Raw genomic sequence first — 72,089 nt, 5'->3', positions numbered from 1 at the left:
TTTCTGCTTCCAGATGAGTTTTTAGATTTGAAATTTCTTCTTTGAATGCATATTCCTTTTCATCAAACATTTGCAATAGCGTCCCTTGATATTTATTTTCAACCGTGAGCCTTTAAATCTCTGATTCTAGTGCCTTTACCTTAGATTGCTCATGATCTTTGCAATTGATATCTTCTTGTTGTTCCTCTTGTTTGATGCTTGATCCATTATTGCTGTCATTAGGAATTCCATATTCTTCTCATGAGGAGGATTGATTTGTTACTGTAATAAAAGTAAAATCCTTTGCATTTTTCTCCTTTTCTGGAATATGCAATTTTCTTCCAAGATACACACTTCGCAACCTGTCTAACATTTATTTTGCAGTTTTACAATGCTTGAAATACATTCCATTAGATTTTGAAATACTATGCAAAATAATCCTCTTAGCCATATCATCAAATTAATCTCTAACTCCATACTCTACTGATAGAAAAAGTATATTCATCAATGGACAAAAAATATGAATCCAAATTCGCTCTCCAAGTTGCAAATCTACCTTTATGAAGCATTGAAATTCCTTGCTGATCCATTTCAAAATATTTTCAAAAATCTTCAAAAATCTCCAAGATCCACTCTCCAGCGATCACGCTGCAATTGAGAACCTAGCTCTAATACCAATTGTATGAAACTAGATCACTATTGGGGGGTGGGGGGGTGGATTATTAGTGAAGGCACTTATAATTTTTTCTCCAAATTATTAATGTTTAACCATGCATAAACTCAAACACATAAATAGAAATAAGAGCATAAAAAATGAACATGAAACATGAAAACCATTCAACATATAGAACACAAGATTATTTGGTGGTAAACCCTCTCCAGGGCAAAAACCCACCCGCTACTGTTGCACTACTGAATATATTTTATTAGTCAAGGAAATTATTTACATAGAGATATACATGGATAATCTCAAATGGAGACTCTTTCTCATGCAGATCTATGAACTACCATCAGCCGAAGGCCACCATGATCAACAACCCTTACCCGATTACTCTAGAATGATCAACCGACTCTACAGACTCCGATCTGATGAAAGCCACCATGACCAACGAGCCTCACCCAATTTCTACCGAACTATCTAATCACCATTGGATTGAGAAAAATATTCACTTATATTGATTTTTCCGGAGCCGTCCAACTCCACTCCTTTATGTGGTTCTTGTTTCAAAATATTTTAGACTAGAACTAATAACTTCTCAACATGAGCACTACAACAACTTATCATCAAATCATAATCACAAACAAAAATTTCACTACAAATTGCAATCATATTCCCCACATAATTTCTCCACACAAACATCAAATTCAAACTCCAAATACTCTTGCAATCAAACTCTAATCATCTACTAACTAAATTCACAAAATACTGGCTAAAACATACTTCAACTAATTTCTACTACACCTACAAATTGCTTCAGAATTCTACACAATACAACCCACGCAACTTGCACATTATTCTCCAAACTCACACTCACTAAACACATAACTCATCGAGCCAAACTATCATTGAGCTATCTCCAATATATAGATGAACTAAGATGCTCAACTCAATAATTACAAAGAAATACCGAGCCCCACAAACTTTGTTAATATGCTTGATTTGATTTGGATTCAACTCATTGACTTGTTCAAGCCACTAACTCCACTTTCCTTTTGATATTTTCAACTTTGATTAGCTTCTAAAGGCCCCATGAACTTTTTCAAACATATACCGAAATTTTTCAAACAAGAATGTCGCCATAATACCAAAATTAGTTGTGATGCACAACGAATGCGGAGAAATTATCATGAAAAACCTCAGTCACATGCACAACACAAGTTAGATTTTACCGGAGCTCCTCTTCACTCCCATAGGCCTATCTGCCAGTAACTAGAGATTTTTTGTCACTCCCATGACTCAACATCTATGTGATTGGACAAAGGATGAAGGAAAAAAATCAATCAAACCATCTTAAGACTCTGCCAAACTTCACAGACACCTTCATCAACTCTAAAAAACACCTCCAAGCCTCTGTCATAAGTCTTCAAATCACGACATAGGCCAAGGAATCCTACAACAAGTTAGTGACAATTAGTCCCTAATATTCCAACCTCATCACTAAGACCAACACATCCAGCTCCTTAAGCAACAACCACAACATGTGCAAGCATCTCCTACATCTATAACAACATCTCTAACTCCTGTAGTAGTATCCTCAACACCTGCAGTAGCAGCATCATGTCATCCAACTACCTCCAACATTGGTAGAAGCACTTCCAACATATGTAGCAACATATCCAATGCTTCCAACACATGTAGAAGCATATGCAACACTCCAACCACTTGAAGTAACAACATATCCAACATATGTGGCAAGTCAATCATCAACCTATGACAAGCCATCATATCATACATTGCAACCATCTCTACTCAACCTCCCATTCCCGTACCAGGTCATGTCATAAACATTTTGATGTCAATGCCAACTAACAAGACCATCAAGTTGAACACTGCAACAACTAGACACTCTTCACACATCATGAGGTAGACATAGGCATATGATTAATAAGAACAAGACCCTATTTACATCAATGCCAACACTACAATGCCAATAGATTTCTTGTTCTAGGAACCTTGGAGATGTTATACACATATATGTGCTTCTAAAGACATAATAAATACCTCAAAAGTAGTTTGTATGCAAAATTTAGGCCACCTAGAAGTTTACCTTTTTTTTTTGTTCACCATGATTTAAGAGGATTCCGTATTAGCCCCATTACTCATGGAAAATGGGCTATCCATGTGGGCCCTATGTAGAATACACTACAAGGGTTGAGTTTTAATTCATATTAAGTGTTGAATGGGTCAAATTCAACCCCTAGTTTGCTATCGGGCTGTGATATAACGAGGCCACTATGAGGAAAATGGGTTTATTTATGTCTTAGTGAATTTTGTTCCATAGTAGAGTAGAGCAACTAAAAGTGGATAGAGATATGGAAAAACATAGAGAATTTATCTTCTATATACACTGATGGGAAAGAAGTCTCACTCATTTATATTTGCACCATTTCCATTTAGAGAAAGAGAGAGGAGAGCAACCTGATCTTATAGTTGGGATTTCCCTCAAAAGGGTTTTGCTAGGTCATATATTATGTTATTTTGGTTTTGTGAGTGACTTTTATAATTGTCCTCTACTTTATACATGTTATATATTTCATGCACAAGTAGAAACAGTAATTTAATAAATGTAGAAAGTTGGGAAATTAATGCTCATAGTACAAATTTTCAAATTTCAGTAAACATTTATTAGATTTTTGGTGACAAACTGTCTAGTGGAATATCCATTATAGTTTGGATTATATTGGTATCAAATTAGGTTTCATTGGGTATATTGTGGGGATTTGGGTATATTGTCAGGATTTAGAGGGGATCTTGATAAGTTAAGAACCCAAAAATGGCCAAAAAATTTGTTAATAAACTTTGAGATTCAACAAAGGAGATATTTGAAAGGTTGGAAGAATAGGTCATAGATATTAATTGTAATATGAACCTCCTCATGGCGGTTCTAAAAAATAAGCTTAGAATCCGATAAGACAAAGGTTCCAACTTAAAGGTCATATTAGAGGGAAAACATGGGATCAAGAAGAACTAGAGAATGAGTTTAAGAGATAACCCAAAAAAGAAAAACCTAGTTTGAGTTCCCTGAACAATTCACAACCCCTATTTGAAGTGGAAGTGAAGGTCAACATCAAGTCGTATCAAGGTGAGAATGATGCTTTCAAATTAAATCACTAGTTGTAATAGTTAGAGGTTTATTTTAATGTCTATCGTATAGAGGAGGAACAAAAAATATTGTTTCCCCATACATGCCTTGTGTTGGGTAGGGGTCCCCTAGGTCTAAGTTTTGTCCAAAGCATGTAAAGACTCTGCATTATGAGGAAAGGAGCATGATTAGTGCATCATTCTAAGATTCAACTCAATGGCCCTTATTTTGCAAAGGGGTGGGATTACTTAGAGGATTTTGAGATCCACCCATGGTTTGTGGACCATGGTATTGTAAGGGTTGAAGCATATATAAAGGGATGTTTTTACAAGTCTAGGACATGATGTATTGAATTGATGAAACACAACTCATCCAACCAAACTATCATTGACCTATCTCTAATATATAGATGAACTAAGATGCTCAACTCAATAATTACAAAGAAATATTGAGCCCCACAAACTTTGTTCATATGCTTAGTTTGATTTGGGTTCATCTCATTGATTTGATCAAGCCACTAACTTCACTTTCCTTTTGATATTTTCAACATTGATTAGCTTCTAGAGGCCCCAATTTTTTTTCAAACATATACCAAAAAGTTTCGAACAAGATTGTCACCATAATATGAAAATTAGTTGTCTTGTGCGAGGAATGCAGAGAAAATATCGTGAAAAACCATGGTTGCATGCAAAACATAGGTTATATTTGATTGGAGCTCCTCATCACTCCCACGGACCTCTCTGCCAGTGACTGGAGCTTTTCAGTCACTCCCATGACTCACCATCCATGTGACTTGACAAAGGATGAAGGGACAAGTCAATCAAACCATCTTAAGACTCTGCCAAACTTCACCAACACCTTCATCAGCTCTAAAAAACACCTCCAAGCCTCTGTCATAAGCTTGCGACTGAAGACATAGGCCAAGGAATCCTGTAACAAGTTAGTGACAAGAAGTCCCTAATCTTCCAACCTCATCACCAAGACCAACACCTCCATCTCCTCAAGAAACAATCACAACATGTCCAAGCATCTCCTACACATATAACAACATATCTAACTTATGTAGTAGCATCCTTAACACCTATAGTAGTAGCATCAATTCATCCAACTGCCTCCAACACTGGTAGAAGCACTTCCAACATATGTAGCAACATATCCAATGCTTCCAACACATGTAGAAGCATATGCAACATGTGTAGCAACACTCCAACCACTTGCATCAACAACATATCCAACATACGTGGCAAGTCAATCATCAACCTATGACAAGCCATTATATCATACATTTCATCCATCTCTACTCAACCTCCCATTCCCACACTATGTCATGTCATAAATATGTTGACGTCAATGCCAAATAACAAGACCATCAAGATTAACATTGCAACAACCAAACACTCTTCACAGATCATGAGGTAGACATAGGCATATGATTAATAATACCAAGACCCTATTGACATCAATGCCAACACTACAATGCCAATAATATATGTTTCTAAAGACATATATTATACCTCAAAATAAGTTTGTATGAAACATTTATGCCACCTAGAAGTTGACCTTTTTGTTTTGTTCACCATGATTTAAGAGGATGCCATATTAGCCCAATTACTCATGCAAAATGGGCTATCCATGTGGGTCCTATGTAGAATACGCTATAAGGGTTGAGTTCTAATTCATATTGAGGGTTGAGTGGGTCAAATTCAACCCCTAGTTTGCTATTGGGTTGTGTTATAACCAGGCCACTACGAGGAAAATGGGTTTATTTATGTCTTAGTGAATTTTGTTCCGTAGTAGAGTAGAGCAACTAAAAGTGGATAGAGATATGGAAAAACATAGAAAATTTATCTTCTATATATACTGATGGGAAACAAGTATCCCTCCTTTATATTTGCACCATTTCCATTTAGAGAAAGAGAGAGCAGAGCAACCTGACCGTATAGTCGGGTTTTCTCTCAAAAGGGTTTCCTAGGTCATATCTTATGTTATTTTGGTTTTGTGAGTGATTGGTATAAATATCCTCTACTTTATACATGTTATATATTTCATGCACAAGTAGAAACAATAATTTAATAAATCTAGAAAGTCTAAGGGAAATTAACCCTCATAGTACATATTTCCAAATTTAAGTAAAAAATTATTATATTTTTGGTGACAAACTATGTAGTGGAATACCCATTATAGTTTATGGATCATATTGGTATCATTGGGTATATTTTGGGGAGTTATAGGGGATCTTGATAAGTTAAGAACCCCAACCATGGCCAAAAAAATTGTTAATAAACTTTGAGATTCAACGAAGTAGATATTTGAAAGGTTGGACAAATAGGTGATAGATATTAATTGTAATATGAACCTCCTCATGGCGGGTCTAAGAAATAAACTTAGAATCCGATAAGACAAAGGTTCCAACTTAAAGGTCATATTAGAGGGAAAACCTGGGATCAAGAAGAACTAGAGAAGGAGTCTAAGAGACAACCCAAAAAATAAAAACCTAGTTTGAGTTCCATGAACAATTCATAACCCCTATTTGAAATGGAAGTGAAGGTCAACATCAAGTCGTATCAAGGTGAGAATGATGCTTTGAAATTAAATCACTGGTTGTAACAATTAGAGGTTTGTTTTAATGTCCATTGTATAGAGGCGGAACAAACAATATTGTTTGCCCATACACGCCTTGTGTTGGGTAGGGGTCCCCTAGGTCTAATTTTTTTCTAAAGCATGTAAAGACTTTGCAGTTTGAGGAGAGTAGCGCGATTAGCGTAATTGTTTAAGAGTCAAAGGGGCTTTAGGGTAGGTCAATGCTATTTATTTTGTAAAGGGATGGGATTACTTAGAGGATTTTTAGCTCCACCCATGTTTTGTGCACCATGGTATTGTAAGGGTTGAAGCATATATAAAGGGATGTTTTTACAAGTCTAGGACATGATTTATTGAATTGATGAAACACTTTTGAGTCTGTTTTGTAAGATCTTTCTGTAGTTATGAAAAGGGGAAGGCTCCTGCAGCTATGTGTGTAGAGACCTTAGTAATTCTGCAGCTGAGTGCGTAGGCCCCTACAACTGTGTGCACAGGGTTAGAAAGACTGTATTTTGAGAAGACTTGACTAGTAAAGAAGAATTTTAAGACAAATCTATGTAATTTTTGTATGTTCGCATAGTTTTTTTGTTTTTAATTGTTTATGGTTCATTTTATATATTTCTTCTGCAATTGCATCACGGAGGTTCAAATACTATTTTATATGATGAATGGTGCATGTTAGTCTAGTTTCACAAAGTTCGCTAATATGTTAAAGTATAAAATGATTTACGATTGTAAGGATAAGGTTAATAGCTCATGGAGGTCAAATTAAGCCCTAAACTATTAAAAGCCTTACAATCACACTACATAGTCCCTCTGGATGTAGAGACCTAGTTCTATCATCCCCCAGTATTGCCTCTAGTGAGGACGCACTCTGCGCAAGAAGTTCGTTGCTAAAAGGGCTAGTGATATAGGGTTTTGTTGGTTAGAAAAAATAACTCTAAGCCTGGGTCTAAGCCCCTGAAGCCAACACCTTCACCTTGTGGGAAATCCACACATAAACCCTAAAACTAGAAGGGGATCCTCCAATAACTAAGTGGGAGTATTTCAAAACTCTAATAAAGTCCCAATTATAACTTATCAGGTATGTAGAGGAGAAATGGATCCAGTGGCATTAATTCAAGTAGAGATAGGGGAAGAGTGTACAAGAGTACACCACATAATTCAAGAATATGACAATAATGCTAGGTATCTCTCCCAAGAACCTAGAAATACTCCTCAAGTATCTAGGGGACTGCACATCCATTTGCGGAAGGAAATGATGTTATTTAAACCTATAATAGTGGATGAGGCTTGTGTATATGAAATATACCTAGCAAGCATAGGTCATAAGAAAGGAAAATGAAGTGGTTAAAATAAAAGGAACACCAGGAAGCTTCCAAATAAGGGAAGAAGAAATGGAAAGGGGGGGAGGAAAAAAATACAACAGACGAAACATAACAATGCAAAGATCCCAATAATCACTACAATGACTATAACATCCATGTTCATACATAGAATAGGCGTTAGAAATTACATCCAAAAATAAATGCAAATGCTTTGAAGAAAGAATCTGTCACTCCCATAGGATTGTCTTCCAGCGACTGGAGCTTTTCAGTCGCTCCCATGACTTGCCATCCATGTGACATGGATAAGGATGAAAGAAAAATTCAATCAAACCATCTCAATACTCTGCCAAAATTTAGGGACACCTTCATCAGCTCTAAATAATACTTCCAAGTCTCTACGACAAGTTTTCAATTGATGTCGTAGGCCAAGGACTCCTGCAACAAGTCAATGACAAGAAATACCTAGTCTGCCAACCTCATCACCAAGACCAACACGTCTAGCTCCTCAAGCAACAACCACAACCTGTACAAGAACCTCCTGCACATGCAACAACATCTCTAAATCTTGTAGCAACATCCTCAACACCTGCAACAATAACATCAATTCATCCAACTTCCTCCAACAATGGTAGCAACACCTCGAACATATGTCACAACATATCCAATGCTTCCAACACATGTAGAAGAATATGAAATACATGTAACAACACTCCAACGACCCGCATAAGCAACATCTCCAACATATGTGGCAAGTCAATCATCAACCTACGACAGGCCATCATATCATACATTGTAACCATCTCTACTCAACCTCCCATTCCTGCACTAGGTCATGTCATAAAGATATTGGCATCAATGCCAACTAATAAGACCATCATGTTGAACATTGCAACAACAAAACACTCATCACACATGATGATATAGACATAGGCATATGATGAAAAACACCAATACCCTATTGACATCAATGCCAACACTAAAATGCCAAAAATATCCCCTTTGGAATTAATGTCAACCTCAATCCAACATATGAGGCTGATCTCCATACACTCACCAAAAACTAAAGTTGCAACTCTAAAGTTTATCTCTATCCATCGAAATTCTCTCCCCCTTTGACATCAATGGAAAAGGTCCATATCAACACTGAAGAACAATTCTGATAATATGTTGGATGAGATAAATACTCCCCTTGTCATACTCAACACCATACATATGCAACTCAAATATGTCTCTCCGAAAAGATAAGAATGTGAAGCAAGGAACTTAGCTACCAAACATATCTCTAGCCATTTCCATGCAATCTATGAAACTGAACATGCTCCCCCCAAGCATGTAATGAAGCTGCAATAAGTCTCCTTTCCAATTGCAAGAGACTACTCCTCACGAACCATGACTCTAAATGACTTTGGCCAATGACATATAATGAAATACATACAATTATTCATGGATAAAATACATGGCTATGATAAGTACATAGTACCGACATATGACTCCTTTATACCTATCATCAACCAAGATTTCTACAGACCCAAGTTTACATCATGCACCCAATGTATGGGGGCTATACAAAGATATACAAAATAATACACGACTTGGACTTCCATTGACCCATACATATACAATGACAAGATATACTAGACACCATGGGTCTCTCCATGAGAAATGTGCCCAAAATATGAAATAATGATAATACATGGATTTTACAATTGCACACAAAGGTGCTTTCATCTATGCATACTCCAATACAATGATATAACATGAAATACATGGCCTCCATGCAAACATGTACTCTCTCAATGTGTAGCAGCAACAATAGAAGAACTAGAAACATCATGTGATCCACTCAACACCTTGGCTATTACCATCGCATCAATGAATATAGTGCATAGAAATCATGATAAACACTAGCAACCACCATGCTTCACATGTGCATCAATAATAAAATCTATTGATAACAACAACATAAAAATATGTCATACAGCAACAAAAAATAGATATCCTCATCATATCAAAGATCCATTAAGCTTAACAACCAACAATATTAGCTCAAGTCATGAGAAACACATCAACACGTAGCAATAGCATCACTAGTAGCATGTGAATGGATACCCATTGTATCCAAGGAGGATCAACAAGGAACTATTCATCAATAGCAACAGTATAAGATTTATCAATAGAGCACCATCAACTATATATATAGTCATCATCTTCTGGACTTCATGCCATCAACTTACACTCTCTCTATGTATGAGAAGTAATATAAATCATCATAACTCAGACATCTAATACATATCAACAACATGCATGACAACAAATGACATAAATGTCATCTAGAATTATTATCATAATCAATTATCAACTATGTCATGAAAACCACATGATTTTGTTGCTATATGGAAGTAACAACAAAACTCCTTTCCTACAACACACTCATGACAAGTAAGCACAATAAAACTCCTCTGTAGCAAATACAATGCCAAACTCTACAGATCCATTAAGAAGCACAAATTTCCCAATGAATGTGTGATCCTCCATCACACCTGTTCAATACGCATAAAAACAACTACATGGATGTCATGGAATCAAGAATATTAGTACTAACCCAACATGAAACTGCTCCGAAGCTAACAAAAATGCATATATGGCTGATTCAAATGATGACAAGATGAAAGAAAGAGTAGGTCAGAATAAAAACAATACTTCAAATCTCTTGAACTCCACCTGAACACATGCATCTCTAAGAACATAGATTTATCTTCATTCACTCTTCAATATATGGCAACACATCCAAAAATCTACATGCAACTCAAGATGCAACCATATGCTCCCCCTGAGACTATGCAGGCCTTAGTTTTTGGTGGGATTTCCTTGCTTCTCTTTTATCCTCCAAACTTTCATCTATTGATTCTTCTTCTTCTTATGCGGTTGGCCTTGCATATTATTCCTTTCTGAACTGGTTTCCTGTAACACATGTGAAGCTTGCAATCCTTGGCCTTATGGCCAATATTTTCACACAAAAAACATCTAATATGACCAAGGAATTGAGGAATAACTTGATATCTTCTATTGATCTGATTTTTATTCCTTGCAGGTGCCCTGTAGTCAATAGCCCTATGGCCAAAATCATTGCATGAGAAAGAATAACCATAAAATGGACTATTATACTGGAATAATGGAGATCTTCTTTGCATGATTGCTTAAGGTTTCTTGTCCTTGGGCTGCTCCTTTTGATGAGAGAGTTTGATCTCTCCATTACTGCAAATTGTTGCTGTGTGTCCATGAACTCCACAATTATAATCTACCAATTTTATTCTTCCTCCTTGGTCTTCTTCGCTTGTTATTCTGCGCCTTTCATGACTCTTGATTCTTATTTTTCTCACTGCTACTAGCTACTCCAACAATTTCTGATTTCCTTGTAGAAGCTTGAGCACTAGTTTTGAACCTCTCTAATTCTTGTCTTGCAGATTTTGCTTCAGCTTTCAATTTTTGGCTCTCATCCTCCAACTCCTTGTATTGCTTCCTCATTCCATTTTCGATTTTTGTTTCTTCTTCCAGATGAGTTTTTATATTTGAAGTTTCTTCTTTGAATGCATATTCCTTTTCATCAAATATTTGCACCAGCGTCCCTTGATATTTATTTTCAACCACAAGCCTTTGAATCTTTGCTTCCAGTGCCTTTACTTTGGATTGCTCATGATCTTTGCAATTGATATCTTCTTGTTGTTCCTCTTGTTTGATGCTTGATCCATTATTGCTGTCATTAGGAATTCCATATTCTTCTCGTGAGGAGGATTGATTTGTTACTGTAATAAAAGCAAAATCCTTTGCATTTTTCTCCTTCTGAAATATGCAATTTTCCTCCAAGATACAAACTTTGCAACCTGTCTAATATTTATTTTGCAGTTTCACAATGCTTGATATACATTCTATTAGATTTTGAAATACCATGCAAAATAATCCTTTTAGCCATATCATCAAATTAATCTCTAACTCCATACTCTACTGATAGAAAAAGTATATTCATCAATGGACAAAAAATATGAATCCAAATTCGCTCTCCAAGTTGCAAATTTACCTTTATGAAGCATTGAAATTCCTTGCTGACCCATTTCAAAATATTTTCAAAAGTCTTCCAAAATCTCCAAGATCCACTCTCTAGCAATCAAGCTGCAATTGAGAACTTGGTTCTGATACCAATTGTATGAAATTAGATCACTATTGGCAGGGGGGGTGAATCATTAGTGAAGGCACTTATAAATTTTTCTCCAAATTATTAATGTTTAACCATGCATAAACTCAAACACATAAATAGAAATCATAGCGTCAAAAATGAACATGAAAACCATTCAACATATAGAACACAAGATTATCTGGTGGTAAACCCTCTCCAGGGAAAAAACCCACCCACTGCTCTTGCACTACTCAATATATTTTAATAGTCAAGGAAATTATTTACATAAAGATATACATGGATCCTCTCAAATGGAGACTCTTTCTCATGCGGATCTATGAACTATCATCGGCTGAAGGCCACCATGATCAACGACCCTCACCTGATTACTCCAGAATGATCAATCGATTCTACAGACTCCAATCTGCTGAAATCCACCATGAAAAACAAGCCTCACCCAGTTTCTACCGAACTATCTAATCACCATTGGATTGAGAAAACTACTCATATTGATTTCGACAGAGTCCTCCGACTCCACTCTTCTATGTGGTTCTTATTTCAAAATATTTTAGAATAGAACTAATAACTTCTCAACATGAGCACTAAAACAACATATCATCAAATCATAATCACAAACAAAAATTTCACTACAAATTGCAATCAGATTCCCCACACAATTTCTCCACACAAACTGCAAATTCAAACTCCAAATACTCCTGCAATCAAACCCTAATCATCTCCTAACTAAATTCACAAAATACTGGCTAAACATACTTCAGCTAATTTCTACTACACCTACAAACTGCTTCAGAATTCTACATAATACAACCCACACATCTTGGACACTATTCTCCAAACTCAAACTCACTAAACACATAACTCATTGAGCCAAACTATCATTGAGCTATCTCCAATATATAGATGAGCTAAGATGCTCAACTCAATAATTACAAAGAAATACTGAGCCCAAAAAACTTTGTTCATATGCTTGATTTGATCTGGATTCAACTCATTGACTCGTTCAAGCCAGTAACTCCACTTTCCTTTTGACATTTTCAACTTTGATTAGCTTCTAGAGGCCCCACAGACTTTTTCAAATGTATACTGAAAAGTTTCGAACATGAATGTTGCCATAATACTAAAATTCGTTGTGATGCACGAGGAATGCAGAGAAATTATCATGAAAAACCTCAGTCACATGTACAACATAGTTTAGATTTGACTAGAGCTCCTCATCGCTCCCATAGGCCTATTTCCAAAGAACTAGAGCTTTTTGTCACTCCCATGACTCACCATCCATGTGATTGGACAAAGGATGAAGGAAAAAAATCAATTAAACCATCTTAAGACTCTGCCAAACTTCACAGACACCTTCATCAGCTCTAAAACACACCTCCAAGCCTCTGTCATAAGTCTGCAAATCACGACATAGGCCAAGCAATCCTGTAACAAGTTAGTGACAAGTAGTCCCTAATCTTCCAACCTCATCACTAAGACCAACACATCCAACTCCTCAAGAAACAACCACAACATGTGCAAGCATCTCCTACATCTATAACAACATCTCTAACTCCTGTAGTAGTATCATCAACACCTACAGTAGCAGCATCAAGTCTTCCAACTACCTCCAACACTGGTAGAAGCACTTCCAACATACGTAACAACATATCCAATGCTTCTAATACATGTAGAAGCATATGTAACACTCCAACCACTTGCAGTAACAACATATCCAACATATGTGGCAAGTCAATCATCAACCTATGACAAGCCATCATATCATACATTGCAACCATCTCTACTCAACCTCCCATTCCCACACTATGTCATGTCATAAACATTTTAACGTCAATGCCAACTAACAAGACCATCAAGTTGAACACTGCAACAACTAGACACTTTTCACACATCATGAGGTAGACATAGGCATATGATTAAGACCAATACCCTATTTACATCAATGCCAACACTATAATGCCAATAGTTTTCTTGTTCTAGGAACCTTGTAGATGTTATACACATATATACGCTTCTAAAGACATAATAAATACCTCAAAAGAAGTTTGTATGCAAAATTTAGGCCACCTAGAAGTTGACCTTTTTTTTTTGTTCACCATGATTTAAGAGGATTCCATATTAGCCCCATTACTCATGGAAAATGGGCTATCCATGTGGGCCCTATGTAGAATACACTACAAGGGTTGAGTTTTAATTCATATTAAGTGTTGAATGGGTCAAATTCAACCCCTAGTTTGCTATCGGGCTGTGATATAACGAGGCCACTATGAGGGAAATGGGTTTATTTATGTCTTAGTGAATTTTGTTCCATAGTAGAGTAGAGCAACTAAAAGTGGATAGAGATATGGAAAAACATAGAGAATTTATCTTCTATATAAACTGATGGGAAAGAAGTCTCACTCATTTATATTTGCACCATTTCCATTTAGAGAAAGAGAGAGGAGAGCAACCTGATCTTATAGTTGGGATTTCCCTCAAAAGGGTTTCCTAGGTCATATATTATGTTATTTTGGTTTTGTGAGTGACTTTTATAATTGTCCTCTACTTTATACATGTTATATATTTCATGCACAAGTAGAAACAGTAATTTAATAAATGTAGAAAGTCGGGAAATTAACGCTCATAGTACAAATTTTCAAATTTTAGTAAACATTTATTAGATTTTTGGTGACAAACTGTCTAGTGGAATATCCATTATAGTTTGGATTATATTGGTATCAAAGTAGGTTTCATTGGGTATATTGTGGGGATTTGGGTATATTGTCAGGATTTAGAGGGGATCTTGATAAGTTAAGAACCCAAAACATGGCCAAAAAATTTGTTAATAAACTTTGAGATTCAACAAAGGAGATATTTGAAAGGTTGGAAGAATAGGTCATAGATATTAATTGTAATATGAACCTCCTCATGGCGGTTCTAAAAAATAAGCTTAGAATCCGATAAGACAAAGGTTCCAACTTAAAGGTCATATTAAAGGGAAAACATGGGATCAAGAAGAACTAGAGAATGAGTTTAAGAGATAACCCAAAAAAGAAAAACCTAGTTTGAGTTACCTGAACAATTCACAACCCCTATTTGAAGTGGAAGTGAAGGTCAACATCAAGTCATATCAAGGTGAGAATGATGCTTTCAAATTAAATCACTGGTTGTAATAGTTAGAGGTTTATTTTAATGTCTATCATATAGAGGAGGAACAAAAAATATTGTTTCCCCATACATGCCTTGTTTTGGGTAGGGGTCCCCTAGGTATAGTTTTTGTCTAAAGCATGTAAAGACTTTGCATTTTGAGGAGAGGAGCACGATTAGTGCATCATTCTAAGATTCAACTCATTGCCCCTTATTTTGTAAAGGGATGGGATTACTTAGAGGATTTTGAGCTCCACCCATGGTTTGCGGACCATGGTATTGTAAGGGTTGAAGCATATATAAAGGGATGTTTTTGCAAGTCTAGGACATGATGTATTGAATTGATGAAACACTTTTGAGTATGTTTTACAATATCTTTCTGTAGTCAGGTGAAGGGGGAGGCTCCTGCACCTGTGTGCGCGAAGACCTTGGTAAGTCTATAGCTGAGTGCGCATGCCCTTGGAACTGTGTGCACAAGGTCAAAAAGACTATATTTTGATAAGACTTGACTAATAAAGAGAATTTTAAGACACATTATTGTAATTTCTATATGTTCACATAGTTTCTTTGTTTTAGTCTTTTTATGGTTCATTTTATATATTTCTTCTACAATTGCATCGCGAAGGTTTAGATACTATTTTATATGATGAATGGTGCATGTTAGTCTAGTTTTGCACAATTCACTAATATGTTAAAGTAGAAAATTATTTATGATTGTAAGAATAAGGTTAAGAGTTTGTGGAGGTTTGATTAAGCACTAAATTGTTAAAAGCCTTACAACCACACTGCATAGTCCCTTTAGATGCAAAAACCTAGTTCTAGAATCCCCCAATATTGCCTTGGGTGAGACTGCGGTCTGTGTAAGTAGGTCATTTCTAAAAGGACCGGTGGTATAGGGTTTTGTTGGTTAGCGCATCTAACTCTAAACTTGGGTCTAAGCCCCTGAAGCCAACACCTTGATCTAGTGGGAAAGCCATGCAAAAACCCTAGAACTAGATGGGGATCCTCCAATAACTAAGTGGGAGTATTTCAAAACTCTAATAAAGTACCAATTATAACCTATCAAGTATGTAGAGAATAATTGGGTCTAGTGGCATTAATTCAAGTAGAGATAGGGGAAGAGTGTACAAGAGTACACCACATAATTCAAGAAGATGACAATAATGTTTGGTATCTCTCCCAAGAACTTAGAAATACTCTTATTTAGGGTGATTGCACATCCATTTGCAGAAGAAAGTGATGCTATTTAAACCCATAGTAGTGGATGAGGCTTGTTTATATTAACAATACCTAGCAAGCAGAGGTCATAAGAAAGGAAAATGAAGTGGTTGAAATAAAAAGGAACACTAGGAAGCTTCCAAATAAGGGAAGAAGAAATGGAAAGGGGGGAAGGAAAAAAATACAACAAACATAACATACGAATGCAAAGATCCCAATAACCACTGCAATGACTATAACATCCATGGTCATACATATAATAAGTGTTAGAAATTACATCCAAAAATAAATGCAAATGATTTGAAGAAAGAATATGTGCGAAAGAAAAATATCATAGCCACATGGATGAGAATATTGTATTTACATAAATGCATAATGGGGTGAAGCTAAATATCCTTTAGCAACATGAAGATAATGAGATGACCAAAATATTCTATATAAAAATACAAGCCAAGAAGATGACAATTAACACTCTATTCGACTCAAGATCATAGGAATATCTCATTACAATAAAGTTGGCTAACAAACTAAGATTGGAGGTTCAAGATCATCCTAGTCCATATCCACTGGGATGGTTAAGTAAGGATGTATAAATAAAGGTAAAAAACAATGTAAGATAAATCTGGCTATCACTGTTGATTTTAATGATGAAGTAGAATTGGATGTAGTTCCACTTGTTGTATGAAGAGTGATATTTTACAATCTCTATATGTACATGTGGTATGCAATATTTGTGTAAAGAGACAACTAGTATTGCCTCATCAAGGACAAAAAATACATCACCATCAACATGCAAAAGGGAATATTTAAAATTTCATTGAAAAATGCCAACAAAGCCAAGAAACTAATAAGTACTAGAAAAATGTATGTTTTATTGTTTTTAAGAGAAACTCAATATATAGAAGAGTTAGTGAGAGAAAAGACATCTTTAGAGGGGTGTGGAACAAAGAAAACAACTTGGTAAATTTATATAGGCATATAGGGTAGTGTTTTATAAGCCTAAAGGGCTACCATCGAAGAGGGAAGTGAAGCCTGAGATCTAATTATTATTGGAATATCCATTTCCAAAAATTGGGTTGTGGTAGTTTATAATAGAAGAAAATGAAGTGAATAAGTAGTTGCAACATTTTTTGGAGTAGGGTATAATTCAACCAATACCTCACCATGTGGGTTACCCGTCATAATTCTACCTAAGAAGGATGGCACTTGGAAAATGTGTATTGATTATAGGGCATTGAAAAAAATAATGGTTATGAACAGGGACCCCCTACGAAGGATAAATGATTTATTGGACTAGTTATAGAAAGAAAAACACTTCACTAAGATGGACTTAAAATCAGGGTATCACTATGTCCAAGTCAGATAATAAGATATCTAGAATACTGCCTTCAAAACCAGATAAGATTTGAATGGTTGGTTATTCATTCCATTTGGTTTATGTGATGCACTAGTTACATTCATGAGGCTAATGAATGACATATTGTGCCATTTTATAGATTCATTTTTTATTTTTTGTTTGGATGATATATTGGTATATAATTCTACCTAGGAGAAGCACATATCACATTTGATGTAGGTGTTAGAGACATTAAAGAAGCACCAACTTCTGGTAAATCTCAAGAAATGCAAGTTTGCATGATAATATTTGGTGTATTTAGGATATGTGATTGGTGGCAGAGAGCTCAACAAATATTCTTCCAAGATAGAGACCATTATGAAGTGGATAGTGCCTATTAATTTGTTTGAGGATAGAATTTTTGTTAGGGTAAAACAATACCGAAGGAAACTCATAGTCTCATTTTTAGTAGCAGTAGCACCACTCCGTACCATATAATGAGTTACAAGAGTTTCTGGGGGGGAGGTTAAATAAAAACCCTTTGAGGAGTTAAAGAAGAAAATAATTCAAACATCGACTCTTGCATTACTAAACTTGCAACAACCCTTTGAAGTGGAGATATATGTGAGTGGGTATATTATGGGAGCCATGCTGATGCAGGGAGGAAGGTTTGTATGCTACCATTATGAAGTTTTTCATGGGGCAGTTCTCAAATACCCTACCTATGATAAGGAGATCTATGTCCTGGTAGAAGTGTTTAAAAAGTGGGAACACTATCTAATGGAAAATTAGACATTAATCCACATAGAACACCAACCAATAGTGTACCTAGAGGCATAGAGTAATTTACAACAAACTAGGAATAATAAGTGGATGGGTTAACATAAAATATTATAGATTTGGGGACTTTGATGCACATAGAGCCCTTCTCCCATGATGCATACAAAGAGACATATAAGGATGAGGAACTCAAGGAGGTGTTTATGCAGTTGTAGAATTATAGTCATGCAGATAATGAAGATAGAACAATTGACTAGCATCTCTTGAATAAGTTATGTTATAGTTTGGACATGTTATGTGTTCCTAAAATGTGAGTTACTATAATTAATAATAGAGGCTCACACCTCCAAGGTTTTAGGGAATTTTGGTGTAGTGAAGATGATGGCCAACTTACAAAAGTATGTGTATTGGCATAGGATGCAAGAATATGTAGCTAGGTTTGTAACAAGATGTATGCTTTGTTGTACCAAGAATCCTAGTAACACGAAGCAGGGTATATAAAATCCCTTACATGTACCCACTTGTCCTTAGGAAATTACTTCCATGGAATTTATGGAAGTTTTACCAATAGAAAACAAGGGGCATGACTCCCTGTTCATGGTAGTTGATAGGTTTGGTAAGATGTGCATGATTATGCCCTGTAAAAAGACCAACAGAAGACAAGAAGCAACAAACTTGTTCTTAGGATAGGTCTGGGTGCTCTTTAGATTCCAAGGAGTATTTCTTCAAATAGGGACAATATTTCTTAGTGCATTTTGGACTAGATTATGGGAGAAGATGGACACAAAGTTTAAGAGGTGTACAACATTCCATCCATAGACATATGGGAAAAAGTAAGTAGTTAGAAGGAATTTAGTGCAACTTTTGAGGGGTTACACTAAAAAGAGTCCAAATACGTTGGATGAAAGTGTAGTATATATACAACACTCTTATCATAGAGAATCCCAAACTTCTATTGGTAAGTCCCAATTTGAAGCATGTTTTGCATATTTTCCATATTCACCTTTAGATATTGCATATGGAGAACAAGGAGGGTGAGGGAGGATCTTTCAAGGGATGCTTTAAGGGAAGAAAAGTTGTTGAGAAGATCAGGTAGATCCATCTAAAGGTACAAGAGATGTTGTAAGAGTCACAAGAAAAGTAGAAGGCCAAGCATGACGAACACACAATATAAATTCATTTAGAATAAGAGACAAGTATGATTACAGTTGAACAAGGAGAGACTACAAGGTCCTGGTAAGAAAATCGAGGGTTCACGATATGGTCATTTCAAGATATTAGAAATGGTGGGAGATACTTTCCATAAACTAAATATACCCTGTTATGCTCTTAACCTGCAAAATGATACCCAAATACAGAATATGTGGAGAAAAGATACCCAGAACACAGAACAACAATGATTTTATTATTCAGAGAGTAATGTTCACTTGCCACTTCGAGGGGGCAACCTCCAATAGAGCAGAGCTCGCTTACAAAATAAGACACAATTCTCTTCGCAGGGAGTCTCTATCCTTTATATATGACTCATACATGCAATACCACGGATCAATACTGTGGGTTTTATTAATACCATCTATCTAATACTACGACCCATTTGCAACTAACTGTGGTCCCGTCATTAATTGCGGGTTAACCACTTACAAATATTAATATGGGCTTTATTGACTCTTGACTATGACGTGATCCCATTACATAAATAAGGGGGTTAGGGTGGGACCCTAACATGCCCTCCCTCTTAAGACTAGCCTTGTCCTCAAGGCTGAAGCTGCGGAAACTGCTGAAGAATAGTGGCTGGTTCCCAAGTTGCATCTTCCAGAGAGTTGTCTTTCCATTTGACGAGGACTTGCTTAATCATGCGGCCACACAGGTGCTTGTCTCGTGTGTCTAGGCCCTGTTCGGGTTGAAGCCATATTGACCCTTCTTCGTCCAATTCAGGTAGACTGGTTTGAATTCTGCAATTGTTCCCAATCGCTTTCTTGAGGCATGAGACATGGAAAACTGGATGGATTTTTGCAGTAGGCGGCAAGGCCAACTTGTAAGCCACTTCTCCAATGCGCTGAAGTACTTGACATGGTCCGTAGAATTTGGGAGGTAGTTTCTGACAACCCTTGTCTTTGAGTGATGTTTGCTTATATGGTTGCAACCGTAAAAAGACCTGATCCCCTTCTTGAAATTGGCGCTCTGAGCGATGCTGGTTTACTTGTTGCTTCATGCGGTTTTGAGCTTGATGAATATTCTCTCGAAGATGGGCGAGCATGGTGGCGCGGTGTTGTAGGAGTTGATCCACTACTTGTACCTTCGAGCATCCCTTAATATAAGAAGTAGGGGAAGGAGGGAGTTGACCATAGACTACTTCATAGGGAATCATTTTGGTGGTGGCATGATAGTTGGTGTTATACCACCATTCAGCCAGAGGTAACCATTGTACCCAAAGATGTTGCTTTTCTGAAGTGAAACACCTAAGGTAGGTTTCTAGACATTTGTTGATGGCTTTAGTTTGACCATCCGTTTGTGGATGATAGGAAGTACTGAGTTTCAGTTGAGTGCCTTGTAGCTTGAAGAGTTCCTGCCAAAAATTACTTGTGAAGATTGGGTCACGATCGGACACAATAGAAGTGGGCATGCCATGCAATTTGAAGATCTGATCCATGAAAGATTGAGCGACCAAAGTTGGTGTAAACGGGTGGGGTAGGGCGCAAAAATGAGCATACTTCGAAAGTCTGTCCACAACCACCATGATGACTGACTTGTTTCCTGACTTTGGAAGACCTGTAATGAAATCCATAGAAACCTCTGTCCATGTTGATGCCGGGATGGGCAATGGTTGTAATGTGCCTGGTGTATTGACTGTCTCCCCTTTGTGTCGTTGACAGACATCGCATTCGGCTACGAAAGTAAGGATGTCCTTTTTCATACCTGTCCAAAAAAATGATCTTCTGGTGCGAGCATATGTCTTCTGAAAGCCTGAATGTCCTGCAATGGGGGATGAGTGCAATTCTGCCAAAATTTGACTTTTGAGGGTGGAGGTTGGTGATATGACGGCTCTGTCCTTATAGTGAAGAATCTCATCCTGCCACGAGTAGCCCTTGTTGGAATTTGGATCCGTCTGCAATTGAGAAATGAGTTGGGAGAGCCTGGGATGTGAAAACCATTCCCGGCGAGCGTCTTCAATCCATTCTGGAATGGGAAGGGAAATTGCTAGCAGGGTACTTTCCTCCTCAAATTGGTGAGATAATGCATCTGCTACCCTATTGTCTTTCCATTTCTTGTAAATGATCTCATAATCATATCCCAGCATTTTGGCTAGCCATTTATTTTGTTGTGGGGAGGATAGGCATTGCTCCAAAAAATATTTAAGACTGTGATGGTCTGTGCGGATTTGGAAACGTCGCCCCAATAAGTAAGGTCGCTAGGTCTCTACTGCATGTAAGATGGTCATCATTTCCTTCTCGTAGGTAGATTGGCCCAGATTCTTCCCACTGAGTTGTTGGCTGGTGAAGGCCAAAGGTCGTCCTTCCTGCATTAAGACTGCCCCAATACCCATACCCGAAGCATCACATTCAATGACAAAAGATTTGGTGAAATCAGGTAGTGCTAAGATTGGAGTGGAACACATGGCATTTTTGAGAGTTGTAAAGGCCTGTTGTGCTTCCTCATTCCAGAAGAATGAATTTTTCTTCAGGAGTTGAGTGAGGGGCTTTGCTATGCGACCATAATTGCGGACAAATTTGCGATAATAGCCTGTGAGACCCAAGAATACTCTCAAACTTTTCAAGGTTCGAGGTTGTGGCCACTCTTGCATTGCCTGGATCTTTTTGGGGTCCACCTTGACACCTTCATGCCCCACAATGTGGCCCAAATAATCAACTTCTTCCATGCCAAACGCACACTTCGACATTTTAACAAATAATTTATGCTTGCGGAGCAGTTGCAGGAGTAGATCTACATGCTGAAGATGTGCGGCCCAAGTGCAACTATAGATGAGGATGTCATCGAAGAAGACAAGGACAAATTTCCTGAGATATGGTTTGAGAAGGTGGTTCATAAGGCTCTGAAAAGTAGATGGGGCATTACAAAGACTGAATGGCATGACTAGGAACTCATAATGGCCTTCACGAGTGCAGAAAGCAGTCTTTGGAATGTCCACTTCCTTCATGCGAATTTGGTGGTAGCCTGAGCGCAGATCCAGCTTATTGAAGAATTGAGCCTCATTGAGTTCATCCAGCAAATCATCAACCACTGGGATGGGAAATTTATCTTTAACTGTCAACTTATTGAGAGCCCTGAAGTCTAGACACATCCGCCACTCCCCATCTTTCTTGAGCACCATGACCACCTGTGATGAATAAGGACTAATGTTGGGATGAATGGCACCTGCTTCCAAAAGTTCCTTGATTATTTTGTCTATTTCATTCTTTTGGGTGAACAGATATCTATATGGGCACACATTTGGGGGTTGGGCCCCTGGAACCAAGGTGATGCTATGATCATGTTCCCCTCTTGAGGGTGGAAGATCATGAGGCTTGTCAAAGACCGGCAGATGGTTATTTAAGATTTGTTGCATCTCCGGATGAATTGGCAGAGACTTGGTTGCGACTGCCTGGATGGCATTAAATTGAGCTATAACTCCATGATGGCCCTTTTTTAGCAATTTTTCCATCTTATGCAAGCTGATGATAGAGGGAGCTCCCGCTTGGAGTCCCCGGAGGGTATGTGTGGAGTTATTCTGCTTAAAACTCATATATAACTCCTGGAAATCCATTGTGATAGGCCCCAGAGTGTGGAGCCAGTCAGCGCCGAGGACAATGTCACATCCTCCCATGTGTATGGCAAACATGTGGGTCTTCAACTAATAATCCCCAATTTGAAGTTTGACATTTTCACAGCGGCCTTCACATTTCATTGTTCCCCCATTCGCGATTTGAACTTGGAAGTTAGAAACTGCTCGTACAAAACAATGCACTGCTTCCGCGACTTTTTGATGGATGAAATTATGTGTACTTCCACTATCAATCAAGACTACTACTGGGCGATGTTTAATAAAACCTCTGATTTTGAGAGTTTGAGGTGAAGAAATCCCTGCCAAAGCATGCAATGAAATAACTGGTTCGTCAGGTACATTGTCCTGTTGGTTGTCCTCTTCTACCTCCTCATGTTTCTCCAGTGGTGGATCTTCCTCCGATGAGCTATAGTCAGTGGCATCAATTTGAAAAAATTTGGGCTCCTTGCATTTATGACCTGGGGTGTATTTTTCATCACAGTAGTAACATAATCCTTGCTTTCTTCTTTCGGCCATTTCTGCAGGTGACACCTTTTGGACCTTAAGTGTTTGAGTGGTGCTGTGAGCCTGTGGGGAGCGACCCTTAGCGAGGAAATTTGGGCGACTACACTGGGCTGCTAATGCACGTTCCACGTTACGAGCTACCTTGCAAGCTTCTATCCACGTGGGAGGGTGGTGCAGTTGGACTTGGGCTTTTATGGCTTCTTTAAGACCGCTGATAAAACATTCTGTGTAGAACGCATTTGAGAGATCCCAGGTGCGGAAGGCTAAGGCTTCGAAGGCTGTAATATATTCGTCCACTGTGCCAGTTTGTCGGAGCTTAGTAAGACGACCCAAAAAAGAAGATTCTTGGTCAAAGCGGTCTTGAAGAGCTTTTTTGAAGGTGGTCCAAGCCCGAAAAGGTCCACTGCAACGTTGATGCCATTCCTGCCATTGCCACCTTTCATTGTCCAAGTACATGCTCGCCACCATAAGCTGAGTATCATCATCTAAGATGTTATTCAAATTGAAATACTGCTCCATTTGTGCTATCCATGTTGTCGGATGAGACCCATCAAATTTATGCATATCCAACTTGGGACGTCACTGACGAGATTGTTGGTGGGTGCCCCAAACGTGAGGAGAGTGGCTAGACTCACCCTCACTGTGTTCCTTGCCATTATACGCCTCCTCGTGGGCTTCCTCCTTACCCTTTAAGATTAGTTTCGATAGGCTTTCAATTTGAGTTTGGATGGATTGCAAGGTTGTTTCAAGGTTGTCCATCCTCTCATTGGCCATAGCTTGAGCTCTAGTTTCTACCATGCACCAATCAGATGTTCTTGAGATTTGGGACCGCCCAAAAAAAAATTCAGTAAGAATTGAATGGTACCACCTTGCTCAGCTCGTCGTCCTGATTCTGATGGGCTAGATCACCAATAAGCGCCCTGGGAGATCTCCTTCCTTATGAATACTGCAGTCGCCAAATCTTCAAAATGTCAATGCTGCAAAAAGTCCTGCGAAAATTATGCCCCGGTAGAGGAGCCCCCCACACTACTCAGATCTGGTGGATCTGAGAGATCTAAATGGCGGATCTGATGGCTCTGCGGCTTTGATGGATCTAATAGATCTGAATGACTGATCTGCGAACTCGAGACTGCGGGACTGATGTCTGCTGCTGCTGCACCCCTTTGCACAAGCGGATCTGGAAGAGATGATGCATGATCCCCCGACAGAAAAGGGAACTATGGTCTTGAGGAGTGTTAGGTGCTACAGATCGCAATATACATAAGGGTCTGGCAGTAGTACTTGGCCCAATGTTTCAGGGCTCTAACTAAGGAGGATCGACCGTACCCTTAGCCGTACAACCCGACTACCCTATCGTATGGGCGAGTAATCTCTCCGAGTGCTGTTCTCAGTGTACTGTAGCCGCAAGACGGCCGATGGTTTATCTATGGCAAGGTTTCAAGGGAGCCTAGGGGGCTTCTGATATACCCAGAGGGTACGTGGAAGACAGTCCGTGCGCGGTTCTGTCTAATACGCTACTACTCGAAGGGGTACCCACAGGGGTTACAAGGGAGTCCAACAGAGGTGACCACCTCTTGTATTTCATGCGTGCATGCCTCCCAAAATCCTCAGGTTTATGCACTCAACGACAGATCCCGTGGTTTAAAGACGCCGGAACATGTCTCTAGCCAAAATTTTTTTTGCTAAGAAATGGAGATCCCACCGGCCCTGGAAAGTGCTCTGGTACCACTTATTATGCTCTTAACCTGCAAAATGATACCCAAATATAGAATATGTGGAGAAAAGATACCCAGAACATAGAACATCAATGATTTTATTATTCAGAGAGTAATGTTCACTTGCCTCTTCGAGGGGGCAACCTCCAATAGAGCAGAGCTCGCTTACAAAGTAAGACACGATGCTCCTCGCAGGGAGTCTCTATCCTTTATATATGACTCATACATGCAATACCACGGATCAATACTATGGCTTTTATTAATACCATCTATCTAATACTACGGCCCATTTGCAACTAACTGTGGTCCCGTCATTAATTGCGGGTTAACCACTTACAAATATTAATATGGGCTTTATTGACTCTTGACTATGACATGATCCCATTACATAAATAAGGGGGTTAGGGTGGGACCCTAACATACCCCCATACAAGAACATTTACTCAATAGTGAATGTAGAAAATCTAAAACCTTGTGAACCTTCCTTTTTGGATCAAGAAGAAGAGTAGGTACTATATTTCGTAGAGGATTTAGCACTAGTTGCTCAGGAAGAGTTGACAGAGGATATAATTTTGTAGAAGAGATCCATAAATACAATACAATGGAAGCATGACCTCTAGAATATTGGGTTGAAATGAAAACTTCCAAGTAAGGCTAAATAGTAGTCCAAGGAGAGGATAGAGGAAAATTTTCCTCACCTCATTCAATAAAAAAATTTGGGGAGCAAATTCCTCCAAAAATTGGGAGTTACATTTTGGATTGGATAATTATATTATTTTCCATCCATACTGATGCTTTTGGAGTGGAAATATTGTACGAATTAAGTCACAGGACCATTGTTAATGGAAGGTCCTAGTTTGGCGAGTTGGGGTTTAAAGCATTTTGGAGAAAATTTGAGGCAATTAATGAAGTTTTTTTGTGTAAAACAAATATCACTTATTCTAGACCCCCTAGAATTTTTCTACACTTAGATACCATTTTTGTGATTCAAGAAATACCTCAAACAGAGTCTGTATGCAAAATCTATGCCACCTAGACATTAACCTTCCTATTTTGTCCTACATGATTCGAGAGGATTTCACATCATCCCATTTACTCATAGAAAATGGGTAGTCATATGGGCCCTATGTAGAAGACTCTATAAGGGTCAATTTGTAACTCATATTGAGGGTTGAATGGGTCAAATTTAACCCCTAGTTGGATATTAGGCTATGTTATAGCTGGGCCACTTGGAGGAAAAGGGGTTTGATTCTATTCCAATGCATTTTGTTACATGGTAGATAAGAATAGCTAAGAATGGATAGAGAGAGGGATGAATAGATAGTTTTATGTTTTGTAGCGTCCCATGATCCACAAGTCTCACTCCTTTGTATTTTAACCATTTCCATTAAGAGAAAAAAAGAGCAAAGAAACCTCATCTTCCAACTTGGTTTTCTTCCAAAAGGGTTTCCTAGGTTATATCTTGTGTTATTGTGGCGTTGTGAGCAATTTTTCTATTTATTCTTTATTTTTTTCATTTTATATATTACATGCATAAGAATAAGCAATAATTTAATAAATATAGAAAGTTTAAGGACAATTAACCCTCATAGTATATATTTTTTGTATTTTAGTAAGTCTTTATCACATTTTCTATGAGAAACTATCCATTGGAATATCCACAACAATTTACGGATCAAGCACAGGGTTCCACACAGATTTAGGTTGGTGATAAGGTCTGGTTGCATTTATAGAAAGAGTGTCGCACAACCCCCCATAAGAATCTCATACCACTCCAATATGGGCCTTACACAATCACAAATGTTGTGGATCAAAATGCTTTAAGTATTTCTCCTTTCCTTGGCTTGCGCCTATTATTAAATGTGGAGCTATTTTGACCATATTTTCCAATTGTGTTGGACACCTTTGATGGATATGAGCAAATGGCCGCCACTTAACTCAATCCTAATTCACTGGACATGCTAGAGTGGATTAGATCATGGAAACCAAGTCAAAATATACCTGCTAGTAGCACAAACAACTCTACTATGTTGTTAAAGTAAGATAGCTTCTTCACCAAGGCTAGTGGCTTAACATTAGTCAAATTCAACAGAAGTTTCCCCATCTGAAGGAACTTTTCACAATAAAGATCATTTCTTTCTAAAGGAGAATGAATGATCTAGGTGGATATTGATGGCCACCAACATCTTCAATTAACTCAATGCTTCTCTATCTTCTTGGAATTTTTTCTATGGTTTTTTGGGTCCCAAACTTCTAGGGTTGTTTTGAGGCTCTAAGCCATCTTTTTTGGGAATTCCGGGGGGCACTATGCATTGTGATGGCATGTCCTGACCCTTGGTTGAAAATTGTAATCATTGAATAGTACTTTCAATGAGCCACTTTTTGCCCCAAATAGAGATTGTACACAAAACAGTGCCCTCAAGGAGTTGATGTACTAACTAACCACCTCAGGGCACACAAACTTTTAGGCTTTTCATCTTCTAGGGTTTTTTCTTTATGTTAAAATGTCATTCTTTCTGCCTCTTATGATATCTTTTGCAAATGTAAGTAGCTGCCATCTTTCTCTTTAGAGATAGCTACCACCATTCTAGCCACTTTGTGTTCTACAATATTCTTCTATTTTATTTATTAATAAAAGTTTAGTTTTCACTATATCACCGTGCTCTCTATTATATTTCTCCCTTTGTTTCATTTTCTTTCCTTCCTCTCCTTTCATTCCTTGTACAACCCAGATCATGAGAACCAATCTGATCACAAGAACAACCCACGCTGATCAAAACCTGCTAATGACACCCATATTCAATTTACATGCTAAATACTCCCTTCAGAGGGCTCATGTAATTGTTTTTAGGTGTTCTTCATGGTTCTTTAGCTTAAGAAATTTCAATTAGGGATTAAGGTCATTTCCCAATCTTGATGATGTTTATGCCTTAGCACGCATTTTTGGTGCACAAAACCTATTAATGGTGCCTATATCCCACTCAAAAGGCCAAAAAAGAACCACTTCAAAGGACTTATGTTGTGTTAAGAACATGTTCAAGGTTTTTAAGTTGAAGAAGATCCAATAGTATTTTGAATTACTTGTTCTACTTCGTCAGCCATGGTTAAAGACCCATGGCCCATCCTAGGTGCACAAAACCTTGTAATGACATCCATATCCAACTTTGATGTCAAAGATACCCTAAAGGAGCATGTGTTGTGGTTTCTAGGTAATTTTCATGGAGATCAAGCCCGAAAAGCTACATTTAAGGCCTAAGGCCCAAGTATTTTCCTTCCCTAACAATTGCACTTTGAGCAAAAGAAAGTTTATTTACAACTTAAGCACTTATTTCCCCAATTTTATTTAAGTCTCAAAAAACTATATGGTTAATGGGTTTACATAAAAGAACACATATTAGTACAACATGAAAGAGTGTGAAGCATGTGTGAATAGCCAAAGTAATTCAACTATAGACAAATGAGTGTTTCTAAATTTTCCAACAAACACACGTTCCATTAAAATGATTTGGAAAGTAATTTCTTACATTCACACGTTCCATTAAAATGATCTGGAAAGTAATTTCTTACATTCACCCTAAATGCTCTTTTCATTTTCTTCTTTGAGTAAAAAAGATTACAAATTTTCAAAAAAAAGAGTAATTGTTATACTGTGAATGGTTTCTAAAAGAATAAAAATTTGTGATTGCACTTTACCATGAGACTATTTTTCATAACTATTGCAAAATACACTTCACAACCCTGTGTAAGTGGACACATTAGGTGCAGAATTTGCAAGCCTCGGCAACCAAAAGGATATTAACAAAACCATCCATCCCATTAGCATTCTTATACACACAGAAAATTGTATTGGGAAGAAGAAAAGAAAGGTTACAATTTTATCAAATTGGAAAAAAAACCATCTATGCCCTTTGAAAACTTAATTGCCCGTATCCGACCTTAACTGAATATGAGATAATACAATTCATAGTCAATTAGAGCTTTATATTAATTTAGAAAGGTGCAACTCTGGAAGATAAACTAGGTGCATGAACAATACCAGATTTGCCTGTAAGTTTTGCCATTAAAAAGGTGTCATCACCGATATAAACAGTAATTAAACAACTAGCTAAAAGACCAAAATGCAAAAACACACATCAACTTTGTTTTCTGTTTTCCAAATTCATGAAAGGAAAAAAATTCATTACAAACCCAAAAAGTTTTTGATAAGTTGTAAAATCTGCAACGTATCATAATCATGGACATCTTGCAGTTGTCCACTGGGACAAAAGAGATAGAGATGATATTGTTGGATATTTCCGCAGCCAAATATACAAAAATAGTCGAGTATGAAGAGTGTAACTTACACAGTAGTAGTTTTGATAATTTGCTTAAGCCATACGCCTTCTATTTGATATATTTATATTGCATGGAGTGTGGTGTGGTTCATGGTTCATCATTCGCTCATTTTCTATTCAAACTCTCCTGAGCTCTAACCATCATTGGATCTTACTCACTCTGAGGAGAGAAAAACGGTGTAGCATCTGTAAGTTTCCTGGTCAATAGCAAGTTGGTGTATGATTTTTTTTGGTGCAACAATTTAATTTTAAAATTTATAAAGTATATGTGTTTTACTTTCTTATAAATTTGAATATATAATATCTCACACAAAGAAATACAGATCTTATTTTAATTTATTAATTCAGTTGATATTAATATGAAAAGGGAAAAGAAGATTCATAATATTTTTACATATAAAACCCTATTTCATATGTAAAAATATATTGGAGTGTTTATTTGGTTTTGTGGTAAAAAGTTTTTTTGGATATAAGAAAATAAAGAAATAGGTTTAACTCCCAAGTGTAAAGACATTTAGCAAGAGTGAAAACTTGTCATAATTGTTAGTGAAAACTTGTCACTTCATGGATTATCAGTGATTTTCTTTGAATAGTAATGATTTCCATACTAATTATTCTTACTATTAAGTTAACAACTGAATTATAATAAATTCTCCATCTATTTAAAATAAACTTTCTTTCAAACAAAATTATCGTAAACAAAATAAATATAAAAAAAATTTAAAATTTCACTTTTCAATCATCAATTTTAATGAATTTTGAACGTGTGTGACTCAATAATCATAATGGAATTACTTTCTTCCAATAAAATATTTAGGTGATCCAAAATTTTCTCCTCATTTAACGGAAATGCTGCTACCAAAAAGGAGTCATAAACCATGCTGCACTGATTTAAATTAGCTCGAAAGAAAACAAATTCAATACTCACGAGTCAGTATTTCAAATTATTGATGATTGGTTATGGAATTTTATTTCAATATAAGGATTGGATCACGAGGACACAAACTTAGAATTAGAGGGAAGTCAATATTTGTAATGATTCAGTATGTGAAACAATTTGATTGGGTTGCACGACCTAATTTCTCCGTGATCGGTTTTTGCCTTTGGAGGAAAGTTAGTTTCTATGAATAGACAAATTGATTTTATCTTCTCATATAAAATTGGAAATATAATTTTGAGTACAGCTGGTTTCTGTGAAGAGACAAATTGATTTTACCTTGGAAATATAGAATTTAGCAGTAAGATATTTTAAAATTTGTTATCGTATATGCAGTTGAAAATATGATTTTCTCGTTGGAAAAGAATATATTTATCTCACTATATGACATTTATTAAATTGCCGTAAATACATTATTTGACCTGCAGCAACATATATAAATTACTAGACATGCCATGGCATTTATCTTACTATATATGACATTCCTTACATTATTGTGAACATATTATTTTACATGGAGCAATGAGAATAAATAACCTTGAAGAACACTGTATATGCGTTGTGATGCAATTTGAAAGAACGAGGGTTAGTTGCAACAATTCGATCAAATACGACTTAAGTTTCATTACATCATAGTTTCATCGATTTGACTCGTTGGAGTCTTTCATGCATAAGAAGATTGTACACACTATAGAATTGAATAATTTATATGCTAAATCAGTGCTGCAAGGGAATAATCAAATTTTCATGCAGAGTCCATTATGTCGACCTCAAGGTAATGTTAATTGCTTGAAAGGTTCATTCTATAGTATAGTATGGGTGTGATATGTGAGGCTATTATGTCGACCTCAAGTTAACGTTAATTGTTTTAAAGGTTCATTTTCTAGTATAATATGAGAGTGATGTGTGAGGTTATTATGATGGCCATATATAATTTTAAATGTATAATTTTATTATTGGTTAATTTAAAGTTGATTTGTATTTATATTAAAATAAAAAAGTGGTGTTTACAATTTATTTTAAAGGTAAATTTTTTATTGTAATTAGTGATTTTTTATTTTGTAAAATCTTGATTTAAAAGTGTCTTAATTTGAATTTTGAATGTAAAAATAGATACTCTAAAAAAATTGGGCACCTAAAATTTTATAGTTGTTAGCTACTTAGACTACTCTAAATATAAATAAAATATTCTTTAAATAAAAAAATGTTAACTATAATTGGAAAAAAACAAAATGAATATACATGTTTGGTTAGTTTTAATTGAAAGTATTATAAAATATGGTAAATATAATTTTATAAAGAGATAAACTAATTAAAAATAAAATAGAAATTTTATATTTTCACTTTTGAGTGCAAGGAAGTTGCATAATTCTTGTACTTTCTAAAATTATTTTAGTATGAGATTTAAATAAACTATTTCAATATCAGCATTAATTAATTTATTTGAATATCAACTTCATATATATATATATATATGTGTGTGTGTAATTTTCTATCCTAATAAAATATTTCAATGTTAAAATAAAAGTAATTGAAAGTAAAAAAAAATCAATTGCTTCTTAATAGGACAAAAATGTAATTCATTTAATTCTTAATATGAAATTAATATATGACATTTAAAAAATATTATTAATAAAAACATTCGCAACATGATTAATAAATAAAATATTTCAATAGATACGGTTAAGTAATTTTTAAATGTATTTAAAACTGATATTAATATAAAGGAAAAAAATTGTTTTAATCTAAACAATATAATTAATAAATAACATATTTTTGTTAAAATTTTTTATACATATCATATAAAGAAATTGGAAAAAAATTATGGTTCTGGTTTTTTTTAATATATATTTTTGTCAATTTTGTTTGAAATCTAGTAAAAATGTGATGGAATTGCAAATTTAAGAGGTACAATGTACTCAATCCAAGTGCTAAAGAATTTTTTTTCAGTTGTTCAGTCCATTTATACATTTAACAATGCAATTTAAGTAATGAAAAATTATACATTGTGTGTGGGTAACATATGATTTGAAATGATCATATGTTAAACTAAGATAGAATTGATTATGCCAATAGTGAACTAAATGTTAACTTAAAGTGCTTAAACCGTGAGATCTGCTTGAGAAGAAAGACTTTACGACAGATGAGAAACATAAGCAAGATGTAAAACAGAAGTTGAAAATTAGAAAAACACAACAATACCAGACATCAAGATTGATCACAGAGTTCGTCCTTGATGGACTACGTCTCCGAGTCCACTTTCATGATGGGTGACTCTTTTATTAGGATTGAATCCGAGGAGGTCGATTACACAAAAAATTTACCAAACTGATCATGCACATAGGCACTTCCAGTCACTGTCACAAGAGATCTCTCTGAATTATCTTTCCAATGCCTATCTCCGTTTCCAATTCCGACTCTCGATGCCCGTGTTACACTGAAAGCAAAATCACCTATATCCTCAAGAATGTGCACTCTAAAACTCAAAACCACTCCTCCTCATCTTCAATGAGAAAAATTGCCTTTATAACCCTGCAAATGCATTCAAACTCCTTCATGCCAAGTTTAGGAGTGAATGAGCTAGCAAAAGGGGTTCATATGCCTTGGTCTAGTCATTGTTTGACACCTTAGGGTTAGGTTCCATGGTAGTTGAATTAAAATAGGTCAAAACTCAACTAAAAACCCAAATTTGAACTTTGGATAAGCACAAACTATAGGCGGTTTGCTGGCCAGGCGTAATAGGTGACTGTAAACATGTGACCAGCCGCGGTCTAACCACAGGCTAACACTCGACGGCTAATCCCCGACGATTCTGGCTAGCTGACAGTTATGGTGCAATGTGAACAATGCTCTCCCCGGCGGTTGCGGAAATGGCGTGGTAACTGCGATGGTTAATTGACGGTGCGGTGAACCTCCTGTTCACATGTCAAACCTTCCCGATACCGTTAACTGCAACCATCCACTATGAACTTCGCTCGATGGTTATCTGCTAGCCATTATGAACTCTGCCTATCTTCCTGCTCACATGGCATGCGGCTCCGACGTGGCTAACTACTGCCGAACTATTTCATGTAACCTCCACCCGGTGAACCTTGTTCACATAGAACGTGGTTCCTAATGTGGTTACTCTGCGGTTAGGGACTTATATATGGTTTATGACTATTTTATATATTATTTGTAATGTTTTTGTGGTTTTGTAATTGGCCCGAGAGGTTTAGGACTTAGGGTTATGGCTTATAATGCATTTTTTAATACATGGTTTTTTATTTTAGGGTTTTAGGTGTTAGTTCTTGAACCACATGTTATTTTACCATAGCTTTTTAGGGCTAGGTTTTAGTCATTAGGACTTTATATCACTTTGTTCTTAAAACAACCGTTTTTACAATCATTTGTCACAATGTGACATTAAACCCATATAATGAAAATGATGGATCATTTTTGGAAACCCAAACCCTGGCAAAACTAACAATGAAAGCACGTCGATAACCAAAACCCTGATGGAACTGATGACAAACACGTTTCGACAACCAGGTACAAAACCCTATCCTTCGAACACCATGAAAACCATTGACATCACTGGACAACTTGAACCATAAACATCATTGTCGAAGCTGAAGACACCGGACACTAAATGCTGATGACGAAATTGAACCTATGTAACTGATCTGACAAGATCCTCCTGGATCAATCCTCTCCACTTGAAAGCTTTTGGACCACAAAAGTTTGACTTAAACAGATAGTAAATGAGGGTAGAGATCCCTCACTCTCCACCTTGTCCGGAAGATGTACCAATAAATTCGATCAATCACCTAAAAGTGATGACCTTGATGAAGCTGATCATGGCAGTGACCTGTTCCTTCCATATGCAGTATGCAAAACTTGCGAAGATGATCAAAAAACCTTTCATGAACATGGGAATTGACTTCTTTCCATGAAATACCATGAATTAGTGATTCATAAACATCTTTGAAAACAGTCTCTATAGGATATTGTTCAATACTATTGACATGTATTAACAATCTATATTACGGAATGACAGAGACAATCAAAGACATTCTTGACATCATACCAACTATTTGACTTGATATACTTTCCTGATTCTTGATTACTAAGTGAACTTGCTGCAATAAACCCATCAAAATGTAATATGAAAAGTGCTGCAACTTAGTTTGATTTTGAAAGTATTGAAATGTCAGATGATTTATTTGAATCATCGTTTCTTCATTTATTAAATGATGTTTCCATTTATTAACACTTTCCCTTGATGCATAAGTTTCCCTTAGATGTATTAGATGCTTTAACACTGCTTTAGAAAAGGCTTTGATATGAAAACAAATGGGCTTCCTCTCCACTTGAAAAGAGGCTTCCAAACTGTTTGAAACATGAAATGGTGACACAATACAAGAGAAATTTAACACTGACTTTCCCCAATACTGACCTGCATCCTTGTAACTGATAACTTCTAAACTTGGACTGAATTGATTCATTCTGACATTAGTAAGAAGAGCTTTGGGAATTAATTGTAACTCATGTTGTATTCCCTGCTTATGAGTAAGATGTTTGGGTTCTTTAAATAGAACTGGAAAAGTTTCTACCCCTTTGATCAAACCATATTTAAGCTGAGACTCATAACTTGAACAAACATCATGTTGATTCTTATGTTGTTCCTTTACACACATGATTACAAATCTCTTATTTGAACTTATTAATCGCTTCATCTGATTAGCAACAACTAAATTCAAGTGATTTTTACTTTGATGTGCCCTGAAAATAAATTCAACCCCATCTTTCTTAAGGTGATATTTATTCTCTCTCCTATAAAATACTGCATCACGATCATAAAGATAAGGACTTCCTAAGACAACTCCACATATGTCTACTGGAACCACATCTAATTCCACTTCATCAATGTAATTAGTTGTAATGGCAAATCTTAATCGACACTGTTTTGTGACTTTTATCTGAGTTGATTTATTTAGCCATCCTAATGGGTAAGGTCTTGGATGATTCTGTGTCTCCAAACCCAAGTTCTTAACTAAATATTCAGATATTAAATTTTCCTGTGATCCACTGTCAAACATTGTATCTATCTTTGTGTGCTTAGAGGTTATCCTTTTGTTAAATAATTCAACTCTTTTATCCTCATTTCAAGGATTTATGTTTGATGAAGATACAATAGTATTCGAACATGAACCAATGTTAGAAGTTTTACCTATTGAAACTATGGCAGTTATCCTCCTTTCATCACATGATTTAGAACCTAGATCTTGCTGGATTGCTGCAATTGCTTTCTTTTCATCCTTCTTTTTAATGAACTTTTTGGGCTTAAGTTCGGGATGAAGTTTCCAACACTTAGATTCATCATGACCGATTCTTTGGCAATGGGAACAAGTAGGTCTTTTATTTTGAGCTATCATTGAATTCTTTCTCTTCGAATTGTTCTTCCCTTTACTGCCATTGGAGTCCTTGATTTCCAACTCTTTGGATGATTGCGGTGAAAACTTGAATGGTTTTCCACCTGATTCAATATGTATGTCTTAAACACACACTTCATCAAAATCATTAGGATTAAACATCAATAATGTATGCTGCAAATATGAATGTAAACTGTTGATGTATTTTAACAAAGTTTCACGTGTATCCAATGAAATACCAAGTGCCAATGCTTTCTTTCTGAACTCCTGAGTAAACTCCTGAACACTCTGCCCTTTACCTTGCCTCAAGTGTTGCCAATCAATAATAGCTTGTTGCATGTATCCTAAAGGATAGAATTGTTTCCTAAGATATTTTAAAAGCTTAGACCATGAAGAGATGACTTTTCCTTTTCGCTTTACATCTATTTGAGTTTTACTTTCCCACCAAATTAAAGATGTTCCCCCCATTCTAAGTGCAACTAACTGAATTTTTGTTTTATTGTCAGAAATGTTATGTATACGAATATAGACTTCTAACTGTTTAATCAAGTTATCTAGATTTTCAGGATTCATTTCGCCATCATAAATAGGTAACTCAAATTTTACATCAAGTTTAAAACAAGATGTTTTCTTAGGTTTCTTTTCTGTTTCAGATTCTGAACTGGAAGAAGAAGAAGAAGATGATGATGGAGATGATGGAGGTGAAGGAGGTTTATCATCCTTTCCTTTACCTTTGTCCTTCTTCAATGTCTTTGAAGAAGAAGCTGCATCTCTCGCCTTCTTATCCTCGTATAGTTCTCCCAACATCTGCTGCATACTCAAGAATGCTTGTTGAAACTATTCATCGCTCATCTTAGTTTCTAGATTTTCACCTGCATCAGATCTTGTCATGGTCAACTTATGAGCGACTCTTCACTTTCCAATCTCTAGATCAATCTCCTTGAGGATTCCTTCTCCATGTTGCGACTTTGACCTGGTTAACATTCACTGAAAAATTCTACAAATGCAACTTGCTCTGATACCAAATTATATGATCTGAAATGATCATATGTTAAACTGAAATAGAATTGATTATGCCAACAATGAACTGAATGTTAACTTAAAGTGCTTAAACCGTGAGAACTGCTTGAGAAGAAATACTTTACGATAGATGAGAAACATAAGCAAGATGTAAAACATAAGTGAAAACAAAAAAAACACAGCGATACCAGACATCAAGATTGATTATGGAGTTCATCCCTGATGGACTACGTCTTTGGGTCCACTTTCAAGATGGGCGACCGCTTTATTAGGATTAAATCTGAGGAGGTCGATTACATAGAAAATTGACTAGATTGATTGTGCACATAGAAACTTCTGGTCATTGTCACAAGAAATATCTCTGAATTTGCTTTCCAACACCTGTCTCAGTTTCCAATTCCGACTCCCGATGCCCCTATTACACTGAAAACAAAATCTCCTATATCCTCTAGAGTTTGAACTCTAAAACTCAAAACTTCTCCTCCTCATCTTCAATGAGAAAAACTGTGTTTATAACCCTACAAATGCATTCAAACTCGTTCATGCCAAGTTCAGGAGTGAATGAGCTAGCAAAAGGGGTTCATATGCCTCGGTCTAGTCATTGTTTGACACCTTGGGGTTAGGTTCCATGGTAGTTGAATTAAAATAGGTCAAAAATCAACTAAAAACCCAAATTTGAACTTTGGATAAGCACAAATTGCAGGTGGTTTGCTGGCCAGGTGTAATAGGTGACTGTAAACATGTGACGAGCCGCGGTCTAACTGCAGGTTGACACCCGATGGCTAATCCCCGACGGTTCTGGCAAGTTGACAGTTATGGTGCAATGTGAACAACGCTCTCCCCAGCAGTTGTGGAAACTACGCGGTAACTACGATGGTTAATTGACGGTACAATGAACATCCTGTTCACATCTCAAACCTTCCTGCTACGATTAACTGCAACCATCCATTGTGAACTTCGCCCGATAGTTATTTGCTTGCCGCTATGAACTGTACCTGTCTGCCTCTCACATGGCATGCGGTTCCGACATGGCTAACTTCTGCAGGAACTATTTCATGTAACCTCCGCCTGGTGAACCTTGTTCACATAGCACGTGGTTCCCGACGCGGTTAACTCTATGGTTAGGGACTGATATATGGTTTATCACTATTTTATATATTATTTGTAATGTTTTTATGGTTTTGTAATTGGCTCGAGAGGTTTCGGACTTAGGGTTATGGCTTTTAATGCATTTTTTAATACATGGTTTTTTAGTTTAGGGTTTTAGGTGTTAGGTCTTGAATCACATGTTTTTTTACCATAGCTTTTTAGGGCTAGGTTTTAGTCATTAGGACTTTACATCACTTTGTTCTTAAAACAACCCTTTTTACAATCATTTGTCACAATGTGACATTAAACCCATATGATGAAAACCATGGATCATTTTTGGAAACCCAAACCCTGGCGGAACTGACGATGAAGGCGTGTCGACAACCAAACCCCGGCGGAACTGACGACAAACACGTTTCGACAACCAGGTACAAAACCCTATCCTTCGAACACCATGAAAACCATTTACATCACTGGACAACCTGAACCATAAACATTATTGTCAAAGCTGAAGACACTAGACACTGAGCGCTGGCAATGAAACTGAACCTGTGTAACTGATCCGACAAGATCCTCCTGGATCTCTTCTTAACAACTAGGCGCCAGTGCCAAGATAAACTTTAAAAGAAATTAATTTCTTAATATCTCCTAAATTCATACTTAAGATAGATCTATAATGATTATATATTAAATTGATATATGTAGCTTTCAATTTCTCAATCTTAGCAAAATTGAGGTAGTTGAATGTCACCAAAATCGAACTGTTGGTATAGTGTCAAATTTAACTTCGCAAGATTTTTTTCCCTTGTCATCTGAAGTTTTTAGATGTGTTGTCATAAAAACAATTTAGTTAATTATGAGGATCAACATAAAAATGTTGAGGTTTGCAAGGCACAAGTTCATGTTGGAGAAAAAGACAAAGAGGCTTATCATTATGCTAATGCATATCCGTCACTTTGAAGTTTGTAGGTTTTCATGAAAATAATTTAGTTATGAGAGTTGACATAAAAACGTTGAGATTTGTAGGGCACAAGTTCATGTTGGAGAAAAAAACAAAGAGGCTTAGCCGTTGGTTAATGTTTGTAACCTGCCATTATTATTAAAATTATAAAATTAATGGTGAGGTTTTACAATGATATTAATAGGTTAATCATTTAATATAATATAATTATATTTTTATTTTAGAATATAATTTTTAGAATTTTAATTTATTATGATAAGGATTTAATTTTTATATAATATTCTAAAATATTTTTAGTAATATATACAAAAAAATTTATTTTCAAAGTAGTTATGTTTTTTTTTTTTTTTTAATTAAATTTATTGTACTTAATATTCTATAATCTAGTATAAAATGGAGTTGTCTATAATGCGACTTTTTGAGATTCCGGTGACGGAATCCGGCGGAAGAAATTGAGATGAAATCATGATTTGTTGCAGTTAAAATGGTTTTTTAACTGCATATTCGGATTCAACACCCTGAAAAACCCCTGGGACGGTTTCATTGTGCAGAAATTAGCTATCAAACTTGGATTCCAATAAATTACTGCCGGATTTTCACCGGAAAAAATCGCCGGAAAGGCTTTCAAAAAGTCGCGTTAAAGACTACTCTGTATAAAATTATTTCCATGCTCAACATAGGGTGATGTGTGATTTTATAAGTGCTCAATGTGGAGTTGACATGTATTTTTAAAATTAAAAATTAAAAATGAATTGTTTGCTGTAACATATTTCCATAAAAAAAATAAAAAATCTTTTGACAAATATTCTATTAATATTATAAATATTACGATAATATAACAATGAATTATAACGATGTTACTTAAATATAAATATATATATATATATGTCACTTTTATATATATATATATATATATCACTTATCATTTCAATAAACATGCTCATATTACAAAAGGTTTTGTTTTAAAGTCATGGTTTGAACTACTATTTCCATTGGGACAAAGTTGGATATGATTTACCCCTCGCCCAAACAACCTTGGGTTTCTGTAACCTAAGCTCAGCATACATTCTCAACATACATTCTAGGCTCCCTTGCATGCTGGATACCTGGCTTGCTCTCCTCCGAGGGATCAACAACAAACCAACAACATCCGATGACTTTGGGATTACCCTCTGATTGACAACTACGGTGTTTTGGGTCTCCATCGACGATTGAGGTCTTCATCGATGATTGACGAGGTTTGTAGGTCAGTAGAGAGTAACTACCCTTGGCGCTTGTGCGACCCAAATCCTCAATTCGCAGTTTTCTCCGTCCTGCTCTGCAACTCCGGCTGGTTTGTGGATTTGTCTGCTAGCTTGCTGGGTAGATTCCACTACTGTTACCTTCTGATGTCCACAAAATGCTCGGAAATGCCTAGACTCACACTCTACCTCCAAAAATGCCTCGGTACAGACTTGTTCTCAAAATTATTAGTTAGCGTTACAGCCTTCGGGCTTAGTATAATTCTTCTGCAAATGTTATTAACTTATATTGTGTGCATATGTAGGGAAATGCTATTTTGGAGGCCTTTGTCAACAAGAAGCCCTCGAATTAGGGTGCCCATTTTATCTTTTCATTTAACAATCTATGACGTGGCTTGCAATGTTCCTCTCCCTATTTCAGGGTAACTATCACAATTCTTGGTTTCTTTCCTGTATTACTGCTATTTCCTTATATATGTTTATTACCCATATCACTCTCATGCTCCAGGAACCCTGTGCACATTTCAACCCTTCATGGGAGCCATTTCATTGAAGCTCCTTCGAATGCGTTTTCTCTAGCTTCCAGGTTTGAGTTCTATTACAAAATTAATCTCCAGAAAAGTAATGTTAAGCCTTTCTTATCACGATGAGAAGGTCTTGCCACAAGTTGAGGGTTTCACCTCCAGGTTGAATCTCTGGAAGTTTTTGTATAGTTTACAAACAAAATACTTATACTTATCTCGGTACGATGAGGGTCTATGTTAATTTATGGATTAAAGGGATTTGTTTTACCAGCGTTCTGTTTACTAATGCCAAGTGGGGTTTCAACCCTCCTCCCTGATTTTCTGATAAAAGACTTGAGATGTGAGCATCCTAGTTGTCAATTGTTATAATGGATTAAATTATTTTCTTTATACTGGTATTTGCAACCATTTTTGGGTGTATCCTGTGCAATGATTGATTCCCACAACTATTTAGTGAAGTATATGATTTGTGTTTGCTTCTGTAAGTTTTGATAATGATACTCTAATACTAATGAAATGCAAATTCCTTTCTTTTTTATCACTGGTTATGTCTCCGACATTTTCTTTTTAGTTTTCTTGACTATTCTTTTATTAAAGAAACTACCAATGAAATTACTGGGTTATCTATGGCTCGTTCCTGGCTCTACAGGAGGAACTTGAGATTGTTCCTAGGGTGCTATTTGTTAGCTCACCCAGGGAAACTAACTTGACTTCCCTTTATTGCAATACAAATTCAAATTTGTTAATTAAGTAGGAAATTCCTAAGCCAATTTTATAGCTAATTCGTCTTTCTAAATGGGTCAAAACTCTGTTCAAATTGTTTTGCAAGAAATGTATGCTATAAAGAATTTTTGAGTATATGCTTTTCTAGTTTATATTCTTATTTACTTTCTCTTATTACTATTCAATGCTAGTAAAGTAATTTTCAACACAATAAAAGATTGCAAATAATGTTTCCTTCTGAATGCACAAATTATGGCTCCCCTTGTATTTGCTTAATTTATTCACAATGATGAATTCATGTGGGAATATTTTCCTTTCATCAAACAAAACAAGAAACAATGTAATTACTAGAATACATAGTCTTGAATCAAGAAAGAGACTAGTCCTTACAAATTAACAAAACAATTCATTTAATATATATATATATATATATATATATATATATATATATATATATATATATGTACATTACTGAGTTGCCAACCACAGGCCCATATGGGAATCAAATGTTCCTCCTCGCCTTTGAGAACTAGAACACTTCTGGCACTCCCTCCGAGCCAGGAGAAATTTACTTTACTTCTTCTAACTCCCTAGACCACTTGGTCCCAACCATCTTTAGCCTTAGGGTTCTTTTCCTTCAGTGAATCCCACTGGCCAACTAGATCAAGGATTCAGAATTCTGGCACCGAACCAACAATTCTCTAAGTTTTCCTTTGTTTTTTCCATTCTCTCTTGCCTCATGTACCTCTACCCTAGTGGCCTTTTCCAGAGTTTTTATTCCTGGAAGAGAAGTTGGGAAGGTAACCGCCAACCCAATTATTTATTTATTTTAATTGATTCCTAGTATGAAATCTTTTTCTCTTTATTCTATCCCCGTGACTTGTGGCTGATTTCTCTTCAACAAAGAGTTATAATTAATTTTATATTGACAACACATTATTAAATTAAGTCAAGTATTTATGTCAGTTTAGTTGCAGTAAAGTGAAGTAAAATAAAGTAATTCTTGAGAATTATCCTACTACCAGCGGGGTGGTACACCCCTCCCCCCTTCATGGGAAACACCATCCCTGGTGTTTTCTTGCTTCCAGAACAGGCTCGGATATGCTTCCCGCATGATTTGTTCATCCTCCTAGGTAGCCTCTTATAGACTAAAGTGCTGCCATTACACTTTAACCTAGCGGATAACTCGTTTCCGCAATGTTGTTTCTCTCCGATCGAGAATACACAAGGGCTCGACCAAGAATTCCTTGTTCGGTTCAACCTGCCATCAACCATTATTATTGTTATTTCTCAAAAATATGTTTTTTTTTTTTTTTTTTTTAATAAAAACAATTTATTTCCTCTACTTGTACATCCTTCCAATGAATTATGTGTCTAGGGTCTTGTATATATTTCTTTAACAAAGAAACATGAAACACATTGTGCACATGTATATGACTAGGTAGGGTTAACTGATAAGCCACTAGAACTTTCTAGCAATGATCTTGAATGAACCACAAAATTGAGGGGCCAACTTGGAGCATACGCTCCATCTTAAAGTACTCTTCTTGGGTTTTACCCTCACATAAACATGTTCTGCTGCTTGATATTCTCAATAAGTTCTCCGTTGGTCAGCATAGTTTTTTTGTCGATCCTGGGCTGCCTTTAAGTTGTACCGAACCTTTTTCACTGTAGCTTCCATCTCTTTAAGCATCTCTGGTCCTAACATCAACTTATCCTCTCGGCTATTCCAATTTCCAGGTATTCTACATTTTCTTCCATATAATACCTCAAATGGGCTCATTTTTAACGATGCATGATAACTATTGTTATATGCAAATTCCACCAAGTGTAAATATTCCTCCCATTTTGTGGGCTGCTGCATCACATACATCCTAAGCATATCTTCTAACACCTGATTGACTCTTTCAGTTTTCCCATCTATTTTGTGGGTGATAAGCGGTACTAAATTGTATTTGTGTACCTAGACTAGTAAACAAGGCCGTTCAGAAGGTGAAAGTAAACTTTACGTCTTTGTTTGAGATTACCATTTTAGGTATCCCATGTAACTTGAAAATTTCTCTCATAAAGATCTTAGAAATTTGTACAACCTTATAAGTTGATTGTATAGGTATAAAATGTGAAACCTTGCTTAATTTATCCACTACTACCATTATGGAGTCATTATGTCTTCTTGACTTTGGTAGCCCAATGATAAAATCTAATGTTACAACCTCCCATTTCCACTCTGGAATAGGCAGAGGGTGAAGTAAGCCTGTGGGGTGTTGATGCTTTGTCTTCACTTGCTAGCATTCTAAGAATTGTGCTAAGTACTGGGTTGTCTCTGACTTCATGCCCTACCAAAAATAGTCTTTCCTTAATGTTGTAATTAATTTTTGGTACCCTGGGTGTGTGGTATATGGGTTTCTGTGGTATTCATCTAGAATAAATATTTTAACATCTTGTTGGTTGGGTACATATATGTGATTCCTATATACTAGCATACCCTCATTGTCAACATTATAGCCCAAATTTCTTTCTGAGTTGTCTTCCTGTTTCGCTTGCTGCCATAAGAAATGATATTCAGGATCTTTTAGAGCAGCTTCTTTAATTTGATTTGTAAAGTCAAAATTTATTTTACTAACAAAAATCTCATAAATATAGTTCAATATTCGACTTAAAGCATCGGCCACCTGATTCTCCTTTCCCTTCATATGCTTGATGTCAAAGTTAAATTTGCTTAAAAACGTAGTCCATCTTGCCTGACAGGTGTTCAAATTTGGTTGATGAAAGAAATTAGTTAGGCTACTGTGATTTGTCATAAGGATAAATTTCTTCCATAGAAGATAATGCCACCAAATATTTAAAGCATGAATTATTGTTGTAAGCTATAAATCATAGGTTGAGTAGTGTTGTTCATGCTCCTTTAGTTTTCGTGATTCATATGCCACCACTCGACCCTCCTACATCAATATGCCCCCAATTCTGAGTTTGGCATGCGTCTGTACAAACCAAGAATTCTTTATTCAAATTTGTTATCCTTAAAATGGGTGTAGTGGTAAGAAAATTCCTCAACTGATAAAAAATTTGCTGACATTCCGCAGACCACTTGAACACCTTCCCCTTTTTCTACAGAGAAGTCAAGGGATGAGCCACTTTAGAAAATCCTTCAATAAAGCGATGGTAGTATCCAGCCAACCTCAGAAAAGAAAGAATATCTTCCACTTTCTTAGGGACAAACCATTCCATGATCGATTTGATTTTCTCTAGATCTACTGCTACACCCTCTTGTGTGATAATATGTCTTAGATATTGTATTTGTTCCTTGTAGAATTCACACTTGTTGTATTTTGCATACGATTGGTGTTCCCTTAAGGTCTACAACACAATTTGTAAGTTCTTATGATGCTCCTCTAGGATTTTAGAATAAATCAAAATGTCATCGATAAATATTAATACAAATTTGTCAAGGTACGGGTGGAAGATCCCATTCATAAGACTCATGAGCCTAGTCGAGGCATTAGTTAGTCCAAAGAGTAGGACTACAAACTCGTATTGTCCATAACGAGTGTTGAATGCAGTCTTACATATATCTTCCTCTTTTATTCTAATATGATGGTATCTTGATCATAGATCAATTTTTGAGAATACCTTGGCGCCCTTGACTTGGTCAAACAGATCGTCAATTCTGGGTAGTGGATACTTTTTTTTGATAGTAAATTTGTTTAACTGTCTTTAATCAATGCACAACCTCAGGGTGTCATCCTTATTTTTAACGAACAACACTGGGGCTCCCTAGAGTGATACACTAGGATGAATACAGTTTTTATCCAACAATTCCTGTAAATGAATCTTTAATTTAGTGAGCTTTGGTATACGCATCCAGTAGGGAGCTCTCAATACCAGGGTAGCTCCTGGAATTAATTCAATAGTGAAATCTATACCTCTTTTGGTTGGAAACCCTGGTATCTCTTCAGGGAATACATCTGAAAATTCTTGAATTATAGGTAGATTTCCTATATCATGCATCTTCTCCTTAGATGTAGCATAACTCACCCGGACTGCATATATATTTGGTAGCCTTTTCGTAAGAATTTTCCTAACTTGGAGGTAGTAATTGGCCTCAACTGTATTGTTTTTGGGAAAAGTGTCTATTCAGAACGACCCTATCCCACTGGGTTGTGACAGAGACCTCAGAAACAAACAAGGAAAACTACTCTTGTATTCTCCTTTAAGAACTATAAACGAAGATGATTAAGATGAACCGACCTGTGTCTTGCGCTAGTTGTTCGATCCAATCTATCTTCTCTTTGCCAGCTTCCACCGATCTGCTCCCTCACTTGCCCAGCATTACCAAGTTCCTGCAAGTTCACAGAAGAGAGAAACTACACAAAGACATGGATTTATGTTCATAAAAAGCTTAGGATCAGTTTTAAGCTAAACATACAAATATAACACACATCAGATATACAAGCATGTAGGAGAAACTCAAGTAGTTTTATTGATAAAACAAGAAGATCCAGGAGGAGTTACAATCGATGATTCCTGATCCAGCATCAACCTCCCAGCATAGAATCCCTTCTTCACCTCCAACAAAGCATAAATCACCCAATACTCTGATATCTATCACAAAACCAACAGCAATTCTCTGCAATGTACAAAATTCCAGCCTCTGGATCTCTTGGTGAGGGATCCATATATAGATGTATGCAAAGAGGATGAGTCAGCTCATGAATTGATTAGTGGCTTCTCTCTATCAGTTCTTGCTTCCACTTGGAGACTGAGAGCCTCTTACTCATCACTGGTCGAATTCAGTGAGGCAAGTGTCATTGGAGAAGATTCTGGAAGCTTCCATTGTCCCTCCACCTTGTTGAATGACTCTGCTACTTGTCATTTCCCGCTCTACGCACCCTGGTAGTGCATTCAAGTGCGTTGCAACGCACCTAGCCAGTGTATTTGGGTGCTTTGCAACGCAGCCAGCTAGTGGAGCACTTGAAATGATCCTGTTTTGACTAGTTTTGAGCAGTTTTTGGTGGAGAACTTCTGGGAGAAGCTGTAATTTGTTGACCTTGTTTCTTTAGGAGCTGGAACAACACTTTTAGGGACTTAGGATCCCTTGGTTTATGGACATTTCATGCTTATAGCTGTAAGGCACAAAAATGTCTATAACAGTTGCCCCCTAAAGTATGAGGCCGTTTATCAGGTGAAATGCTTTATTAGGAGGATCCGAAGTTCTTATGATGCTGGGGAGGAGACCTGTAATATGATACAATACAATACATTATCTTCATACTGTTTTCATGATCTAGTTGAGGCGGGCATTCCCATGCTCAGCTTTATAAATTCATTTTCATGTACATAGGAGAGACAATCGTCTGATGGTAGACTGATGATTCTGACGAAGTCATCATCCTTTTGGTAGGATGATTATCTGTGCTGCAATGCTGTACATTTCAATGTCTTTATTTTTCCTGAATATATATCGCAGCCCGGATGGATGAAACTATATCCGGGGTCTTCAATCTCGTCCAATCTTCACTCTAGGTACAAGTCGATCCATGTGAGAAATGTTTTGAAGTCGAACATGGAAAGACATCGCTTGATTACCAGTCAATGATGTAAACTGTTAACAAGCGCGAGAGGAATCACCGATAATGATAATGACCCTCAAGGTACTGCAGTACAATTCACGTGGTGTGAATAAAGGACTTGGCGTCGAACACCACGCAAAATCTTTCGGTCGAAGGTCATTGATGTATACCTGTCGCTGGAAGTGAGAAACTTGCCATTGAGGCATGCAAGCTTCAAAGTACTGAAGGGGTGTTCCTAGATCAACTTCTTGGATAATGAGCTGATGTCAACAAGAAGCGATCTGTCAAAGGAAGGCCTTAATGAATCCCACATCAATGACACGGAACGGAGCAAATGATTTTGATGGAGGTGAAAATGATCTGGTGACATACGGTTCAGGGTGGCGGTCATGAAAGAGTGAAGTATAATGTATGGTAGTGGATGGGACACGGGTAACTTCTCTGGATGAATTCTCTTGAACATGTCGGCGACACTTATGTGGTGGATTGGTAGCATTTACCCCAAATGTGGATGGTATGGCGTGACCATGGTGATGTGACCGGTGAATGAAACAACCCAACCCGACTCTGGCATGGAGTGGAAGTGTCATGTTCAAGAGCGACTTGCTACCAATAAAGTTTCTTTGAGTTTTCTTCCCAATTTTTCCCCAGTCATTGCTGACCAGTACCTCTTTATTTTTGTCAAGCTTGAGGAGGATAACATATGCTTGTTCTATAATTTGCCCTTCGGGCAAACACATCGCTATGTTTTAACGAGCCTAGCGATAGTGAAACTCGTTCTCACCTAAAGACAAGTTTGTCGCTATTAATTCTTTTTAACGAGTCTAATGACAAAGATAACTCGGTCCTTTTCATTTTTAAAGAGTCTGAAAAGGCTTGTAAATATAACTCCGGAATTCCTTTTTCGTCATCTAATCCCTTAAGTCTGAAAAAGTATAAAATAATACAGAAGGGATGAATTTTCGATAATTTTAACGAGCCGAATAAAACAAGCGCTCGATCTTTTTGTGCAATAATCCCTCAGGTCCAAAAAGATTAAAATCTAGAGGAGGGATAGCGCTTCCGGTCGCTTTAACGAGCTGGAAGGCCAAAACTCGGCAATCTTTTCATATTTTACGAGTCAGATGAAAAGAGCTTAAAGAAGACTCGTCTTTTGAGGAACGAGTGATAAAATGGGTAGCAGCTGATTCCAGGTAAGGTTTGGAATTTTCCAATCACGGCAGTGTCACAAGGATGGCTAGTGAAATCACTCTTCGCAGCTGTTCCTCAAAATGGGTAAACAATCAAATGGAGGTGAATGATCGGCCAATGGAAAAGTGGAGGTGACGGTGCAAACACGACCAAGGCTTTAATGGCTGAAAATGCTTCATTCACGGTGGTTATTTACCGGAGGATAGTTCATTTTTTAACGAGCTTAAACGCGGGTGGAAACATTTGCTCGGTCCGGGTTTATTTTTTAACGAGCTTGAACCTCGCGGTAAACACTGCTCGAGGCGGGTTTATTTTTTAACGAGCTTGAACCCTGCGGTAACACTGCTCATGGCGGGTTTATTTTTTAACGAGCTTGAACCCTACAGTAACACTGCTCGTGATAAGTTTGCATGCCCCCAACATAATAATGCAAATCAAGGTGTATGCCCCCCAAGCTTCATTGCATTCAACTTGGTGGTTGGAATGAAGGTTTACCTTTGAGAAAGGGGATTTGTTTCATTTTTTTTTAATGAGGTTGACACAGTAAAAGAACCATCCTCAAGACTCCTTGTTTCATTTTTTAACGAGGTCGACACAAGATAAGAACCGTCCTCGGAGTCCAAATCCATTAGATATAGAAGGTTTCATATTCCACTGTGGCCACTTCCGCCAGATTACTCGGAGGCGGTAGGGCAAAAGTACCCATTAAGGCAGGGTCTTTTAGGAGACCTACTCTGATATTTTGGAGCGAATGACTGCTTCCATGGATCATTGGAATGCTTCCAGTAACTTGAGAACCATTGGGGAGGAAGTTTTGCTGATCGACGATTGTAATCCCTCCTTGAAAGGGAAATGCAATCTTTCTGAAATAGGTCGACACAACAGCTGCCATGGCGTATATCCATGGTCTTCCTAGTAGGATGTTGTAATCAAGATTCCCATCTATGACTTCAACATTTATTTCTACTGTTTTCCCTCCTAGTTCAACTTTCAAGTTATTTAGGATACCATATGGGGTATATGTCCTTCCTTCAAATGCTTTTAACGTCGTCGCAGACCGCGACAAGGTTGGAGATCCTAAAGTTTTCCAGCAACTCATCGACATAATACATGTAGATGCCCCCTCATCAATAATTGTTCGATGAACAGTTTTGTTGAGGGCTTTCACTTGAATAAGGAAAGCTAGTTGAGCTGGTAACTGAGGGTCATATCCTTTATGATTAAAGGCCACAAGATTGGAATCCATTGGGTCAATCCCACCTATTGCTGATAATAAAGCTTGCTCTTGGGAGAGGCAATTTTGCGGTACGTCAAGTGTCGACATAGTGGACGACGATTGGGCCAGGTCCTCTATTATATTATAATTCTGTGCTATTTTTGCACGAGAATTAAATGTCGATTTGTGCACTACTCCCTTTGGCGACTTTATCATTTGTTCAGGAATGATGGGTGGCACAACTTTGGTCAAAGTTGTTGTCGAACTACTAGGTTGTTCATTAGCCTTGTTATTCGACACCTGTGGATTCCCGTAATCTTTATTCCTTGCCAAAGCATCATTTTGCTGCTTTGAGATAGACAACATAAGCACTTGGGATCGGGAATAATTTTGATTAGCAACCAGTTTGGTTCCCGGGCTTGGAAACGGATCAGTCAAAATTGCTGAGGTTTTTGAACTCTTAAAGAGTTTCTTAACTTCAGCTTTATGTGGACAATCTCTCGTCCGATGATCCTCATCACATATATGACACCCCGCAGGGGGTTTCCTTTGCCCAGAAGGGTTTGTAGAAGGCTTTTTAGGAGATGACTCATCCTGCTTCCTTTTTCTCCCTTTCTTTTTCTTCTTCTTCCCTTTGCCTTGTTTCTTCTTACTTCCTGGTTGTTTGGTTTCTTTGCCCTTATCTGTCGATACGGCATTTACTTCCGAAGCAAGAAGTTCCTCATTTGCATTTTGACTAGAAATCTTACAGGCCTTTTTAGATGTAGCCTTTGTTGATTTCGTGTTTGTTGCGCCAATCACGCCATCGATGGCATGAGAGTCATTGTTTGATTTAGGAGGAGGAGGAACTGAGAATTCTGGTCTAGGGGCGTCAGGTATTTTATCGTAGAGCGTGCCGGACTGAGTGTAAATCAAGTCCAAATATTGCGCACGAGCGATAACTTGCTCTTCTGTGACAACTCCCCCTTTTGCCACATCTTCCGTGATGGAAGGCAGTAATGACTTAATAAACCATTCAGCTAAAAGCTGATCGGGAACATACGTTTTCACCATTCTACGACGACGTCGCCATTCATGTATATGATCAGATATGTGAGTGGCCATCATTTGTTTGAAGTTGCTAAGAAGTTCGGTTCCCATTTCGTACCTTATCGGTAACTGAAAATGGGTTAAAGAGGTTGTGGCTAAGGTACTGAAGTTGTCGAACGAAGCTCTAGGTAATTCAATATACCATTTTGCTGCCGGACCAGTTAACATCCTCTGGAAAAGGCGAAGCCTAATCGAATCATCGTTTAGGGTGTTTGATGAACACCACAGATGAAAGGTCATCACATGATTCGACGGATCTTCACCCGGATTTCCATTAAATTTAGGAATATCTGACGGAAGTTTATGCGGAATCGCTGGCCACCAAGGGTCATAAGCAATTGGATCATTTGTCAGCCGGTTTAGATCTGGTAATTCTAGAGTTGCTACAAAGGGCAACTGTTGATTCAGGTTAGGTGAAGCATACCCAAGATAAGATGGAATCGCCTGAGCAGTGGGTCTTTGTATACCAGTATAATGTATTTGATGCTGGCAGCTTTGACAAGGTTGATGGGCATAACCATTATAGTATGGTTGTTGATAACCGCTTTGGAAATGCAGTTGCCCATCACTTACAAAGACTTGTTGCTCAGGTCCTTGAGATTGAACCAGCCCTGGTTATTGGACCATTTGCTGTTGTCCAATATTGGATGATTGACCAAGATGAGGAGTCATAGTACTTGTTTGAGCCTGAGTCGCTCCAGATAAGGAGTCACTAACCTGAGGTTGTGATTGAGTCGTTGAGACAAGAGGCTGTTGTATTGCAACCTGAGAAACTTGGGGTTGACATACATCAGGTAGCACTTGTACTTGTGACGTAGTCACCGTAGCAGGTATAGTGGGAATATTCGACACAGGATGGACTGGTTGCATTGAATATACAACCCTTGGTTGCTGAGGCAGTATTGGTACCCAACCGTGAAGTGTAAAAACTTCTGGATAACAGAAATATATATAAAAATATTTTATTAATAAATGAATAGACAGATGATGATGATTTACAATGGGTTGCCTGGCTTATATACCGCCATGGGCACCCTTTGGGAAAGGGCATGATCTTATGATCGTGCCCTTTCATCTAACTAAACCTAAAATTAAACAATAACCTAAAATAAACTAATTTTTTACATAACATTGCCTTCCTCTCGAAAGAATGCTTTGTCCTCAAAGCATAAGTAACGACGGATGTTGTTGAAGAATGATTCATTCTCCCAGAAAGCGTCTTCTTCAGGTAAGTCCTTCCACTTGATCAGATATTCTAAGATGATCAAGGTCGCACATTTTAAAAGGTCTTGGATTAACAGGGTCTGGTCTTGCCTTGACTCCTATTGTATGCTCAATTTCCCTATTAGGCGGCATCTTCATAGGTAGGTCTTGAAATACTTTTTCATGCTTCCGAATCAGATCTTGTATCTCTGGTGATTCTTCTCTGGTCATATTTGCAGATAACATTTCTAATTGATGACATTGTACTTCATAAGCAGGTGCTCTTCTTAGACTCAGCTTCATCATCTGAGATGATGATACAACATGATTTTCTGGTGCTTGGAATCCGTGTAGCTTGTACTTCTGACCTCCCCATTTGAATTTTATAAATTGTACTTGATGGTTGGCGGCATAAGTACCTAAAGTTCGTAGCCATTGGATACCTAAGACTACATCTACTCCTCCTAACGGTACTGTGAAAAACGGAGACTCTAAACTGAAGTCTTGAATCTGCAATTTAACCTTATGGCATTTTCCCACCTTTTCAATCTTCTTACCGTTAGCTATCATCACTTTCATGTTTGGTAAGGGAAACGAAAAAATATTGAGTCTCTTTGCCACGGTTGCATCTAAAAAATTGTGTGTGCTTCCAGAGTCGACGAGAACCACTACTTTGTTCTTCTTTATGTGTCCTTTTAACTTTAAAGTCTGAGGTTGTGATATACCTGTCATAGCTGATAATGATACTTGTGGAATACTTCCATCATCTAGTTCTGGTGAGAATTCTGGGGCATCTTCTGTGTCTTCTACGTCATAATCTTCACTGTTTGAATCATTGGTTGCTTCACAATTATATAGGTTCTTTGGTTCTTTTCCTTTAGCACATCTATGTTTGGGGTCCCACTTCTCACCACAACGTTTACATTTACCCTCTTTTATCCTTTGCATTTCCACATTAGATTTTTCATCTTCACGACGATGTGGTGGAACATATCTTGTATTATTTGAGTCCACATACTGGGGTATCCTTCGTCTTGCATAAGCTTTTTCCACTGTTGACCAAAATATTGGTTCGGATTTCTTTTCAGCTGTTTTTGCTTTTCGTCTTGCTTCTTCTATAGATGTAATATCATGCATCTCAAGTTCTGCTTGTAAATGGGTTTTGAGTCCCGAGATGTATGACTGAATTAGACGAGATTCTGATAACCCAGGTACTCGTGTTACTAAGGTATCCCATTCTTGAGTGTATTCATCGACACTTCCTTTTTGCCGTAGTTTGATGAGTTTTGAAAAGAACTCTTCTTCCTTTACACCTTGGAATCTTTTGAAGAATGCATCTTTAAATCTCTTCCAGCTAATGACGTGTGTTGTCTTTTCCCACCACATATACCAGTTATATGCTTCTCCCTCCATTTTCATGGATGCATGTCTGAGCTTTTCGTCATCGTCAGTGATGTCATATATCTCAAAGTATTCTTCTGCTTTATTTATCCATGCAAGGTTGATGGGCATAACCATTATAGTATGGTTGTTGATAACCGCTTTGGAAATGCAGTTGCCCATCACTTACAAAGACTTGTTGCTCAGGTCCTTGAGATTGAACCAGCCCTGGTTGTTGGACCATTTGCTGTTGTCCAATATTGGATGATTGACCAAGATGAGGAGTCATAGTACTTGTTTGAGCCTGAGTCGCTCCAGATAAGGAGTCACTAACCTGAGGTTGTGATTGAGTCGTTGAGACAAGAGGCTGTTGTATTGCAACCTGAGAAACTTGGGGTTGACATACAACAGGTAGCACTTGTACTTGCGACGTAGTCACCGTAGCAGGTATAGTGGGAATATTCGACACAAGATGGACTGGTTGCATTGAATATACAACCCTTGGTTGCTGAGGCAGTATTGGTACCCAACCGCTGGATGTAATTCCAGTTTGACCTGAAGTTTTTTGTAAACTCGCATATGGTTGTTCTCTGGGAGGGAACAATGAAAAGGCATACTGCCCTCCATATGGTGGAAATCCAGTGCTTAAAGGGTAGATTGGCCTTTGAAGACACATTGGATCAACTTGTTGAGTTTCAACATAAGAAATACCAGATGATAATCCGGATGAAGAAATAGGAACTAACCATGTCATCGAAGCAGTCCCTGATTGGACTCCGGCTTGTTGTTGATAACTTGCCGGGACAGATGGTATACCGACGAACATCGTTAGAGTAGCAGCAGGAGATTCAGCTACTGCTGTGTCAGACGACACAGTCCTGGATGTCGATGGCTGTTCAGACATATCTAGTCTATCCAAAAGATTTCCTAGCGATTCTACAAGAACTTGTGATGAAGGGAGACTAACTTCGAAGATCAATGAGGGAAAGGTGATGATTATTCCGTTTAAAATAAATTTTAGACGCCTTGACACAACTTGTTTTTTCAATTTTAAAGAGTCGAGAAAAAACAAAAGATGACTCTAGTCTCCTTCGATTTTTAATGAGCCTGAAGTGACAAGTGCTCAGATGGAACTTTTCCGTTAAGGAGTCTAAAAAGGAACGAAAGGGACTGCTCTGGAGATCTAGGTAGAGGGAGTACCAAACCAATCACAAAACTGCAGAATATGTTTTACGGTATGGCAGTCAATCTTCACGAATGTTGTGTTCGGTGCATTGCAATCAGTAGGGCGGCCGACACGGTTTCCTATGGATAAAAGGTTTTAAGCCTATAGGGGTCTCCCAATATATACTCGACGGTACGTGGGAGCACAAGTGCGTACTGGCACTTATCGTCTCACAGTGGAGGAATCACCCAACCATTAGTGAGGACAAGGGTTACCAGGCTTATACGATGCCGGAATACATCTCTAGCCTAGACCTCTATGTTGTGCGTTAAGTTCCAATGCGTTTTTAGATTCATTCAATTTATTTTAAGTTGATCTTTCTTAGAAGTTTGCCTTTTGGGATCACCACGAGATGTAGATGTAATTCCTAAATGTAATCTAAAGATGATAAGCAAACCTTTTATCTCTTTTCAGTAATGAAAATCCTAGCTACAAGGGGAAAAGAAAGACACAATCTTTTCTCAAAGAGCAAAGAGCACACTGTAAATGCATTTTTTCCTAAATCAAGCCAAACAGACTATCAATATGCAAATGCACTTGTGCATGTATTTGTTTTTGACTTTCTTAATATTGATGCCTAAAAAGAAAGTTGTTGTATAAATTTGAATTCGATTTCAAGTGAAAAACACAAACAAGCTTCTTTTCGAAATCAAAAGGTAGAGACGATTACGACACTTTATGATTTTGAAGTAAACACTTGTTTCGACACTAGAAATTCACAAATTCAAGCCAAAGGCAAAAGTAGAAGCGTAATCAACTGTCAACAGCAAATATACTCTCTCCTAAGATCACAAACGACAGATCTAGATGTAAGGGCGACAGTATGACCAGTTTACTTTTGCAATGGGAAACTGTAGATGACGTAACAAATACACAAAAACAAATACAGTTTCTTTTATACAACTGAGGCGGAATTAAGGCCGAGAGAAGGGGATTTTAAATAGACAAACACACTGATCATAGGCTGCAAAGATCAGAGGCAAAACTGGAAAAAGTGAGCAAAGAACCTCAGCTAGGCAGGGCTAGGCTGATCAACGCACCTGCTACACAGAGAAACTGAATTGCAACGCAGGTAACCCTCTCGGGAACTGCGCTGAAATGCAGAGTCGCTTCACAGAGCCTGCGCTGAAGCAGAAACGAGAATTGTCTCCGGGTTCCGGGTCACAGTTTGCAGTTTAATCTATGGTTTTTGGCCGGGTAAAAGCAATCAATTGTGTACAATCAGAGGGTTGATTTACAAGAGGTTTAAGAGCTATCACAAAGGGTAATCAGATCATTTGTGAGTCAACTATTCAGATCATAAACAGGCCCAGTGAATGGACTAGAGTAGCAGATGTCTACTTTGCATTTGTAAATGGAAAATGTAGTTCGATTCGCTACTCCTAAGTTTATGAGATGAACAACAATAGAAACACAAATAAACTAACTAGACATGATCCCCAGCGAAGTCGCCATTTTGTTTTCGGGAAAAGTGTCTATTCAAAACGACCCTATCCCACTGGGTTGTGACAGAGACCTCAGAAACAAACAAGGAAAACTACTCTTGTATTCTCCTTTAAGAACTATAAACGAAGATGATTAAGATGAACCGACTTGTGTCTTGCGCTAGTTGTTCGATCCAATCTATCTTCTCTTTGCCAGCTTCCACCGATCTGCTCCCTCACTTGCCCAGCGTTACCAAGTTCCTGCAAGTTCACAGAAGAGAGAAACTACACAAAGACATGGATTTATGTTCATAAAAAGCTTAGGATTAGTTTTAAGCTAAACATACAAATATAACACACATCAGATATACAAGCATGTAGGAGAAACTCAAGTAGTTTTATTGATAAAACAAGAAGATCCAGGAGGAGTTACAACCGATGATTCCTGATCCAGCATCAACCTCCCAGCATAGAATCCCTTCTTCACCTCCAACAAAGCATAAATCACTCAATACTCTGATATCTATCACAAAACCAACAACAATTCTCTGCAATGTACAAAATTCCAGCCTGTGGATCTCTTGGTGAGGGATCCATATATAGATGTATGCAAAGAGGATGAGTCAGCTCATGAATTGATTAGTGGCTTCTCTCTGTCAGTTCTTTCTTCCACTTGGAGACTGAGAGCCTCTTACTCATCACTGGTCGAATTCAGTGAGGCAAGTGTCATTGGAGAAGATTTTGGAAGCTTCCATTGTCCCTCCACCTCGTTGAATGACTCTGCCACTTGTCATTTCCCGCTCAACGCACCCTGGTAGTGCATTCAAGTGCGTTGCAACACACCTAGCCAGTGTATTTGGGTGCTTTGCAACGCAGCCAGCTAGTGGAGCACTTGAAATGATCCTGTTTTGACTAGTTTTGAGCAGTCTCTGGTGGAGAACTTCTAGGAGAAGCTGTAATTTGTTGACCTTGTTTCTTTAGGAGCTGGAACAACACTTTTAGGGACTTAGGATCCCTTGGTTTATGGACATTTCATGCTTATAGCTGTAAGGCACAAAAATGTCTATAACATGTATGGGCCATTTAGCTCCCCGAATCTCACATCTGACACCCGCTTCATTCAGGTAACTAATAGTTTTTCCTTGCAGTTAACTAGAGACCAATGGGCTTCTAACCAATCCATTCTAATTAGAACATCATAGGACCCCAAAGGTAGAATGTTTAAATCTGTTCTTATGGGTTGATCTACTAACTCAACTAAACAGTTTTCTACTTTAGCCATCACACGCCTTTTTGCTCCTATGGCTAGTTGTACTAGCCATGGACTTTTAAATTTATGAGTTTGAAATATTATCTTAGGGCTCACATAACTTAAACTGGTGCCAAGATCTACTAAAAAAGAAACAATATGCTTGAACAACTTACCTTCAACTTCAATCATGCTGGGTTGATATTTTGCTTGACAATATTCTAGTGCTGCATTAATTTTCGGTATGGTCTTGGCCACCTCCCCTACTATAGAGGCTTCTTGTATGCTATTAACTGGTTCAAGTCTTCCATGGTAGGGACAATTTTTAACATAATGTGGTCCCCCATAGCCCCAACATTGCAGAGGGGGTTTCTGTCATTGATTACCCTTAGATTTAGTAGATGGTTCCACTGGTCTGGTCTCATTCGGAGATCAAAATTTCTATTGATTTTTCTCCATATTTTTGCCTTGTTGCCCTTTAAAATATTCCTAGAATTAACTTTTCTCTTTCTCCAACTATTGTGTGCAATATTTTATCCCTTCTTATTAGCATTAACCTATTTCTGCATCTGTTGATAGTAGATCCACACTTTTCTTGTGATGTCATCCATAGTTTTAGGATAATCAAACTCAAGTCATTCCTTCATATGCATTGGAAAACTGCTAACAAACCTTTTCACTTTAGCTTTCTCCTCTCGTAAGTACGGTACAAATCGTAGAAAGGAGGTAAACTTGGCCACATATTCATCCATAGTCAACTGCCCCAACTTTAACTCATGGAATTATTTAGCTTTATCATCATAAAACCATCCAGTTAGATATTTATTCCTAGAATATTTATAGAATGCTTCCCAAATAATCGATTTCTCATCAACAACATGCACTTCTTTTGTTTCCTCCCACCACAAAGTGGTCTTTCCTTGTATCTTGTAAATAACTAGCCAAGCTTTTAAATTTTCATCATAATCATAGATTTGAAAGTACTTGGTTATATTTATTAACCAAGACTTTTTTGCTTCCTCAGTTTCACCATCATAACTTAGAGGTTTAATCTTCTTAAATTCACTTTGCAATTCAACTTTCCATTTCTTTTCCTTTTTGCATTCATCATTATCTGATGTGTCTCTAGACTCTTTTCCTTGCGTTTTCTGATTCCCTTCAGACTCCTGTGTTTGGATTTCTTCTGGTATAGGGTCCTATCTCCTTCTGTGAGATTCTTCTTGATTACCATTATCAAAGCTCGATTTTGAATTTTGATGGTTCTGTCTATTTGCCACATATTCATTTTCAATTTTAAGCGTTTCCATCTCTGACTAAAGTTGCTGTATTGTTTCCATCATTGCAGAAATATAGTTATGCGATTCATTCTCCAATTGAATCCATAGCTTAGGATTAGTTCCTTCCATTAGTATCGACTCAGGCTCAGTGTTGGGTCTTGCTGATGGTGTGGAAACGGGTCCACCTCTTCTCCTCATAGTGATCCTTCTTCCTCTCTCTCTCTCTCTCTCTCTCTCTCTTTGTGAAAACACACAACATAATTTTATTTGCATCAGTGAGGTCCTCAGTGTAGAACCTTGAGCTCTGATACCACCTGTAACATATCTCCATAATCTTTTTTTCTTTTGACAATATTATACTAATATTATAAATATTACGATAACTTAAACATGAATTATAACGATGTCACTTACCATTTCAAATAAATAAATAAATATATATATATATATATAACACAATGATATATATATATATATATATATATATATATATATAACACAATGATATATATATATATATATATATATATATATATATATATATATAAAAACACAATGATATTTTTTCTTTTGACAATATTATACTAATATTATAAATATTACGATAACTTAAACATGAATTATAACGATGTCACTTACCATTTGAAATAAATATATATATATATATATATAACACAATGATATATATATATATATATACAATGATATATATATATATATATATATATATATATATATATAAACATACTCATATTACATAAGGTTTTGTTTTAAAGGTTTTGTTTTAAAGTCATGGTTTGAAGTACTATTTGCATTGGGGTGAAGTTGGCTATGATTTACGCATCACCCAACTAACCATGGGTTTCTGTAACCCAGGCTTCACGTACATTCTAGGCTCCCTTGCATGTTGGCTACCTATCTTTCTCTCCTCCGAAGGATCAACAACAAACCAATGACATCCGATGACTTTGGGATTACCCCCCAATCGATCGATGTGGTATTTTGGGTCTCCATCGATGGCTGAGGATGTTTGTAGGTCGGTAGAGAGTAACTACCCTTGGCGCCTGTGCGACCTAAACCCTCAGTCTTTTGATTCACAATTTTCTCTGCTCTGCTTTGCAACTTCGGTTGGTTTGTAGTTCTTTTTGCTAGCTTGCTGGGTAGAGTCCACATCTATTACCTTTCGAAGTGCACAACGTGCTCGACAATGCCCAGAATTATACTCTCCCTCCAGAAATGCCTCGGTACAGTCTTGTTATCAAAATTATTAGTTAGTGTTATAGCCTTTGGGCTCATTTTAATTATTTTGCAAATGTTATTAACTTATATTGTGCGCATATGTAAGGTAACACTATTTTGGATGTCTCTGTCAATGGAAAATCCTCAGGTTGAGGGTAATTGTTTTCCCTTTTCAATAAACAATCTACGGCATGGATTGCAATGTTCCTCTCCCTATTTTAAGGTAACTGCCACAATTCTTGGTTTCTTTCTTGTATTACTGCTATTTCCTTATATATGTTTATTACCCATTTTGCTCTTGTGCTGTAGGGAACCCAGTGTGCATTTTAACCCTTCATGGGAGCCATTTCGCCAAAGTTCCTTCGAATGCACTTGCTCCAACTTCCAGGTTTGGGTTCTATTACAAAATTAATCTACAGAAGAGTAATGTTAAGCCTTTCTTAGAAGGACGTTGAGGTCTTGCTGCAAGTTGAGGGTTTCTCCTCTAGGTTGAATCTTTGGAAGTTTTTGTATAGTTTACGAACAAAAGAATTTAATTAACTTGCTACGACGAGGGCCTGTATTAATTTATGGCTTAAAGCTATTTGTTTTTGCATTGTTGAGTTCACTAATGCCAAGTGGGGATTCAACCCTCCTCCCTGATTTTTCTAATAAAATACTTGAGATGTGAGCATCTCAGTTGTCGATTGTTATAATGGCTTAACTTATTTTATTTATACTGGTATTTGTAATCGTTGTTGGGTGTATCTTGTGCAATGAATGATACACACAACGATTTAGTAAAGTATACGATTTTTGTTTTCTTTTGTAAGTTTTGATAATGATACTCTAATAGTGATGAAATGAAAATTCCTTGCTTTTTTGTCACTGGTTATGTCTCCAACATTTTCTTGACTATTATTTTATTATAGAAACTACCCATGAAGTTCCTGGGTTATCTATGGTTCGTTCCTGGCTTTACAAGAGGAACTTGAGATGGTTCCCACGGTGTTATTCATTAGCCGACCCATGCAAACTAACTTAGATTCCCTATATTGCAATACAAATTCAAATTTGTTAATTAGGTAGGAAATTCCTAAGCCAATTTTACACCTAATTCATCTTTCTAAATGGGTCGAAACTCTGTTCAAATTGTTCTGCAGGAAATGTATGATTATAAAGACTTTTTGAGTATATGATTTTCTAGTTTATATTCCTGTTTACTTGCTCTTATTACTATTCAATGCTAGTATAATAATTTTCAACACAATAAAGGACTACAAATAATGTTTCCTTGCGAATGCATAGATTATGGTTCCACTTGTATCTACTTAAGTTATTCACAATGATGAATTCATATGGGAATCTTTTCCTTTCATCAAACATAACAAGAAACCCTGTAATTACTGGAATACATAGTCTTGAATTAAGAAAGAGAACCAATCCTTACTAATTAACAAAACAATTGATTATATATATATATATATATACACTGAGTTTCCAACCACAAGTCCATAGGGGAATTGAACGTTCCTCCCAACCTTCGAGAACCAGAACACTTCTAGCACTCCCCCTCAGTTGATTTCATACACAAGAGCAATTTACTTTGCTTCTTCTGACTCCCTAGACCACCTGGTCCCAACAAGCGGTAGTCTTAGAGTTATTTTCCATGAGTGAATCCCACTGGCCAACCAACTCAAGGATTCAGAATTCTGGCACGAAACCATCAATTCTGTAAGTTTTCCTTTGTTTTTCCTATTATCTCTTGCCTTAGGTACCTTTACCCTATTGGCATTTTCTAGAGTTTTTCTTCTTGGAAGAGAAGTTGGGAAGGTAACCGCCAACCTAACTATTTCTTTATTTTAACTGCTTCCTAGTATGAAATCTTTTTCTCTTTATTCTATCCTAGTGACTTGTTGTTGACTTGTCTTCACTCGTCTTTATGCTAGTTTAGCTATAGTAAAGTGAAGTAAAATAAAGTAATTCTTGAGAATTATCCTAATACGAGGGGGTGTTACATTTGCCATTTGAAATAAAGATTTTGTGATTTTAGAATAGATATGGTCAATTATTAGGATATGGTTAATTATTAATAAATTAATTAAATAATAATTATTAATGTTATTAATGACAATAATTAAAAAAATTAGTTAATGATATTGTACACTACACAAACAAGGTTTGCATTTCTAGGGGTTTGATCTATCTGTAGAGTTAGATGGATCTAGGTTGGTTAATTAAAAAAAATATCATATGAAAAAGTGTTATATGAATTAAGTTATAGGTTTTTAAGCATATGATATTGATAAGCCATGGTATTGTAACAAAACCAACTTAGAATCTAAATAATAAAATGAAGTTGAATTTCCGTGATTAAAAATCTTTATATATATATCAATTTTTTTTGTAATTATAACCATATATATTTATAGAATTTCATTTGAAAGACATCATAATATTTTATCACTTTCTTTTAAGAAATAACATAATAACGTAATATTTTATAAGAAATATAACATAATATTTTTTTTAAGAAATAACATATTTATAATATTATTTTCAATTTTTTTAATACAAATATTAACATTAAAATTACACTCTTTCCTATAATATATTAAATATATATATATTTTTAATTAACGTGTTATATAAGAGATTCTATCCACAATATCATATCAAAAAATTTGATACAAACAATTAATTATGAAGTGAGCATCACTAATGGTATTAAACAAACTAATCCATAATGAAAAAATTAAAGGAATATAAATAATCATAATTATTTTGCTTACTAATATAGTTAATTAAAATACATTTTTTAATATAAAATATATTTAATTAATTAAAAATGATTCACATTATACTAGAGATATCGTTTTCACCAATTTCCAATTAAAGTAACAATTTCATTAGATCAAAATAAAAGTAATATATTAGTTAAAAAATAAGCTAATTGCTAATGGATTTTTTCTTGGTAAAAAATATATTATTAATAAAAATATAAAATATAATAAGATAAAAACTTTATTTTTACTAATTTTTTAATTACATTAACAATTATATATATATATATATATATATATATATATATATATATATTAAATATAAAATTAATATATAAATTTTTTATTTATATAATAATATAGATTTATATATTTTACTTTTTAAATTTAAACCATAAAAAAAAATTACATTTTTTTTTTACCAAAATAAAACAATTTACCTATCTCCCCTAACATAAAACCATATAATTTCCCTCCAAAATGCGTTCCTATATATTTATTACTATCCAAGCATGTTGGAGTCGTCATTATTTAAGCATGTTGAGATTTGCTGAAGTTATCTAGATTGTAGATTATAGGAATATGAAAGATGACAGTGAGGTCAAATAATTGTTGTCAGTAAGATTTTAACATATTTCTATTAACATATTTCTATTTTAAAAACACCTGGATTTTTTGAAATAATTTTTAGAAACATTTTTTTTAGAATTGATGTTATGATCTTTTTAAAGATTTTGTAGGACACATTGCAAAGAGATATAGGTCGGAACTAAGAGAAATTGACTATATTCATCTCATTGGGGATTAAGGCAAGAAAATAAGAATTTGTGCCTCCACCAATTTTATCTTTGCTTCTTGTGCCGTTCAACATTCTCATCAGATCCTTTTTAATCATAGGCTATAAATCTCTATAAACACTTATAGAAAATCCATCCAACTGTGGAGCCTTTTTAGGATCCAAATCCCAAATTGCTTCAGCTACTTCTGCTTGCTCTATTGGTTTGACTAAAAGATAATTTGTTGTTTCTATAACTATAGTGGGAACACATTGGAGAAAGTTTCGAGATTTTTTTCATGTCAACTTCTTGGTCTTCTTGATATAGGGCCTAGAATGACGATATGCTTCTTGCTTGGTTTTCTCAAAAGAGGTCATCCTTTGCCTTACTTTGGGGATTATCTCTTTGAATCCATTGAAAATTTCTCTTGCCTTCACTTGTGTAGAAAATTTGTGTAGGTTAACTCGATAATGCAATATAAATCAAAGCAGAATACTATAACCTACTTCTACTATCAATTTGCGGAAGCTTAAAGATCAAGTTGAACAATATAACCAGAAGAAGAAGAATCAATGCACAATACACATGAAAATACTTTGGGGAAAGCCTCAGCTAGAAACCCCACTATCTGTATTATCATACAAGGTGGAAATACATAAGAATTATACAAAGCCTTAGCTTTCACATCTAGCCAGCTCTCATTACAATACTCACAGATGCACACAGGAAATCTTGGCTTCTCTCCAGCCTTCCTCTCTGCCCTCCAAGCGCCTATTTCCTTGCGTTGTTCCTTATAGATGATTCTCTTGTTACCAAGTGGATGATCTCCTCCAAACTGCGCAATCCTCAAGGATTAAATCCTTGACTGCATGCATGATTTTTCTACATGAGAAAACACATGCAATTGATAGTACACTGTCCTTGAACATTAATATTGACTGGGCCTTTCTTAGAATAGACATGCATGAGTTTCTAATGAGGGAATCTTCAGTTAACTGGAGTAGCACTAGTTGAGTGCATTAATGCATCAACTGACTGTTAACTCACTATTAGTTCCTCAAATAGTTTGGAACTAATTTAACTGGACTTAACTCAGTAAGTTGAGTTAACTAATTACAACTCAAATATAAGTCAATCTTATCGCCTTAATTTAAGGGATAACTCTTGCATGACTTCAGAAAGAATTCTAACTTGAATTTCTCTAACTAATTAAGTTAAAATAAATTAATTAATTATTTCCAAGTAGCTGTTAATACTAAATTTGATTTTAATTCACAATTTAATTCAAGGACAAATTAAATTGGAATATTCTTGTATCCATATTTCAACAACTTGTTTATGGATGAAAAGGGTATTTTGATCCCCTACTTGAAGCCATAATCTTCATGATTTCAACCTCCATAGTTCTTATTCATGCCTGTTTATAACGAAAATTTTCCTTGTTATCTCCTCATTTTCGATGTGTCATTGCTCCAATTAACTTGTTTCACTTAGATTCTGATGATATTCTAATTGCTCAAGTAGTTCAAGCTGCTTTTTATTAGGGGTTTGATACTACTCCTTGGCCCATTTTCACAGAACTTGCTTTATAACCTTTAATTTTGATTCCCATACATAAGCTGGAGATCCAATGGCTAGGGTCTTCCATGATTGTCTAATCAAATCTACTACTCTATCTTCATTTAACCAAGCATGGTTGTACCTAAAAGGAATCAAACCTAAATCCTTCATCTGGTCTATTATTAGTGATATTGGGTGATGGTCAGACTAGGGTCAGATTCTCCTTGTGGCCTGATATTCAAGATGCATTCCATCCCTTTTAAGAGCCAAAGACTTTGAATTAAAAACCTGTCTAGATGGGATGCAATATAGTTGTCCCTGCTCCTTTTATTTGACCAAGTATACTTTCTTTATTTGGGTGGGATATCTATGATATTCCATTCATTAATCAAATCTTCCATTTTCTCTTGGAATGGATCTCACACATGGAATCATCCTCTTTTCTCTAAAGTCTTGAGAATATTATTAAATCACCTCCTACTATGCATTTTTAATGCCAAAATTTCTCCTTGAGAGAGATTAGGGAATCACAAAATTTTACTTTTTCTCCATAGAGGAATGGAGCATACACATTGATAATAGGGATTTTGTCCACAAAGTCCTTTCTCTCCAATAGCAACACTAGCCAAAATTGTGATTGAATGTTGTCAAGAAGATTGAAATGAATACTAGACCAAAACATACCCATTCCACTTAAATCTCCCCTGGAGTTCTTCATTATTCCATCATTGTCCCTCCAAAAGGATTTAGCTGCATTGATCATTCCTAATTATTCAAGCTTAGTTTCTTAAAGCAATAAAATCCATGTCCTTTCCTTCTTTATCATATCCTTAACTGATAAGGATTTTATGGGGCTTCCCAAACAGCTTACCTTCCAAGATAAAATCTCCATCATTTTTTGGGAGGGTTTTGTTGATTATCGCCACCTTCTTTCGGTCCTTCCTACCCTTTTTTCCCCATTGGTTTGAGAATATTAGTGATTACTGGTTGATTTTACAATTTTTTATTTTGCTCTGCCTCTATTTATTTGGTTGTCTTCTTCAGTGGTCTTCCCTTTTTTTCCTTATTACTTTCCATCTCATGGTTACTTCCATCATTTTCTGAACTTGAGGTATGAGCCATATTACTAGTTAGTATTTTTGAAGAAGAAGGCCCCCCTAGTTGTTTCTAGCTTTCAGTAAAGTTCCATTGATAGTTGATGATATGTTTTGTGTTTCTTCCTGGATTGACTATGATGGTTGTAGAGCTTTGTTGTGCTAAGAAATTGGGACCTCCTCTGCATCCTTGAACTCTCCTTCTAGATCCAAGGTTTCTGATTCATTTCCATAGGTTCCCTTTTTTGGACTAGAGATGGACTCTTCCTAATCGACTTCAGGTTTATTTTGTAAGGTGATAAAAGGGTTTGTTGAAGGTGAAGCCCCGTTTTGTTTTGATTCTTGATTGCATTTGATTTTCCCTTGTTCCCTCTGTGCTTTTGAGTCTACCATTGCTCCTCTTATTCTACTGGTGGGTCCACACCTTTGTTTTCTTGTGCTTTCTTGTAAAATCTATAAAAATAGCCATATTCATGGAATAATCAATGCTTGAATGGGATTTTATCATAGTATAGGGTTTGATAATGGGTCCAACCCCCAAAACTTAGCTTTCTCTCTGAAGGAAAACCATTCCCTAGATCGACCTCTACACAAATTTTGGCACATGAAAAATGAGACCCTTTGGGTTCTGCCCTATCGAATATTACCTCACTTCGTTGCCAATTTATCCATACAATCATCACTCCAAAAAGAGAGTGGGACTTATTGAAACTTCACACAAACTAGAATTGCATTTGGAATATATTTGCATGGATTGAAGTCCAAATACATTTTTTTTAGATACATACCATGAGATCCAAAAGAATAAGGACCATTTCTAAACATCACGTCTTTATCCTCCAAATCAAACAAAAATGCAAAAAAACCATTGCCACAAGCATACAATCCAACTTTTCTCTTCATCATTGATTTCTAAGTTTTATCCATCCATGCTTCCATGGATCTAGGGAATGAGCACATCCCCATGAAATTTCATGCCAAAACATGATAAAAAAAGTCCAAAGTTGTTCTTCAAACTCTCGAGGGGAGAACCACCAATGGATTTGCTTCTGATTTCTTCATAACTTTCACCTGATATCCTTTGCTTTTGGGGTGTTTCGACAAGGCAATCATAAAGGTATAAAAAGCAATGACCTCATTGTTAGGAGGAGGGGGAGGACCCCCCTCCTAGGATGCCATTGTGGATCATCCAAGGGTTTCTGAAGCAATGACTGCCAGTGTCGTAGAGCATCAAAGCATCATATCTCTACTATGACGTCAATTATTAAATATATGAAATTATTGTAATATATAAAATTTGTAATAATAATCAAGTTATTTCGAGTTATTCAGTAAGAATGAATAAAATTCAATTGTATACTTTGCTCCATATCTATTAGATACAAGTAATATGCAATCAACATAAAAATGACAGTGTTGTTGACCCACCTAAATAGAAAGACCTCAATGGTGAGGTTTAACTTTTAACTTTTTTTTTTTTTTGAGTTTGGTACTCTTGGGAATTTTTAGAATAAATACCTCAATGGTGAGATTTACTCTCACTTTTTAATTTTTTGAGTTCAGGAGGCACCCTTGGGAACTTTTAGCTCTTTGCGATGCTAAAAATTATTGCATTGACTGATTAAAGTCAAGGGAGTTGTTTTCAAGTGCATGGAAGAGGAGAGGAGCATAGTGCATGGTTTTTTATGTCGTAGTGGTGTGGGGAGAGTTCTTGAAATTAGGTCTCAAATCTTATTTATGATCTTGTACACCTTTTTTTAGAATTTAGAGTTTTGTAGGTTGAGTCCCTTTTGCTGATATGTGCCATTGGCATGATATTCTAATTCCATTAGTCGCACTCTTCTCTATGAGGTCAAGTTTGTAACTTGTGTTTGTTGGATGGTAAAGTTATGTTTAGCCACCCTTGTAAACACATTCTTAACGGTGACTTTGTATCCAAGATGGATTTTTTTATTGGGATACCTACTAATGTCACTCTGCATTCACATTATTTAAATTGTATCATATTGTTGAAATCACAATTTATTTTCTATACTTGCTTCACTATATATAATATGCAATATTTTAATGAATTATGCATTCGTATAGATTTATTTTAATTATGGATTTAGTAAGCATCTGGAGGTATCAAATCTCTTGAGGTTCAAACCCTTTTTTAAAAGATTTGATCCCTCTCAATGCTTTATAAATTCATGGTTCATATATATATATATATATATATATATATCTATATATATATATATATATATATATATATATATATATATATATATATATTACGTGTAATTTTTCATTGTTTAAATTATATTTTGAGTATAAACGGATTCAACTCCTTTAAAGTATCCTTGGGCACTTTAATTGTGTAAAATACATATGTTAAACTTGCAATTCCAAGAAACCTCTGTTGGATTTCAAAAAAATTGACCGAAAATATATATCTTAAAAAAATACCAAAATATAGAATAATAGGACTACTTAAATATTTTAACCATAAGAAATTATTTTTTTAATTACTTTATAACATATACATATTTTTTTCAGTGATATATAATATATACATAGTTACATTAAACATTTTAGGCATTGAACTATTTTATTTATTAATATTACTTAACCCCACATATTGAAATATTTTATTTATGATCTGAGATGCTCAACTCAATAATATTACAAAGAACTACTAAGCCACACAAACTTTGTTCATATGTTTGATTTGATCTGGATTCATCTCATTGAATTGATCAAGCCACTAACTCCACTTTCCTTTTGATATTTTCGACTTTGATTAGCTTCTAAAGGCCCCACAAAATTTTCCAACCATATACCAAAAAGTTTTGAAAAATAATGTCGCCACAATACCAAAATTAGATGATTTGTGCGAGGAATGCGGAGAAATTATTGTGAAAAACCTTGGTCACACACACAAAATAGGCTAGATTCAATTGGAGCTCCTCAGTCACTCCCACATGCTTGTCTTCTAGTGACTCATGTCTCACCATCCATGTGATTGGGAAGAGGATAAAGGAAAAACTCAATCAAACTATCTCAGTACTCTTCCAAACCTCAGGGACACCTTCATCAATTCTAAAACACACCTCCAAGCCTCTGTGACAAGTCTGCAACTGACGACATAGGGCAAGGACTCCTGCAACAAGTCAGTGACAAGCAATCCCTAGTCTGCCAACCTCATCACCAAGACCAACACCTCTAGCTCCTCAAGCAACAACCACAACCTTTCCAAGCACCTACTTCACATGTAACAACATCTCTAATTCTTGTAGCAACATTCTCAACACTTGTAGCAATCACATCAAGTTATCCAACCGCCTCCAACATATCCAATTCTTCCAACATATGTAGGAGCATATGCAACACATGTAACAACACTCCAACCACCCACATCAACATCTCCAACATATGTGGAAATTAAATCATCAACCTATGACAAGCCATCATATCATACATTGCAGCCATATCTACTCAACCTCCCATTCATGCACCAGGTCATGTCATAAACATGTTGAGATCAATGCCAACTAATAATACCATCAAGCTGAACATTTCAACAACCAAACACTCATCACACAATATGAGGTAGACACAGACATATGGTGAATAATACCAATACCCTGTTGACATCAATGGCAACACTAAAATGCCAACAAACTCCCCCTTTCACATTGATGTTAACCTCAATCCAACATCTGAGGCTGATCTCCATACACTCTCCAAAAATTGAAGTTGCAACTCTAAAGTTGAGCTCTATCCATCCAAATTCTCTCCCCCTTTAACATCAATGGAAAAGGTCCATATCAACATTGAAGAACAATGCCAATAATGTGATGGATGAGAGAAATACTCACTTTCTCATACTTAACATCATACAGATGCAACTCAAAGATGTCTCTCCTGTAAGATAATAATGTGAAGCAAGGAACTCATCTGCCAAACTAAGACTTGGTAGATGGTTCCACTGGTCTGTTCTCATTCGGCGATCAAGATTTTTGTTGATTTTTCTCCATATTTTTTTCCTTGCTGCCCTTTAAAATATTCCTAGAATTAACTATTCTGTGTCTCCTACTATTGTGTGTAATATTTTTTCCATTCTTATTAGTCCAACCTTTACCATTAACTTCTTTCTGCATCTGCTGATAGCAGATCCATGCCTTTCTTATGATGTCATCCATAGTTTTAAGATAATCAAATTCAAGTTGTTCCTTCATATGCATTGGCAAATTGCTAACAAACCTTTTCAATCTTTCTCCTCTTATATGTACGGTATAAATCATAGAAAGGAGGTAAACTTGGCCACATACTCATCCATAGTCAGCTACCCCAACTTTAACTCATGGAATTATTGAGCTTTATCATCATAAAACCATTCAGTTAGATATTTATTCCTGGAATATTTATGGAATTCTTCCCAAATAATCAATTTCTCATAGAAACATACACTTCTTTTGTTTCCTCCCACCATAAAGTGGTCTTTCCTTATATCTAGTAAACAACTAGATGGGCTTTTAAATTTTCATCATAATCATAGATTTTAAAGTACTTGATTATATTTATTAACCAAGACTTTGCTGCTTCCTCAGTTTCACCATCATAACTTAGAGGTTTAATCTTCTTAAATTCACCTTGCAATTCAACTTTCCATTTCTTTTCCTTTTTGCATTCATCACTATCTGATGTGTCTCCAGACTCTTTTCCTTGCGTTTTCTGATTCCCTTCGGACTCTTGTGTTTGAATTTCTTCTGGTATAATGTCCTCTCTCCTTCTGTGAGATTCTGCTTGATTACCATTATCAGAGCTCAGTTTTGAATTCCGATGGTTCTGTCTATCCATCAAGCTCTTCATAATATGTTCTTTCTCATGTACCACATGTTAATTTTTCAATTTGAAGGGTTTCCATCTCTGATTGGAGCTGCTGGATTGTTTCCATCATTGCAACAATCCGGTTGTGAGATTCATTCTGCAATTGAATCCATAGCTTAGGATTAGTTCCTTCCATCGGTATCGACTCAAGCTCGTTGCTGGGTCTTGTTGATGGTGTGGAAATGGGTCCACCTCTTCTCCTCATAGTGATATTTCTTCCTCTCCCTCTCTCTGTGTGAACAAACACAACACCATTTTATTTGGATCAATCATGTCCTTAGTGTAGAACCTTGACCTCTGATACCACCTGTAACATATCTCCATAAGAAAAACTCTTTTGACAATATTCTACTAATATTATAAATATTACAATAATCTAAAAATAAATTATAACAATGTCACTTACCATTTCAAAATAAATAAATAAATATATATATATATATATCACTTATTCTTTCTATATATATATATATATATATATATATATATATATATATATATATATATATATATATATCACTTATTGTTTATATATATATTGTTTATATATATATATATATATATATATATAGATATATATATATATATATATATATATCACTTATTGTTTCAATAAACATACTCATATTACATAAGGTTTTGTTTTAAAGTCATAAGGTTTTCGTTCGAAGTACTATTTTCATTAGGACGGAGATGGATATGATTTATGCATCACCCAACTAACCTTGGGTTTCTCTAACACAGGCTCCATGTACATTCTAAGCTCCCTTTCATGCTGGATACCTATCTTGCTCTCCTCCGAAGGATCAACAACAAACCAACGACATTTGATGACTTTGAGATTACCCCCCGATTGATGGTTGTGGTGTTTTGGGTCTCCATTGACAGTTGAGGAGGTTTGTAGGTTGGTAGCGAGTAACTACCCTTCGCGCCTGTGCAATCTAAACCCTCAGTCTGTCGATTCACAATTTTCTCTGCCCTCCTTTGCAACTCCAACTGGTTTGTGGTTTTGTCTGCTAGCTTGCTGGGTAGAGTCCACTACTATTACCTTCTGATGTCCACAACATACTCTGCAATGCCCAGAGTCATACTATCCCTCCAGAAATGCCTTAGTACAGTCTTGTTCTCAGAATTATTTGTTAGCGTTATAGCCTTCAGGCTCAATTTAATTCTTTTGCAAATGTTATTAGCTTATATTTTGTGCATATGTAGGGTAACACTATTTTGGAGGTCTCTATCAACAGAAAACCCTCAGACTCAGGGTACCTATTTTCCCTTTTTAGTAAACAATCTACGACATGGATTGCAATGTTCCTCTCCCTATTTCAAGGTAACTGTCACAATTCTTGGTTTCTTTCTTGTATTACTTCTATTTCCT

General features: G+C 36.4%; 1 long non-coding RNA gene across 2 annotated transcripts; it reads left to right on the top strand.

Annotated features, from left to right (window-relative positions):
* The first annotated feature begins 40,053 nt into the window (after window positions 1-40,053).
* Window positions 40,054-60,400, top strand: LOC149220913 (uncharacterized). 2 transcript variants are annotated; one of them, XR_016248780.1, is made up of 5 exons: window positions 40,054-40,539; window positions 40,640-40,756; window positions 40,843-40,920; window positions 59,793-59,867; window positions 59,963-60,400. It is a non-coding gene; the product is annotated as an uncharacterized LOC149220913 (long non-coding RNA). The 2 variants fall into 2 exon arrangements; XR_016248779.1 differs by having other exon boundaries at window positions 59,954-60,384.
* Window positions 60,401-72,089: the final 11,689 nt, after the last annotated feature.

The sequence above is a fragment of the Pinus tabuliformis genome, chromosome Q (genome assembly GCF_031772625.1).
Source record: "Pinus tabuliformis cultivar Carrire ecotype Pingquan chromosome Q, CPIR1, whole genome shotgun sequence".
Taxonomy (NCBI): Eukaryota; Viridiplantae; Streptophyta; class Pinopsida; order Pinales; family Pinaceae; genus Pinus; species Pinus tabuliformis.
This window is presented reverse-complemented; position numbering and strand designations above follow the sequence as displayed.